Source organism: Lissotriton vulgaris, chromosome 3_1 (assembly GCF_964263255.1).
Source record: "Lissotriton vulgaris chromosome 3_1, aLisVul1.2, whole genome shotgun sequence".
NCBI classification, from domain to species: Eukaryota; Metazoa; Chordata; class Amphibia; order Caudata; family Salamandridae; genus Lissotriton; species Lissotriton vulgaris.
In genome coordinates, this window is record NC_141689.1 from 852,187,324 (window position 1) to 852,259,412 (window position 72,089).

Here is a 72,089-nt window from a genome sequence, read left to right on the forward strand (position 1 = left end):
CAAAACTGAGTAGGCATGCTTTGGATGAATTTCATTAAAGAACGTGAATTGGTTCTTTTACTGACGTTGTTTTATGTTACATTGTTATGTTTCATATAGGTACCCTAATGTAGGCCTGGGTAACATCATACCATTTCACCTACATCATCTCCCCTACACTACACAGTCAGGCCCGGCTCGTGCAGGGCGTAATACGGGGGCGGTGACGTCAGGTGGGGGAGGGGCAGGGTGGGGGGTTTTAAAATGCGGGATATGGACCATTACAGGTAAGTAATGAAAAAAATGAATAAAACAAATTTCATTGCCCACGCTGCATCGGCATATGTGATGCAGCGTAGGCAACAAAATTTGTTTTATTTATTTTTATAACGCCCTGCACGGGCCGGGCCTGTACACAGTAACAAGCCTTTTAGGATTGAACCTTTACCTAGTTCTAGTCCTGGGAGTAGAAGGAGGGTTTCCCTGAACAATAGCGTTCTATGCCTTCATCTTTAGACTGACACAGTATGAATGAATATTCATAAGGGTTCTTGGAAACCAGGCTGGGGCTACATCCACCTGTATAATACCTACGTAAAAGTTTCATCCCATACATCATCCTCAAACCCAACAAGGGCTAATATAAAAAAAGGGACAAAGGAACCCTAGAGACTTTTCTGTATGAGTACAGCACCTCTTGCTAGTACTGGTTAGGGGGAACCGAGACTTCCAGGCCGACACGCTGACCAGAGACGCTGAGGCTCCTGCATGCAGATGCTCCAGCTGACAGCGGTCTAAACATCCATTGCTGGGTGAACTCGAGACCAGGACAGGGTCCTACATTCTCTTGCTTCAGGTAATGGGGTTAGACTATACCTAGAGGGATTCTTGGCTTCACACCTACTCACATGCTAGGTAAACTTAGGTACATCTAGATAGGCATCGTTGGAGTAAGACGGTAGAACTGTACTATCCTGTTATAATCACTGTACTGCTGATCATATATCTCTGCTTCTGTCTAACGGTTGTTGCAGCACATCTATTTTACACTATAAGAACAACTATGCAATGAATACTTATTGTAAACACGCCTGTTTCTTCTGTGTAACTCTCTAAGAGGAACTAAGTGAGCACGAGTGACTGAGCGAAAGGTAGTACATTATTTCCAGGATCCTGGGGGATCAGGGTTTTCATGGTCCAAGGTTGCCAGAAACTATTCTCTCCCCGATAAGAGGAGATTCTAGAGCCCTGTGAGCTAGCTAATGCAAAGTGGCTAACATACGTGGTGGGAGTGCTCAGAGTTAGTCTGCCACCAATCCTACAGTTTATGTTATCCAAACGCGCAGGTCCTGCATGGGTACTATAAGAATTACATGACATTGCGCCACCAAATTTAGTTGGATACTTATTTAACAGTAAAATCTGAGTAGTTCAGTCATGCTACTCTCAGAGAAACCTAATCACAATACGGTAGAGACGTCTCGAGTGGGTGGGCACAAACTCCGCCACAGCTGAGTAGTTGAAAAATCCTATTTATTGGCTGTTGGTTAATCAAGTTTGAAGGAAGTAGTGTTCCTAAAATTGCGCAATAAAAAACCTTATCTTTGTTTCTTTGAAAAGTAATTTTGTGTTCTTACACAATAATGATTACCCTGGTCTGAGACCCTCTGCAGCATGCACTTCCCCTCACAGATGATGAGGATGTGAACGCAATAAAAATTGCACAGAAATTCAGGCATACTATCACCTTTAAACTATTGGACAATGGTTTACAAGCTAGGGGTGGTTTAGTAGCTATTGTGATTGAGACACACAAAGCAAACAAAACAGGTATTTTATTTGTGAGTTACATTCCCATCAGCCAATACAAGAACACAGACATTTCACTCATATACAGAGGAAGATGCACCATTGGAATATGTCCAGCTCGAGGACATAGAGATTCCACTCACATACCAGGAACATGAATACTGGTTTAAAGGCGCCCTACCCCATGTAAGAGGCGGAGTAAGTTTTGGTCCGTTAGGAAGACCAGGAGCAGCATGCCCGATATTACCAGACTACACACCACATCCTGATATTGAAACAATGTCACAAGGAGACTTACTCACTCAACACAAAGATTTAAGTAAAATCTACAGAAACTTAACACAATTTGTCATGAGAACTTTCACAGTCCAACCAGCAGCAGTTCCAATAAATGGAACTCAATCTCAGAGTACAGCAACTAAGGTCACTTCACAAACATTACACGTAGCGATGGGCAAAATGACCATGAAACGCAGACAAATGCCATTCTGGGTAGCTCCGACAATAACACAGTTAGAGGCAGTATTCCTGGATACTACCCCATTTATAAAACACAGAATGCTAGCAATCTGCTTGTCCATGGGGATAAGACCACAATTAGAGGATTGTACCACTTGGGATACCGTCTTTGCTGCCGAATATAGGAGAACTCATGATATTCCTTCATTAGCGGTGATACCAGATTTATTAAGATAAATACAGACTAAGTACGTAGCAGAGCATGCTCCAAACTTAGGGATGAAGTTACTAAAAAACTATGACCAGGTATCAGCCATAATATTAGCTAATATTAAAGGGGAAGCAGTGTCAGTGGCAATCCACCAACGCCTAAGGGAGTTCAGTCCATTAGACCAACGACACAAATTACTCGAAATAGTTGAAACTGTGTATGCAGAATTAGGCAGAGACAGTTTGGGTGGGAAAGCTTTAAAACCACATCTGATGGGCAGTCCTGAAAAGTACACTCCTAAGCAGACACCTGCTTCTTCTAAAAAGAAGTGGGATGATAAACAACAACAAAACTTTACAGAAAAAATATAAAAATCCAGAGGTATATCTCCACAGTAGCACTCTAAAAAGAGGTATAACCGTAGGAATAGGAATAACATTAGGAAACCTGACAGGTATAAGGATACTGATGCACATTCCTCTATTTCCTTTCAGGGCTCAACAAAAAACTTTCAGAGGGAAGGACGGTCAGAACACAAAGAAGAGTGTATTAAGTCCAGGGACAAGCAGCACGCTCAAGACTATATTTCCAAAAAAAAGAAAAGCCAAAGGCCTGAAGATCAGACATGCCCAGAATTCTGAGGACACAACTTCTGAATGGGGAATGAGCTCTGATAATGCTAGACAGTGCGGCAGAGGTAACAATAGCTCACCAGAACGTGATGGAATTTCTAGTAACAGAAGACTTGGATGATTACATCACGGTGGAAACACCAGATAAAAGGATGAGCGCCCCACATAAGTTACATGAAATAACACTCCGGATGGAGGGGGACAAGCCCAGAAAAATAAAAGGTCTCTTTTGGGAGAACCTGTCATCTGGTTATGACATCCTGTTAGCTGAACAAGATTCGCTGGAAACATTCGTTATGGAGTGCCCAAGGGAAGAAAATATAATTTTCCCAGCCTTCTCCGACCTCATTCCCATTCATCTTAAACATACATATGCACAGGAGTGGGCAATAGCCCAAGCTCTAGCATTATACAAAAATCATGCCAGATGGGATGAGAATCCAACCCACCACATGATCCCGTTAAAAGTGTCACCAAATGCATAAAGGCAATATCCAATAAAGCAAGAAGCCAAAAAACAGGTCAGGGAGATCTTAGGTCAACTTGAATACCATGGGGTCACTGAAACATGCACCTCACCAATGGACAATACTTTGTTTCCCGTATCAAAACCGGACAATACAAATGTATAGTTTTAGATTACAGGCATTTAAACACTTGCACTAGACATTTCCAGTTCCGAATGCACACAGTACTGCATTAATGAATAACACTGTGCTGAAGAAATACAAAACTATGCTTGATATCTCAAATGGATTTTTCCGCCAAAATAAGGCACCTGGAAGCGGGTATTTGAATGCATTCTCAGCGTTAGATTCCCAGAGACAATTTTGTCATCTCCCTCGGGGGTATAAGAACAGCCCGGCGTATTTACAGCAAGGGTAAGAGTTACTCCAAAATTTTGATGAAGAGGCATTCTCCTATGTTGATGATATTTATCTGATGGACGATGACTTAGAAAGGCACTTGACCAGGGCGAGCACCATAATTATGGGATTCACCTCTGAGAGCTACAAATTTAATTTAATAAAATCTAAGACAGTCCACCTCAGTGTACTATTTCAAGGATACAAGCTTTCAAGTGAAGGTAAAAGCATGGCAGCTAACTTTTTAAAGGATTGCGAGAAACAAGGACCCCCTGGACACTGATATCAGTGAACTCCTAGGGCAGGGACAATAATGTGTGAGCAAAAACCCTAGTCAATAACAGTGGCAAAACAAGTAATATCAAATGACAGTAGAAACGTTAGGTAAGAAAAGAAATTTAAAAATAATCAAAACTTTAATATAGACAGTTAAAAATCATACAGGTACATGGCATAACCATAACCACACAATATAAACATAAGACTTAAAAAACATACATTTCATTACTATTTAAGCATACATATAAAAATGAATGTCACTAAATTTATAAAAATCACACTGTGGCGAGTGAGACTCGACGAGCGTTTCAGTGCGCGTTTCGGCGCGCTTATTTCGGCACCCTTCCTCTCTTCAGGAGCCACACAAAAGTAGTGATATTATTGTCAGAAATTTGACCCAAACTGTATACACTGGGTAAGCGATCAGTTTCTTCAGTAGTCAAAACTACAAAGATCACCAAACCGATTGTGTTCCTGTTGAATGTAACGTCAGTCTTATGTTTATATTGTGTGGTTATGGTTATGCCATGTACCTGTATGATTTTAACTGTCTATATTAAAGTTTTGATTATTTTTAAATTTCTTTTCTTACCTAAAGTTTCTACTGTCATTTGATATTACTTGTTTTGCCACTGGTTTTGACTGCCTAGGGGTTTTGCTCACACAGCTAACTTTTTAAATGCATGTGTGCTGCTCCAACCTCCCAAATCATAAAAAAATCTACACTCAATACTGGGATTCCTAAATTTTGGCAGAACATACATTTTGGATTATGCAAAAAGAGTAAAACCTTTCTACGACTTAATAAAACCTGACTTCTCAGTTAGACAATGGACACAGGAGCACACAAATATCCTACGTTCACTACAAGAAGACATGATAGCTTCAAAACACTTACAAATATGCGTTTCACTTCAAAAGTGAAAATCCTGACAGCAGTTCAGATCGCTGTAGCAGGAGAAAGAGCACTGGCTCAAGGGAAACACATAATTGTCGTAACCCCGGTACCAGCTTTAGAAGCTGTTACAAAGGCTAGCATTCCAAATAAAAAAAGCCTTACATCTGAGATGGATCAGTGGGCTAATTCTCTTACTGCAACGGATGTTGAATATTGATTTGATCCAAGTCTAAAACCACAAGCATTCCTGCGATACGATCAAGAATATCCTCGGCCAAATGCAATTTTGCCTCTAGATCAGTATGAATATAATATACACACTGATGGATCTGCACGACCGGCTATAGGAAGTAAGTAACAATACAGCGCAGCATGTGCTATCGTTAAAGGACGTATGCAGGATAGAAAGTTCCACCCAAGTTGCACCAAAACGCAATCTCTAGGAGACTGCACGGCTCAGTTGGAAGAGTTAAAAGCACTAATACTGGCACTTGAAAATACTCTTCAGACATTCCTCACACTAGTTGTGTGTGATTCTTTTTTTGCGTGCAGTCATACAATGAATATCTACATCATTGGGAACAGAATGGGTTCAAAGGAGCAAATGGTGGCACAATGAAGCATAAAATACTATGGGAATAGGTAGTGGAGTTGAAAAACAAACTACCAAGGACTCACAAGATTCATACACTGAGCCATGCATGGGATGGCGTTCACATTGAAGGGAAAACATTGGCTGATGAAGCCGCAAAGTGGGCTGTACGCACAGCTTCCGTAGCTGCAATCACTCATTCAAAAACGAGGGCAGACATGAGATTATGGTTGCTATCAATGCTTCACACAAAGGCAGCTCAGCAGTATTAAAGAAATTTCCACTCAGGTACTCCCCCAAGTTAGATGTGAACAACATTCCAAATGCTCAGATTCCGGGAGTGGGGGATAGATTAACACCAAATACGGATCGTCGACAAGCTTTGATTGTTACAGCACATGAGGGTTTTGGTTCAGCGCATACAGGCGTTACAGCAACTTTTTCATTATTGAAACAGCGCTACTGGTGGCCAGGTCTAACAAAACAAACTAAGGACTATGTCCTGAAATGTGACATCGACCAGCAGTTGAAAGACTGCTCCACCATAACACGCCCGGTGCAGACACCATTATTAAAATCAGACAAACCTCTTGCATGTGTGTATCTGGACCACTGCGGCCCCCTTCAATCTGATAGGGCTTACAAGTATATCTTGGTGGCAGTGGATTCATGCTTCAGATTTCTATGGGTTTTGGCCTCAGCACTCAGCTGACGCTCAAACTGTTATCAAAGATGTGTGAGTCTTTATAGGGACATACACAGTTGGCACATTACATTCTGACCATTGCCCGGTGTTTAGCTCTCGGGCTTACAAAGAGGCCATGGAAAGTATGGGCGTAGCATTGCGGTACTCCTCTCCGTACCATCCTGAGGGAAATTCGGTTGGGGAGAGAAAAAACCGGGACATAAAGCAATCTTTAACAGCTAGGGTATTAGGCAAGGGTGGTAGTTGGGTCAAAAACTTATATGGGCTATAGAGAGCCCTCAACAACCAGCCAAGAAGTTCTCTAGGGGGTGTCACTCCTTTCAAAGTCCTATTTGGGACAAGAATGTAGGTACCTGATCTTGATTGTGAAGGCGCAGTAGCATTTAAGAAACCATTTGATATCCATGATTGTTTGGCTGTTTTACAGAATGTAAACGATTCCAGGACACAACAAAGTAATGTCCACATGAAACAGACCTCTACTGGGGAACTCAAGGCAGTCACAGCATGACCTGTCTGGATCCCAAAAGTTGGGGATCTGGTCAGAGAGAAAATAGCAGACAAAAAGGAATTTGGACCATCATACAGAAAACCTGTACCTGTCCTAGCAGTTCAAGAAACAAGAACTGTACTTTTGCCACCTCTTGCCAAGAAAAAGGAGAAAAGATTTGTCTCAATCGACTTAATCAAACCACACTACATGGCTAATACTAAGCCCTCCTCTTGCTACAATCCAAGAAGTTCAAACAGAAAGACTCATCACGTTTGAAGAGCCTCCTGTATGGAATGAAGGACTATGCAACAATGTTATGGAGCTCGTTCCTCTTGAACCCGAAGTTCAATTTCAAACTCAAAATAATAACCAAGTTGCATTAGACCTAATACAGACGTCTACTTCATCATGCCTCGACGAGAGCAAAATGCGATTTCAACAAATCCCGATGCAGTTACAACGATTGATCGAACTGCTACTGGCTACTTCATGAACTTTGATACGTTTTCTTTGGATCCAAGTAAACCGGAAACAACGCCAGCCCAAAAAACACACGAGCAACAAATAAAGAACTTACCACACTTTCTCAAAAAGACATGCCTGGTATCTCCTTGGATAGAACTCTGGGTAATTACTAGGATACAGTGTTTTCTTTTCTGGCTAGGCATTAGTTATAACTTTTAGTATGCTTATTAATAGATGATACCTACAACAAAGCTCTACATCCCAAAAGGTTAACCTGATCTTGAAGCCACGTCAGTCGTCACATCGTGAACAAAGAGACTTGTCATCAGTGAACATCAGAGCATTTCCTATACCGGACTGTATAGTGTGGGACACGGTTGATTTCAATGTATTTGCTCCAACTGAACATTTAAAAATTTCTCATGTATTTAAAATTTCATTAAGTGATATAATTACCTCCAGTAAATTTTTTATTATGATTGAGACAATGAAACTGTTAATAACATGTCTGATTTAGAGAAAACTACTGCATTTCTGAACACTGAAATGCTAGAAGGTACTTCAGACTTTGACACTTTGTACTGTTACCAACATTATGGTCATCATGTCCTACACACATCTATAACACCTAGAAATGTTTTTGAATATCACAAATGGGAACATTTCCCTACACCACCAAAAAGTAGTTCGCAAACATTTGCACAGAAATTTTCATATTTTTCATGGTTTAACACCACTAACCCGACCTCCTATTATTATAAGGTTACACCAACATCAGCACTGAAATTATGTTGACTAACACCTAACAGATTTACTCTGCTTCCTTTGTTGCCCAAATGTCTGAATATGTTTTTGACCTACAGAAGGACATAATAGACATAAAATCAGTCTGGGGTTCTAGGGTCTGGCAGGTCCAGGGAACAGAAGCACTATTTAGAGCATGCCTTAATCCACAGCAGATGATATTTCTAAATGATACTGTGCGACAAACATCTTGTCTTGGACTAGCCAAGAACAGGGACCTGAACACACCTAGGTTTCCAATATCATCACAGATGGAGGGGTGGCAAAATTCAACCTCACGGTAAGGAGCAACAGTAGATGACCTTTTACAGTACAATAGATCAGACCCTAATTAGAAAGAATGGTTGGTTTGGCCCTTAGACACAAACAGATGTCATAAACGATTCTTGGGTATTACTGAAGGGTCCAGTATCCACAGGTCAGACCCACGCTATTTACAAAGAGAACACCCAGGGGTAGTGACATCCTACAGAGTTGGGATATTGTGCCTTGATTGGCTAGAACCCTCAACACTCACAGAAGTGAAACAACACATATCCTTACTCGCACAAGACATGGGTCTTAGGGATTTTTTTTACAAGGTCCCAGGAAACCCCGGCAGAAACGTTTCATATATGCTGCCTATAATGAAATTTGGATAATATCCCAACAAGAGGCCGCAGAGAGAATACAGGAAATAGACTGTATTAACTTAGAAAAATCGCTAGCAGTGGTAGACAATGGGTTAACAACTTTAACCTCCAGGATAAATTCTTTAGGCAACATTGTGTCTTTTGCGAAAGACATACTAGAACAAGATGTGGCCATATTACAACACGGGCAATCTCAGTTACATTCTATTATGTTATTAAGCTGGACGCTGCAATCTTTGAGTGCAGGCTATGTGCCTTGGCGTTTTATCAACAGTACATCTCTGTTTTCTGAATATAATCTAACAGATAAGCAAGTTCAAATTGCATAAAGGGGAACTAAATATACAATGCTGCCTATTGAAAAACTGGATAGACTACCATTTACAGTGGTGGAGTCACCATCAAGAGAATGGCTAATCCATGGCCATATAACCCTATCGGTCACTAAATTTCTGTTTCAATATTGCCTTGAGCAAAGGCAGGCAAATATGAAAAAATGGGTAAGGGTTACATTAAGGAATCCTGGGAATTTCCATATACGTTTCGATGCCGGATTGGGGATCGAGAAGTGTTTCTGAGTGGTACAAACTGCAAGAACACTTTAAGTGGTTCTCTCATGTGCCAGGACATTTCACTGTATGGAGCTTGTAATGGTTCAGTAGCGAATTTGTCTTGCCACATGAAAGGGACTCCAGCTGCCGTGAATACACCGGTATGCAAACTGCTCTCGATTGGGAGTTACTTGATGATGAACGATCAAGGTTTCTCTGGGATGCTTCTGGGCATTGCCTATCTGGTTACTGTGAACTCCAGGGTGACTTGCTGTATGCAAGTATTGTTTCCTCCAACAACTACAGTCAGGGAGGCGCCTTTATGGCCTTCGTTGATTGTTTCTTTTATACAATTTGATACTTTTTACAGACTGGAAGCCATGCTTTTACAGCAAACAGTACCCTTAACCTCTGCTCGAGAGACCTCTGATCTTCAAGTTGCAAGGACCTCAACTAAGATACAGGCGCGTATACGTACAAACTGCCCCTTTCATTTCACAGAAATGGTGGGTCATATCTTTAATATGTCTGATATGAGTGGTATTGTACACCTATTTGAAGACAATAGGGGCAGGATTTATAAGCACCTTTAAGACAATCCTCATAGTTATTCCGAATTTCATACACTCCATATTTGGAAGCATTTTTGGGGGTCTACCTCTAATTCTGCTCTCAATAGCAGGAATCCTGATTGTCATTTATCTGCTACGCAATGGACGGACCAGTCACCAGTGGATGGCAAAAGCTCTCCTGGAGCGCTAATGCCATGAATGCATGGTATAACATCTAGGGACACCTCGCCTACGGGAACTGAGCGCCTCTTGGTTCCTATCGTTTAGACCAGCCTGAATGGACTGCATCTTACCTGTTCTTCGATGCCTGTTTTGTGGTGAAGAATGCGTGTTAGATCTCTGTCTGACACTTGCATCAGACACACCTGCGGACTTAAATACCAGGTTGGAACCCTTTAGGTCTCATGCTCAGCAATGTCCCCAGCGTATCCCTACATTTGTGTGTGATTATAGAATCTGTATGAACTTCCAGATTCATGCCCTTATATAGGTACAATTTACGTTGCCCTTATATAGGCATAGAAATCCAGTCCTTATTTAGGCATAGCCCATGCTACCAAAATACAGGCAGGGCTACTTCCATCCGTTCATCTACGTCACAACGATTTCTTGGAAAACCAGACTCTTAAGCAGAACGGACTTCCCCTAGCCTGGATATTGATTTCTTCAAGAAACTCATTATTATGCATGAACAATTATTCCTTAGGGGTTCATCCATGACATTCATATGCCCGACTTTACGTCAAAGCTGGCATTCCTAAACACCTTCAAGGTATAAATATACCTTCACTTGCTATAGAAAGCACTGTGAGGTTCGGTGCAGTTTCACTACCTACTTACCCGACGCAGCTCACTACTGCAAGTGCCGATGGAAGCCGACTCTCGAGCTAATGCAAAGAAGCTGTCATCTTCCTGCCGATAATCCAGCTCCAGTGTTTCTGACTCCCCTTGCGGGGTATTGGGAATTTGAGTCCCGAGACAGAGATACCAACCTCTTTCGTTCTAAAGGTATGGAGCTGATTAGAACCTAGAGAAACCTTTGGCAATTCTTGGCAGAACTAGAAAATATGCTAAGAGGCACCTAATTGTTCCCTGGTACTAGACCTATGCTAGGTACTTTGGGGTAGGCGTATTTTAGAAGCGCCAGTTGAGTATTTTAGCCTGTGTTATTTATGTATGTATTTTTACATGTCATAGCATTAGACAATGCTATTACAGTATTATTTTATATTACTGTTCTCACTGTACGCATTATACTTTGCATTCTGTCTAATGATTGTAGCAGTTCACCTCCCTTGCATGAGAAAGAAGACTGTTCAATAAATCTCTTTTATTGAAACGCCTGTCTCTCTATTTCTATGCAACTCTGTAGAAACGAAGCATGCACGATTGACTGAGTGAAACAATTATCTATTGTTTCCACGACTCTAAAGATATTTGTTCCAGTCCTAGAGAAACAAAGTTGTCATGCTGTTGTTAGACACTTATCCCTTCTTGTTAATTCGAGAAAGTTTCTAGTGACCTCTGAGTTAGTCGGCAGACACAATTAAGTTTAATATACTCGATAGAGACATACTGACCGCAGTCCTATGTCAAATCTATAGTGTATATTATTCCAATGCGCAGAGCTTATTGGGAATATTGGAACTACACTACCCAACGGTTTGGTAAAGCTCTAATTTAACGCTAGAAATAAAAGTAACTCAGTCGTGCTTTTCTGAGAGACCCCTTTTTCCTGTAAATACTCCAAAAGACGCCTGGAGTGGGTAAAAGGATAATATTCGCCATAGCTGAGTAGGACGAAAATCCTATGTATTAGCTTTTTGGTTTGTTCAACGCTGAAGGATACAGTGTTCCAAAATATTGTGCATCTTATCTTTGTTTCCTTGAAACTTGCTCTGCAATTTTCATTTCACAATGACCAAAACCAAGGATAACAACTCGACTGGAGCTGCAGGCAAAAACGCCGGCCCAGCTTTCAACCTCACAGGTTTCCAAGAAACCGACGAAGTTGCTATCTGCATTCCTCTAAGTTTAAGGAAAACCATCACTATAAAACTTATAAAACATGGCCTAACATCGAGAGGTGGTAGGGCAGTTTTTTTGATAGAGGCACATGAATATCACCAGACAGAGGTATTCTATTCTAGGATAGTCTTCCCTGAGGCAAATCCAGTAACACATGTGTTTAACTTCTACAAAGAATATGAACCACCAGAGAAATATATTCATTTCAAGGATATTGAAATTCCACTCACATACCAGGAGCAGGAGCTCTGGTTTAAAGGTGCCCTAAAACATTTCAATCACATTACCAGGCTCGGACCACTAGGTAGACCAGGAGCCACATGGCTGGTTTTAGCTGGCTATACACCACATCCTGACATTAATAATATGACAGATGTGGCACTATTAGTTCAACTCAAAGAGTTAATCAAAATTTATAGACAATTGGTTCAATATGTCATGCAGACTCTCACAGTCCAACCTGCAATAGTGATTCCACAACATATATCTCACCAGGGGAATACACTAAAAATTACACCACAGACTTTATACTAAGTCATTGGTAAGTTACCTGTAAAAAGGGAACACATTTCATTCTGGGTAGCTCAAACAATTACTCGAATCGAAGCAGTATTTGCTAATACTAACCCTCATGAGAAACACAGAATTTTAACAATCTGTTTACAAATGGGGATCGCACCACATCTGGAGGACTGCAACACTTGGGGTACAGTCTTTGCTTCAATCTACATTAAAACACATGGTGTACCGTCTATTACGGTAATACCTGATATCCTGAAACAGATTCAAAATAAATACGGGGCAGAGCCTGCTGTAAATTTGGGTATGAAACTACTGAAAGATTTCAAACAGGTCTCAGCAATAATATTAGCTAATATTAAAGGCGAAGCAGCATCAGTAGCGATCTGCCAAAAAATTAAGGGAATTTGATGTAACTGAGCAACCACAAGACCTGGCCAGAATAATTTAAAAAATCCTATGAAGAATTAGGCAGAGACAGTCTGGGTGCAAAACCAGTGAAACCACAACTGTCTGAAAGTCCTGAAAAGGTCTTTACTAAAAACACTCCTACCTCTTCTAAAAAGAAGTGGGAAAACAGCAAACTTCTAATGTAAATTGATACTTGTATAGCGCACTACTCACCCGCAAGGGTCTCAAGGCGCTTGTGCGAATACCGCTGTGGAACCCATCCTGGCTTTCCCTGTGAGGCGTGCACTCCTGGGCACCCCCAAGGTGGAGGCCAGGCATCCTTAGCGTTGTGGGGGCCATTGTGGAGATTAAGCAAGCTATTGCCCAGAGTTGCACAGTGGGACTCCATGATTGGAATAGGCACCTAGGCAAGAATTATCAGGTCCGTGGAATTTTTGAGCCCAAGACCCGCCGAGGCGGGGAATTGAACCCTGGTCCCGGGCTACACATCTGCATCAGGGTCTGCCGCTCTAACCATTGAGCCACACTTCTCCACTAATGAGAAACGTTCTCAATCCAGAGGTAGGTCTCCTCAAAAGGAGTCCTCTGAAAGGAGGTATAACCTCAGGAATAGGGATAATTTGAGAAAAACTGATAGATATCAAGATACTGATACACATTCCTCTCATACCTTTCAGACTTCATCAACAAAATCAAAAATAGGAGGACGGTCAGAAAACAAGGAAGAACTTGTGAAGTCCAAAGACGATCAACACGTTCAGAAAAGCAAAAAACCTCAATTCACCTAAAAGAAGGTAGCAGATTTAAAAATCAGACATGCCGAGGATCTTGAAGACACAACTCAAGAACGGAGAATGGGCTCAGACAATGTTGGACAGCGAAGCAAAAGTCACCATAGCTCGCCAAAACGTGAAGGATCATTTGGAGACAGTGGACTTGAATTAATTCATTCAAGTTGAAACTGCAGATACCAAGGTTAGTTTTCCACATAGGTTATATGAAATAACACTCCGGATGGAGGGAGACATACCAAGAAAAGTGAGACCACTCTTTTTGGAACGACTTTCTAAGGGTTACGACATTATTCTAGCTGAAAAAGACTGGGCACCACAATTTGTCAAGGAGTTCCAACTTGGCGAGGACATCATTATGCCAGCCTTCTCTAACCATATTCCAATTCATTTAAAATATTCTTATGCAAGGAAATGGGCAGCTCCTGCATTATATAAAAATCATGTAGGATGGGATGAGGACTCTCCTCACCATGAAATTCAACTAAAATATCAAGCAACTGCACAAAGGCAGTACCCACTTAAGCAAGAAAACTAAAAATTTGCAAACACGCGTAAACGTAGGCAACTTAGTGATCCGAATCATTCCAGGACAATGAGGATTCATGGACTTAACTTTTAACGTAGGTGAAAAAGTACCAATAGCTTACAAATCACATTTGTATACAGAAGCGGAAATGAAATTCACTTCAACAGAAAAAATTCAGACAGCGGTTCAGGCTGCTGTAGCAAAAGAAAGAGCCCTAGCACAGGGGAAACACATTATGGTCATAACTCCTGTACCTGCCTTAGAAACAGTGACAAAATCAAGCACTGCAAATGCTAAAGCTTTACATCCACGATGGATAAAAGGGGTTAATTCTCCTGCTGCAACTGATGTTGAATACGTTTTTGATCCATATTTGAAAACACAAGCATTTCTACAATACGAACAAGAATGACCTCTTCCTACTGAAATTCTGCCTCTTGACCAGTATGAATGTATAATTTATACTGATGGATCAGCTCAACCCGCTACAGGGGGGGGGGTAATCAAGCCTATAGTGCGGCGTGCACGATCGTTAAAGGTCGCTGGCGCGTTGGCAAATTCAGACCAATGGTCACAAAAACTCAATCTCTAGGAGATTGTGCAACTCAGCGAGCTGCATTACAAGCATTCAAGATCGCACTTGAAAACACGGATCGCGAATTCCCCACACTCATAGTGTGCGATTCGTTTTATTGTGTTCAATCTTACAATGAGTACTTGCAAAACTTGATTCAAAATGATTACAAAGATGCAAAAGTTGGCACAATCAAGCATAAACTGCTTTGGGAACAAGTAGTTCAGTTACGACAAGGACTCCAAAACACTCACGTGATACATACGCTGAGTCATCAACGTGATGGCGTTCACGTTGCAGGGAATTAATTGGCTGATGAAGCCGCGAAGGCAGCTGTGCAAACGGCTTCCGTAGCTGCAATCACTCGATCAAAAACGTAAATAGGCAGTGAAATAATGCTGGCTGCCAATGCTTCTAACAAAGACAGCGGAAAAACATTACCTAAATGGTTTCCACCAAAATACTCATTTATAACTGATGCGAATAATGTTCAGTTCGCTCGAAACCCTGGAGTGGGGAATAGGGTGATTCCAAACATGGAACATAGATTAGGACTAATCTTAGTAGCACATGAAGGGCTTGCCTCTGAACATGCAGGTGTTTCCGCCACAGTGTCACTATTAAAACACAGGTACTGGTTGCCACGCATGAGGAAACAGACCAAAATGTTTTGGAATATAAAATATGCCAAAGGATGAAAGTCTCCACTGTGAAACGTCCGGCGCAGACACCCCAGTTCATATCAGATAACTCATTAGCATGCGTTTTCCTTGGACCACTGCGGTCCCTTACAAAGGGATGATAACTATAAATATATCATGGTCGCAGTGGACTGGTGTTCAAGGTTCATTTGGATGTGATCTTAGTGCTTGGCTGATGCTCGAACTGTTAAAAAAGATTTGAGAGTCTTTATCAGCACATATGCAGTTGGCACTCTACATTCGGACCAGGGTCCTGCATTTAGCTCTCAAGCTTACAAGGAGGCCATGGCCAGTTTGGGCATTGCATTGCAGTACTCTAGTCTATTCCATCCTGGGGAAATTTGGTTGTGGAGAGAAAAAACTGGGACATAAAGCAATCTATACCAGCTAGGGTATTAGGCTCGGGTGACGGGTGGGTCAAACATCTAATAAGTGTCCAATGTAGTCTTAACAATATGCCAAGAAGTTCTCTAGGGGGTTTCGCTCCATATGAAGTCCTTTTTGGGACCGGAATGATAGTAGCGGACCTCGATTGTTAGACTTCAGTGGTAGACCAAAAAACATTTGATATCAAAGACCGTTTGGTTGTTTTACAGGACTTAAATGAAATAAGAACAAAACAAAGCAACGTGTTCCTGAAGCCAACCACCACTGAAGAAAAATTGACCGTCCCAGCAAGGCCTGTCTGGATCCCAAAGACTGGTGATCTAGTCAGAGAAAAGATCACGGACAAGAAGGAATTTGGGTCTTCTTACAGACGACCAGTACCTGTCCTAGTAATTCACGGATTAAGAACAGTATTACTGACGCCCCTTGCTAGAAACAAGGAGAACAGGTTTGTGTCAAGTTACCTGGTCAAACCACATCATGTGGCCGATACTAAGCAGTAGGCCAAGTTTGAGTTTAAAAATTCTTATATAGCGCTCTTACACCAGCGGTTTCATGGCGCTGTATCTGGCAGATCTCCACAATAGGCAAGGAAGGGAGGTCGGGTAATAGAGGATTAAATGAAAATTTTGCTGAAGAGGTAGGCTTTAAGTTTCTTTCGAAACTGGGAATAAGGGGTTAGGGATCTGAGATCATGGGGTAATGAGTTCCAAAGGGTTGGGGCAAGGGTCGCAAATTTTGAGCCCCCCCATTTTTTCCGGCGAAACCGGGGAACTATCAGGAGGGATTGGGAAGAAGATCGGAGCTCCCTAGTTGGCAAGTAAGGGATAATCTCCGAAGAAATGAATGCAGGGGCCGTACCCAATCGAGCCTGATAAGTGATAGATGCCAGCTTGAATTGGATACGTTCCCGAACCGGAAGCCAATGTAAAAGTTTCAGAAGGGGAGTGACATGTGAGGATTTAGGAAGGTTGAAGACCAGCCGAGCCGCCTGGTTTTGGATCATCTGCAACCGCCTGAGACTATATGCAGGTATACCTGCATATAGGGCGTTGCCATAATCCAGGCGGGAGATGACCATCGCAAGGACGATCAACTTCAAGGCCTCAAAGGTGAAAAATTGAGAGACCTTGCGGATGGTGCGAAGAGACAGAAAAGAGGAAGAAACCACAGAACTAACCTGGGAGTGAAGGGTAAGGTGGGAGTTGAGTTTAATACCAAGGGTTTTGACCGAAGTAGAGGGGACCGGAGAGGGACCAAGGGAAGGGGGCCAAAAAAGTGAAGACCAGGGACTGGAACAACCACCCGTCAACACCAACTCGGTCTTATCAGGGTTGAGTTTCAGGTGGTTGAAATCCATCCAGTCCCTAAGGAAAATCATAGTGGACTGGAAATTAGAAATAGAAGCGGAAGAAGAGGACAGATTGAAAACAAGTTGGAGGTCATCCGCATAGTTGTACACGGTGACCTCCATTTGTTGTAAAGAAAAAATGAGGGGAGAAATGTAAAGATTAAACAAAAGAGGTGAAAGGGAGGAACCTTGGGGGACCCCGCACAAAACCTTCCGAAAGTCCGCAGTGAAGTCACCCCGGCTAACTGCCTGGTTGCGGTCCCTCAGGAAGGAGGACAACCAAACCAGGGCCGTACCCCCGATCCCCGCCGCCGCGACACGGGAAAGTAAGATGGTATGATCCACCGTGTCGAAGGCGGCAGAGAAATCGAGGAGGACCAGTGCCTGGAATTGATTGGTGTCCCTCCCCTCCCTGAGGTTGTCAAGGACCGAAAGGACTACGGACTCCGTAGAGTGTGCGGGGCGAAAACCAGCCTGGCGGGAAGCCAATACCCCATTTTCTTCCACAAAGGTGCTCAGAGACCTGGTGACATGGCGCTCGAGCACCTTAGCCAAAAATGGTAGGAGAGAAATGGGGCGAAAGTTGGCTGGGATCGAGGGGTCTGCGCCAGGTTTTTTTAAAATGGGTAAAATGATGGCTGATTTCAAGGGGTTGGGGACAACCCCCTGAGAGAGTGAACTGTTAAGTAAGTGAAGGGGAGGATCAGGGCAGGAGATGTAAATGTGACGAAGTATTTGAGCGGGACAGGTGTCAAGGGGAGAGCCGGATTTTACAAGGGGGATTAAGGATGTGAAGGATTCCTTGGTCAGAAGGGGGAGAGAGTTTAATTGTCCTTGGGAAGGAGGGCACTGAGGATCAACAAAAGACGGGGAAGGTGCAGGGATATTAGCTTTAATGGCAGCAATTTTCTCAATGAAAAAGCTATTCAGAGAGTGACAGAGAGCAAGGGAGGGAGAGGGCTTAAGAGAGGTACGATCTGAGAAGGCTAGGTTCTGAACAATCGAGAAAATTTCCCTTGATTGGTTCTCGGCTGTCAGGATCTTGGAGGAGAAATAGGCCGTTTTAGCGGCCAAGATGGCGTTCTTATATTGAGCTAATAGAGTGGTAAAATCAGCTCTTAGGATGGGACAATAGTTTCTCCTCCAGGCCCTCTCAGCACGGCGTACCGATAATTTGATAGTTTTCAGGTCATCGGTAAACCACAGATTGGCATCTTTCTCCCGCTTGGAGGTCAGACGTTTCAAGGGGGCAATGGACTCACTGGCTGAGGAGAGCCATTGTTCGATGCAGTTAACCTGAGCCGAGGTGGAAAGCCCGTGTAAGACGGGGTAGGAAACACTTAAAAGAGCTGATAAGTTCGCCGGGTCAACTCTACTCCACGAGCGGACCCAGACATTTTTGGGAAGGGGGGCCCTAACTGGAGAACTGATAGGAAGAACAAAAGAAATCAGGTGATGATCAGACCAAGTGCAAGGAGAAATAAGAAGGGAGTCGACAGGGCAGTTCAAGGACCAAATCTGGTCCAAGATATGACCTTTGATGTGAGTTGGGGAAGATACGTGAGAAACAAAATTAAGAGATAAGAGTGTGTCTGAAAACTCTCTAGAGGATGAGCACTCTGCTGGGTCGGAGGGCCAGAAATTAAAATCACCCAGTAATAACACCGAAGAGTTATTGACCGAGAGGGTGGCTAACACCTCCTGGAAATCAGGAAGAAATCGTAGAGGCGACTGGGGAGGCCGATAAATGAGAAGACAAGTGAGAGGGGGGGATATGGACGTGGTTCGAATAGCAAGATATTCTGTGGTGGCAATATCGGGGAGAGAGAGCAGTTGAAATGGAAGATCAGAACGGGCAATGACCGCAACGCCACCCCCCGTTCTGCCAGATGAACGATCGGCCCGAAGTGCATAGTAGGGGGCGGGCAATGTAGCAGGCCAAGTGGACTCCGACCAAGTAGCAGACACCCTAATCTAGCTACTATCCAAGAGGTTCAAACTGAGAGACTCAAAACCTTTAAGGAATCTGCAGTGCAAAATGAAGGACTATGGAATTGTCCCTCTTGAAACCCAAATAACAGTTCATCAAGAAACACCTGTCTAAAATGAAGTAATAAGTGATCAAGTGGTTCCAGCGATTTCAATGAATCCTAATGCAATTCCAACAATTGACCGACTTGCCTCTGGCTATTTCATTAACTTTGATTCGTTTTTGAGGATCCCAGCGAACCTGAAAGGACTTCAGCAAAAAGAACTTTCAAAGAACAAGCAAAATACCTTTTTCATCACCTAGAAAAGACATATCTGGTTTCACCATGGATTGAATTTTGGATTGTGTTGGGTGTGCTTTTTCTTCTACTTTGGTTGACTCTGGTAATAACACTGGGAATGCTGATAAATGGAAGATATGTCAAAATGGACACAGCAAGTAAGAGCGTCAACTTATTACTCAAGCCACACAAATCATCCCATCTTGAACAAAGAATTTCGTAGAGCGCCCTTCATCGCAAAATGTGATGCAGGGCGCGCTACGAAATTCGTTTTATTAAATAAATTGTTTACTTACCTTTAATTATCCATACTCCGGTTTTTAGCACCCCCCCGCCCCACCTCTCCGCCCCACCAAAACTCCCTCCACGGGCCGTGGCTGGCGATGGTGGGTGAAGTCTATTGTCCCGGAGTCTTCAGCAGGAGGCAAGCTCTTTCTCAAGCCCTTGGAGATGCTTCACAAGTTGATGAAAGTACACACAAAGTTCCTCTCTCCTCTCTTTGGCAGTTAGGCAACCGCTGCAGCCCAATCCCCCAAGCAGCACTTCAGCTTAGGGATAGTCTCTCCTCAGTCTCTCTGGTTTCTCTCCTCAGCAAAGGTTTCTTCTTGTTTCCCAAAAGTGATCTAAAGTTCTGGGGTCTGGGTCCCCCTTTGTATACACAGTTTCTCTTTGTTCTCTGAACGCAGAGAAGCCTTTGCCTAGTCCAAACCAGTTCTGGTCAGTCCTGGAGCACTCTGTTTACATGACTCCTTTTTTCCTTTCACAGTGCAGGGCAGGGACATCAGATGCACCACAGGGGGTGGAGCCAGCATTGTGGAGGGAAGGCACAGCCCTGTTCAGGTCCCAGGTGAAACTCTTCCCACCCATCTACATGCAGATCTCTCTATTTAGCCCTGTACTGACTCACCCTGCCTTATGGAATCCCCCAGCCCCTGTCACTCAAACTCCAGAAAAGGAATACACAACCTAGCAGAGCCAGGCTTGGATGGTTAGGCAAATAAGTACCCACTTTCTAAAAGTGGTATTTTCCACTACAGAATGTTAAAACCAACTTCACTAAAAGATGTATTTTATCATTCTGAGTTTAGACATACTAAACTCGAATTTCAACCTGGTTCCCTGAGTCAGTTAGGATTATAAGATGTTATAATCAAACTGCCTATTCTGGCCTATGGGGACAAGTAGCCTTGCAATAGTAAAAAACGAAAATGGCTGTAATTCATTATTAGGAAATGCCACACACACCAGGGCATGTTGTACCTTTTACCCACAATGCCCCCTGCCCTTGGGCCTACCATAGTGGTGACTAATATGCAGAAAAGGAAAGGTTTAGGGACTGGCAAATGGGTGCACTTGCCCAGTCAATATGGCAGTACCAGACTGCACACAGGCTCTGCAATGGCAGACCTGAGACACACTTTACAAGCTTCTTCTGTGGGTGGCAAACCAGTCATGCAAGCCCACTAGCAGCATTTGATTGACAAGCCCTGGGCACCCATACTGCACCGTACTAGGGTCTGACCAGTAAATCAAATAATCCAATCATGGAGTCACTAATCCATACATCAATTTACAATATAGAGCATATGCACTTTAGCACTGATCAGCAGTGGTAAAGTGCCCAGAGTCATAAAACAACCAAAAACAGGTCAGAAATAAAATACATGAGGAAGGCAAAAAGTTCAGGGATGACCCTGTAAAAAGGGCTAAGTCCAACAGCTACACTTAGGTAAATCTAGATAGGCATCGTAGGAGTACTCCTTCTGTCTTTTATCATGCATTTTATATCCATGTATGTGTTCTTGACTATTGCAAAATGTTAGAACTGTACTATCCTTTTATAGTCACTGTGCTGCTGATCATATGTCTCTGCTACTGTCCAACGGTTGTTGCAGCACATCTATTTTACACTAGAAGAACAACTGTGCAATAAATACTTATTGTAAACAAGCCCAAATTTCTTCTGTGTAACTCTCTGAGAGGAACTAACCCCCACATGCATCATTGTTCCATTTTGCGATTCCTTAATTGCGAAAATTAAGGAATCACAATTAAGGAATTGCAAAATGCAATTCATTAAGAAATTCGCAAAAAAAATTGTGATTTCCTAAAATTCCTTAATTGCGATTCTCTAATTGAGAATCGCAATTAAGGAATTTCTACCCATTCATTCCTATCCCACAAGCCTTAAAAATTCACTGTGTATCATATGAGAAATTGCAAACATGTCAGGGAGGCCATGGTCGTTTAAGCAACGCCATGCAGACAAGCACGTTTTAATGCCTATCCTATTTCATTTCAAAGGGCATTTTGGAGATGGTAATTGCTTGTGGAACTTTGAAGTCTAAGTGGATGAGGGCTTTATAAATGGACAGTGGTAAAGAACCAACAGCGGACCCCATAAGCTGCACTTCTCAGCTAAGTTCCCTAAGTTCCTGCCGTTGCGAGATGCAAACTGCCAAGCAGATTTAGGACACTTTGTGGAACTGGAGCGATGCACTCCCAGACGTATCTTTTTCAATGACAGAAACTGGTCAATTCCTTTATTTAAAGTAATTCTTTATTTTAAATTCCATCAGCTCATGTGAGCTCTGACCAACACGTTTCGTTCAAAGGGACTTTAAGGATGACAATAATAGGAGGGGATACATCAATATGAAGTTATATCCAGGAAGATGTTACGTCTTGCGATTGTTCGAAGCGAGTAAGAAGCACCCTTTAGAGTCTGTGTTAGGTTCATGAACCGGGCCCTTATCACACGGAGGGTGTTGAGTCACCCATTCCCTTGTAACATTCCGGATATAACTTCATATTGATGTATACCATGTGTTTTATTGTCATCCTCAAAGTTGGGGATCAACTGACTTTGATCTCCCGTCATTGTCGCCCTCACGAAGTTCATCCCTTTGAACGAAACGCTTTGGCTGGAACTCAGATGTTCTGATTAAATTTAAAATAAAGAATTACTTTACATAAAGGAATTGACCAGTTTCTGTCATTGAAAAAGATATGTCTGGGAGTGCACTGCTCAAGTTTTACAAAGGACTTTATAAATGGATTGATGGGCTTGTCTTGAGGAGGGTACTACATTAACTTTGCTGACAACAGTTTCATCTGAGCCTGAGAAAAATAATAAAGGCATTTGTACCCCCATGCTTCGCCCTTCCTACGACTCCATTTTCACTATAATGACTTTAAGCTGCACTTGAGTCGATTGGGTTGAAAGACTGTGGGGGCTAATTGAAAGTTGCTGTACTAGTACCACGTAGAAATCATGAGGCCACAGCGTTCTGAAAAATGGCAGGACCAGGAACAACACATTCTCCAATTAGTCAGCGTTTCCTTTTCCAGTTGAAATTGAATTAGTTATTGGTTGTGCAAACCTGTAATTTGTTAGGCATGGGCAAAGTATATAGGCCTGCCTTGGCATTGGCTCTCAGTTGGGCCTCATGAAAAATTAAAGAAATGAAAAGCTATACGTCATTGTCTGTTATGCCATAATTCACACCTTCAACATAGAAGTGATAATTGTGTAGGATATTTATTTTCGGAGTAAACTCACTAACAGTGTTTTCATAAGCCAGACATAACAGTGAGAATTATTAAAGGCAACCCTGCTCATTCTTACCACAAATAAGAAACTACCTTAGTGACTGAGTGACTCTGTGACTGATTCAATGACTCTGAGTTGCAGAGCCTAAGGCGCTGCTGCAGCTTTTAGTAAGGGGCCCCTGTGCTGAGGTCCCCTCACCAACACACTCTCAAGGCAGAAGGCAGAAGCTGCTGACTTGGGTGAGGCAGGCTTCTCTCAACATGCACAATGCTGTTACTGATGGTGTGGCTGGGGCTGCATAAGAAGAGGGTGGAGCAGGAGGGAACAGAAATGGCAGCCAATCACTGCATGGCTACATAAGAAAACCATGCAGGAATTGGCCACTGACTGTTCCAGCATGGAACAGGATTTTTCCCACCCCGCGCTCCCTGTAGAAAACCACTACACAAGATCTACCTAGTAACCCTTTGTCTAAGCCAATCTAGGTGCTGCTCTCTACATGAGAGCAGCACCAAGATTGGCTTGGTCAGGCATACCCAGCACCCAGTAGGAGTCTTGGGGTTGCATCTGTTCCCCTTCCCCTGGCATCTCTACTTAGGCCATGGGAGAGGACTTTAAACTCCAGTGCACATACCATACTGGTCACCGAAAGACAGCCTGCCAACCTGACATGCGCACTTGAGAGTACAATTAGCAATTCCCATTCATGGCTGGCTACTATCATTATGTATAGTGCTGATTGCTGAGTTGAAGGCACTGTTAAGCCCCATCCCCGCATGCCTCATAACCGTCACTCTCCAGCTACTGTCTGCAACCAGCCCTAGCCGCAGATGAAAAAAAGTCCTTCTCTGTCATTATTTAAATTGGCCGGCGTTTTTCGGAGACGAGCATCGGACCGGAATACCTTATTGACAACCTTCAGATTTACATCAGCTTTCCCTGACAGGCATTGTCAATTCCCTGATGAAGGGCATGTTAAAAATGCCCGAAATGCATTGGACACGTTTGAAAGACAGTGCCTGAATTATATATTGTTGATTATGATTTTGAAGAAATAAGAACCTATTCCGCAAAACAGGAATTCAATCTTGAAATAAAAGATACAAAACAATGAACATTGAATGAAAGTCTTTTTTTGACCCAGGGAAAGACGACTACGTGTGTGCCAGCGAAGGGATGAGACTAGAGACCCTCTAGCCTCACGTTCTAAAGCATTATTTAAATTTCTACATTTTATTAAGGGAGCACTACGGGAGGCAAAATAAATAGGGGAGGGGCAAAGCCCTGGTGCCCCAATAGAGGAACTGAATCTGCTCTACATTACTTAAATAGTAACCTGTACCCCCAGTGTATGCCATCCCAGAAGAGTGAGTCTTCTTGCAAAATGTATGGTACCTCCTTCCTAATCCCACATGACCATTAGTACTAAACATCAGCTGCCTAACAAGCCCCTGAATATCAGCAGGAATTGTCATCCGCAAGACAGCATTAACAAGATCTCAGCATTCTGCGGTCTCTAAGGTAGATGTATGACTTATCTGTGGAATGTTGAGGCCCTGGGGCAGACTTGGGAACATAACATGTTCAAACATGGCAGCGTCTAGCATGGACGTGACAGGTGTGAGGGGCCAGTTGAAGCTACACTTGTTCAAGGCACACACCCTGTGCCAGAGTGTGCTGTGAAATTTTAGCCACATGTTTTGGGAAATGATCAGGCATGGCTATTTTAGGAGGATTGGTACACAAGTCACTGCGTAGCGTCCTCTCTTGGGCCTGCTATGGGTTTGTCTAATGTGTTCAAGTCCTGAAGAAAGTAAACAAACATTAATATTTAGTCTCCTTTAGAGATATGATATATGTTTCTGAGTTGGGAAAAACTTTGCAGCTACAGTACTTGTGAATACAAATGGTTCTCGATGTGAATAATTAGTCTATTGTCTAACTTTTGTAATGGTATCAACTATATTGAATAATACTGAATAATACTGAATGCAGTTCACAATACATTTAGGAAGCCAAATAAATAGCTGGTTCAAAGTCTTCAAAAAGAATGAGGGACTGTCACTCCATAGACAAGAACATAACGTAGATTCAGTAGAGTCAATCAGGAAACAATACCACCTTTGAGGAAAGTTTTCAAGTCTTTGCAAACACTGATGGCCGTCATCCAACAATAAGAGGATTGACAAGCATAATCGTGCAGCAATTCAGTCTTCAAACCGAGTGAGATTCGAACAGAGATGACAAAGATGGGAGTAGACAAAATGCTTGTTCTTGTTTGACATGAGGTCTACCTTATGTGGGTACCAACTTGATTTAGGAAAGATACACCAGACACTCATAAATTCAGCTTCCATCTTAAAGGTACAGGACGTCACTTAAACCAACATTCAATATTAATAATGGAAATCAATAGTCAAGGTATAATATTCTGAAAGACAAAATGTAAGATTTCTTAAGTGTACCTAATTCCTATATCTACCTACCTTGATTGGGGCCTTTGATGAATGCGCATCTACTCTGACCACAAGTGATGTGTACTGTGTCGGTGTCCCTGACAGTCAGCTTCTCTATGAGTAGTCTATATCCTTCTTCTCAAGGGGAAGTCAGAAGGACCTTGGGGCATATTATCAAGGGGGTTTATCTCCACTTTTTTGGCTTTAAAAGCCAAGAAAGCGGAGATAAAATTATCTCCCTATTACCTAGCTGTCCCTAACACCAGTTAGCGACAGCTAGTAGGAGATAGCGACCATCTTGGGCCCCGCTTTGCATGTCAGTGATATTTATCACTAATGACATGCAAAGTGGGCGTGCTAAGATGTTAGCGACTAGAAACAGTCGCTAACATCGCTATCTCCTATTACCAACTTTTGGAGATATTCGCGCTAAGCGCGAATATTTCCAAAAGCTAACACTTGCCCCTGAGCAGTTCTTAGCCAGGTTATCCAATGGTAGGTGGATAACATGGCTAAGAGCATTAGCTCGGTAATGTATAAATATCGCTGACTTTTCAGAGATATTCATGCATTTCGGCCGATTTTTTTCGCTTAGGAGATAAACCTTGATAATAGCAAGGTTCCTAAGCGATAAAATCGATAATTATCGCTAGTTGTTGGTAATATGCCCCCTGGAGCACTGTTTTCTGAACACAGATGTGTTCATAGTCTTGAGGAAAGTATCAATAGGAAATGAAATATTATACAAGCTGCTGATTCTTGAGACCCAGTACCTACGTGGAACTTGTGGCACTATGGAGAAGCAAACAATAAGAAAGCGTGACACTTTCGAATTCACACTTCCCAGCTACCCCATGCTGTGCAGGGAGAATCTGCACATATTTCACATAGAATCTGGGTACTCCTTTAACTCATAAAAGTTTTGATGAACGCTGGTATAGAAAAACAACATAAAAAACATAATTGAGTCAATTCGGAGCATCTTGGGTGTTCACCCAGTAGTTAGTGAGTTCAACATATCTTTTATCTTAGCTAGTATGATGGGAACCTATCTTACATGGCCTAGATCTTGACCTCAAGAGGAGTGACATTCATGCTCCCCTCCTCATGACCAAGGTACAGCAGAGAACTCTATTCTAATTGTTGCTTGCTTGCTTAGAAGGCCAATCTGTTTTTCTGTAGGTGTCACAGAAGTCATTGGATCTGCAACTGGTTTACTCATTGAAAATAAAATTACAGGGGGATTCCTTAGACCAAAGGGCATTTTAAGAAACTGGAAGAAGCTCTCTACTAAGAGAATTCCGTTTTTCCATTGCACTTTAAATTTCCATACCTGTCTGTCCAGTGAACAAAAGGAAAAACCTCTGTAGTGACCACCATATTTATGACCGAGTGTGCTCCGGGAATACGATGGTGTTGGGAAGGGAATGTACCCTGCATGGTGGAGAGGTGTGCACCTTACCCTGACTACCCAACTGCTTCTGCAACTGGTATTGTAACTTTTTTTAACTCTGGATTCACACTAATATAGCATTTTCACAGATTCATGTGCCCATCCCTTGGAGTCTAAAGTCCAAGGCCTGTTCAGTGACGTGAAAGGCTGTTGAAAACATGCCCTCGTGCTCTCCATGCCCTGCCCAAATCATATAAAGTAATGGTGGCACATATTTTTGAGAAATATTAACACATCGTTAGTGTGATGATCAGACCTTTCTCACTGACTCCTTTGGTGTAAAGTTCTACTGTTATGTGAACTCAAGATCATTGGAACCACACTGTGTGTGTGTGTTGAGTGCATGTATGTGCAGTGAGTGTTTAACACACATATGGTAATCGGAATCTGTGTATGTTGGGAGTCTGAGTACTGAGGCCAGTGAATTCCACTTTGGATCGCTTCTGGTTTAGTTTGGCACAAGATGTAGGGTGGATACTCCTTCCCCAGACATGAAGGTGTATTGACTGCATTTCTCTTTCTAGAGGATGGAACCTAGACACTGAAGTGAAGGAGGCTGAATACAGGGGTGCCCTTAGAAATTCAATGAGATCTTTGTTAGCAAATGGCTGCTGATTAGTACTTCCTGAAGACTGCCATTTTGGTAGATTGGAGTAATAAGGGGTAGGACTGCAATTTCTGTTGTTCAAATTGAGGACATTTCTGTGCAGGGAATGTCTTTTGGCCATCACTTCATTGAGCTCTGTTTTTGTATACTCCAGCTTAAAGTCAGCATAATTGCTACCAGCCATGAGAGATAACACTTTGCACAAAGGATGAGTTTGAGAACTAGCCAGAACATTACATTGCAAGAGGACCACCCCAAATGCTGAGGTGGAAGCACTGATTAGCCCAGGGACTGCAACTGCCCAAAAACTCCTCAAAATGAAGGCTGGCCAAGGCTGACCCTACCGTACCATCTTCCTTTCTGCAACAGGCCTAAGGAGGTCACAACTGCTGAAGTTGTTATAGAAATCTGCAAATCATCTAGTCGCAAGTGAGACCGAAGCTGCAGCCCCAGAAGCTCATACGCCACCTCCAAAGGAGCAAGACTGCTACATGCCTTCATCCTATTACATCTTAAACTGCAGCAAGAGTCTGCAGATAACCACGGGGCTTGATATCTGTGAGACAATAAGAAACTGAGTCACAGACCAAGGTCTGCAGAACAAACATGCCTTTGAATGAATAACCATAAAGAGGTCAAAATTAACTGGAACTGTTAGGAGCGAGTATGACTGGGGCGTGGTTTGATAGTACTGTGCCTGTGCCTAATCAGTGTGTGGTCCTAAATTATTCTATAGGGATTACAGATGCTACAGAACTAGGTCAGTGGAGGGATGGGACTGAAGGGTGTAGCATCTAAAGGGAGATTGCAAACATGATTACAGCATTGTGTCTGTCTGTTTTGAAGAGCATGGCCTCAGTTGCCAATCTTGTGGGTGCAGTCTGTTTTCAAGTTTGAGGTAAGAACAGATAGGCATAACACTACTGCACACTCTACAACATGTATCCTACTGGGCATGTGTCAAATCAGTTTTTACACTGACTCTGTCCACGTAGCCAACTTTCTATGATCCTTGTGGTAATTTGTTGAGGGGCTGAAAGCTCCCCTTGCTGTGACCAACAGTTTCATGGCTGCTCCTAATTCCAACCACCAGTTGAAAGGTCTCAGTTGATTTACATGCAACATCCTGTGGTGTTCTGCACATCTTCAATGTCAACCAAAAAATTGCCAATATCAATTGCTAGAGTACAGACAGGATCCAGCTTGTTTATCCTACTGGACACAAGCAATGGATCAGCTTACAGATCATGACTTACTGATTCCCCTTGGAAGTGTAGAGCTACCATTTTGGTGAAACTCCTATTTCAGGAGCTCCTCTGCTCAATGCAAGTGTTAAACCATCTTTTCGATATCCTCCACACCTAACCCACTACACTCTCTGTGTTCATATCTCTTGTTTCATTTTTAACCCCATACCAAAGTAAGGAGGTCAATACTGGTCAAAGAAGCATTCAAATGTGGCAACTCCCAATATATAAAGATACAAACTACTAACTTTTGTGTTTCAGGACCCAGGGTTAAATGCCTCAGAGTTACAGTTTCCTCAGTGAATGTGATCCTCTATTTAAGATATTGTTCGGTGCTCACAAAACTGTCTTACATGCTGGTACTTTTCCTGTAACAGATAAGGTCAATTTCATCATCAGTTGAAGATAAAACTTCAAACCAACTGAAACTGCTGTCATATACATACTAGAGTATCAATGTCAGCATTGCAATTTAATATATACATTTTAGTCACTGATAAGGGTTCTGCAGACTTCTTTCATGCTAGTGAGTGTCAGTAGATAAAAGGTGTGCTCAAAGCCCTACCACTATATAAAGAGGGTATCTCAAGCATCACGTGGCACTTGTGAAACGCAGTGAGATTCCACCATTATTCTGCTGTTTGATAAAAAGCTGGATAGGCCGCAGATAGATGATGAGGTATGCTTAGTTCTGCTTTAGATAGACCACAGACCCATATCAATCAAGGGAAATACGTAATATCTGCTGGAATCTTCTCTTCATTGAGGGCCAGATTTATCAAGTTTTTGCGTCATCCTTGCACCACACAATGGGACGCAAGGGTGACCAAAACCAAAGTGAGATTTATCTAGCCACACAAGGTCACCTTACATTGCCCTGCGTGGCTTGATAAATCTGGAGTAATGTAAGGCAGTGATATTCTGTGACAGTTACCCTGTCCCAAGGAGGCATTCCATGGGTGGAATCTTGATGTCCCCAAGCATCCATCCATGGATTTTGGTGCATTCACAGATTTACCATGGGTGCTAGACCTGGGAATGTGTCAACATGCTACGCTCCCCAGATGAGGCTTAACGAGGAGAAATATCTTTATTTCTCGTCTTTTTTTCCTCTTTTTCCTTGTGCTGCATTCTGCAGCCACATAGAAGGAGGAAAATGCCACTGAGGTTTGTTTTGGTGCAGTAAGGTCCCCCTTCCTGCACCAAAACAATCCTGACTACAACACAGACACACTTGCACCCTGACGCAAGGGGCCGGAATTGGCGCTAGGCAGCCAAAAGTGCACCAGCACTAGGGAAGGGACAGGCATGCACTGTATAATATGAAATAATGCACAACCCTGCCCATTCCCTTTCACGCAGCACAGCTCAGCAAGGTGGCTTGCTGCGTTGCGCTGCGTGAAAAAATGATAAATATGGGCCTGAAGCTTTAAAATATCTATGAGCTTATACAATTAGATGAAAGTGAGTTGGCACCCAGAGCCACAGACACACTGCTGGATTTGTTGATTGAATAGGGGATCAAAGATCATGGCAGTGAAATTAAGCCTGAGTATGATACTGTAGAACATGCTCACTCATTAAACTCATTTTTCATTAAGAAGAAGTATAAATAATAACTTTCAAGTTTATGGGCCCCATTCAGAAAGGTAAAGTTTGTCCAAAAGTCTAAATGTAAACCAAAAGTCTAACTTTACTACTTTTTGATATTCACAAAGGGACTTACGAGTAGTACCTTTACTACTGCGGAGGTTCTGCACTCGGTGCAGAGGTTCCTCACTCAGACCGGAGAACGCATAATTAAATACATCTGTATACTATTTATTTAACCTGCAGATCATGCACTGCAAACCACAAAAAAGCAGCCCACATTCAAGGCTCTGTTTTCTCCACACATGCATGTCAGCTGCCTGCTCTGTGCCTTGCCTTGCCTTGCCACCTGTCAAGCGTCAGTCTGCTAAGTGTCGGGAGGAAGAAAAACTTCACAGAGAAGGCAGCTGAGATGATTGTCAGATTTGTTGTAGGAAACTACAAAAACTAAATGGTCTTTTCCTGTTCCTCAGCAGTGCAACACAGAAGGCAACCATATGGCAGCATTTGGATAATGCAGTCAGAGCATTGGAAAGAAGTAGCAGGATGAGAGGAGGAGGGTGAAGGAGACATATACCAGAAACAGGACCCTATCTCCATCTCACACCACTTGAGACGGACGTCCTCTCTGTCATCACCCCCACCTGCTGCTTGGGCTGCTTGTGAATGACAAGCATAATGTGGGGCCAGGCATCATGTGATGATTTAAACAATGTTGTCATTTGATAAAAGTGTACTATTAACTGCAACTGTAACTATGAAGTCACTGTATGTTTGGGCAAATAATCTTGATGATTTAGACTCTCAAGTGTCTTATTTTGTCCATCGCACTACAAGTCCCAGAAACCTATGAACTGCAAATGTTGACTTCCAATTTCTTGTTCACAAACAGTGGCCTATCTCTGCTGGTGATCACTTCACAGTAATTAAGTTAATATGTGAAATGTATATAATCATCATTTGTTAGTATTCTCTGATAACTTCCACATTTAATTTCCACAAAGAGCCTGACCAAATCTTGAATTTTGGCACTGTGCACAATTAAAGCTCTTTTCCACAACCAGTAAGAATATACGTGAGGAAGGGTATTCCTTTTTATTCTTTCTTTATTAAATTCAGGTTCTTTACACAACATCCAGCCAGTCTCAACTGAACGAAACACGTTTGCTGGATGGTGTGTAAAGAACCTGAATTGAATAAAGAAAGAATAAAAAGGAATACCCGTCCTCACGTATAGTATTACTGGTTGTGGAGAAGAATTTTAAAGGTGCACCATTCCAAAATTCCAAATTTCTGTTCAGCGTTGCAGTTGCACCGAACGACAGCAGGTGTAGGAGTTGCTGTGCACATGTGTTTAGAACAAAAAGAAAAAGAAACAGAACAGTGAAGTGCGGCTGTAATAGTCCGCCATCATGGTTGTTTAGCCTGAGCAAATCCACCCACTGGAATAGATGTTACTTCACTTGAAGGAAGGCTACGCCATGGAACAGATCAACCAATACCATTGTCACACCCTGGAATGTAAACTTGGCCAGAATTGGCTCCCATGAACTACATTGTGATCAGATAACCCATAGCTATTTTACAAAGAATCCATCAATAGTCTAACATATGGGAACTGAACCAAGATATGCAGTTTATAACATATGTAAATTAGAATATAAATTAAAATACACTCATAATTTTAGACCCTGTGGCATTGGCCAGTAAAAAACCTACTACAACAATCTCTGCTCCATGTACGGATGTGACCACACACACACTAGGAGGATGGTGGACCCTGGTAAGTACACTTAAACATTACTTTATTGATGGTTCATAGTCTTTAATATTGAATTATTTGTTAGCAGTATGTGCTGTGTGTCTAATATACCTTTTTGTCACTCATCTCCATATGCTCAGATATGGTTCATAAAAGTATACTACTTCATTACGTGTTGGTTAATAAAAGGATGAATCTACATTCAAATTGAAAGATGTTGTCGTGTCCCCGGACCCAGGAAACACACAGGAAACGGTGAGGCTGATCAGGTACCACTTTATTACAGATGTTGTACAGCGTGCTGCTACCCCGACCTCTCACCTCGAGGTCCTGCTTCCGAGTGTCCCTCGTCCCCTCCCCTGACCGGATGTGGTGTCCGGTGTGCCTTGGCTTATGTCCTGTGTCCCAGGGTCCTAGTGCCCCTGTCTTGGGCACGACATCTCCCCCCTTGTTGCAAAACAAACATTTGTTTTTTAATGTGGCCTGTGGTCAGAGAGAGAGGAGAGAGAGAGAGAGAGAGAGAGAGAGAGAGAGAGAGAGAGAGAGAGAGAGAGAGAGAGAGAGATGTTGTTCGATGGCCCATAGGCCTCTTCATCTACACCTCCTCAATTAGTCTCTTTGGTTCCATGTGTTTCCTTCTTGATCGCTGTTTTCTGATATCCGCTTGAGCTTCTTCCTTTTGTGTGTATTTCTACAGTTCTTGCTTCTGCCTTGCTGATATGCGAAAGGTGCCCTGTCACGTGACACTGGCCAAACTGCCGCCTTTGCCACCCGTTCTTTTGCTTTTGTCATCTTCAACTTGCCTCCGGGGATCTCGTTGCTCCATTTCCTCGCTTGTCCTTCTTTGACCATCGCGATGCCTCCTTTCTTTCTTTTTCGTTTTGTCGCATGTCTTCCTTTCTTTTCATGAGCCTTTGTTGTTGCGTTTGCTTTTTGAGCTCTTGCAGCAGTGTCTTCTTCTTCCACTCTTCTTTCCCTTCTTATGTGTGATAGTCTCACACTTCTTGATTCCCTCATCGCCGTTCCATCTCTGCTTTCTTGTGCCACCACCTGTCTTCGGTGATTTTTTTCTTGTTTATGTTGTGTCACCTTTGCTACTAGTTCTATTTCGTTGCCATCTGAATTTGGCTCTCTGCGCAGCCTCCGGTCAGCATGTGCTGGGTCGTCCTCGGCCGTCATAGCAAATCTGATCTCTTTCAATTCTTTGTGGTGCTCTTCGGTCCATGTGAAACGTTTTCCTTTGTTTGTTAGCCCCCTCAGTGTGGTGCTTGTGGCAGCATCATCTTCTTCCAGTCTTTCAGTTGCCATGAGACCCATCATTTGCATTGTGATGTTGCTCAACAGGATGGCGCTGTTTCTTCTGTGAATTTTCCTCGCTCCATTTCTTTTGCGTCTGCTGTCGCTCTAGCCTCCGCTCTTGCTAGGGCCAGGATGTTTTCTAGTGATGTTGGCTCTTTTAGTATTTTTGCACGGAGCCCCGTGTCACGGCAGCCTTCTATGATTCGCAATATTATTGCCTGTGTGTTGTCAAATTTGTCAAATTCACAATGTGTTACAAGTTTCCTCAGTCTGGTCGCACAGTCATCTGGTGTTTCGTCTATTTGTTGAGACGCAGTTGCGAAAGTGTATCAATCAAGATCAATATTTCTTTGCTGGTCAAATTTCGTTGTTAAACATTTCTAGTTTATTATAAGTAGTTGTTTCCTTTGTTGGTAGCGTCACTAGGAGGTCTTCAATGTCATCGCCTGCAAAATTTAGTAATAGACCCAGTTTCTTTGCCTCTGTCACATCAGTCTCTTCCACGTATCTCTCCAGATGTCTGATCCAATTCTCCCACCTTATTCCTACTTGTGGCTCCGACAAGTTGAATGGTGGTGGTTTTCTGTATTGTGCACTTTGTTTTTCTGGCTTGGGGTCTGTCATTTCTTCTTTTCTCTGCTCTTCTTGACACTCTTTCGTGTGCTCTTCCTGGTACTCTTTTGTTGTTTCCCGTGCTCTTTCTGGCACTCTTCTGTTTTCTGTGCTCTTCCTGGCACTCTTCAGTTCTCCGTGTACTCTTTTGTTGTTTCCCGTGCTCTTTCTGGCACTCTTCTGTTTTCTGTGCTCTTCCTGGCACTCTTCTATTCTCTGTGCTTTTCCGGCACTCTTTTATTCTCAGTGCTCTTCCTGTCACTCTTTTGTTATTTCTTCTATTGTCTTTTTCTTTTGTCCTCTTTTCTTTTCCTGGCCTGTGCTTGTCTGTTTTCCTGGTGCTCAAATCAGCACTTTTTCTTTTTAGTCAGCACTTTACCAGCTTTATTTTCTCTTGTTTGTCCTTATTTTCCTTTCTTTCCTTTTGTTTGTTGCCTTTTTCTCTTATGTGCTGTTCTTTGTCTTTGCTTGTGCTTTATTAGTGCTCAACTCGGCACTTTCTGCTCCTTTTCAACTGTGCCTGCCCTTTAACCTTGACACTCTCTTGTATCAATTTATTCTTCCTCTTACAGATCCTTTGTTTTCTCTTGTTTTCCTCTTTTAGGACACTTTTATTGCTATTGTCCTTTGATTTCCTTTTTGTTTGCCCCTTTTCCACCTTCTTTTGGTGCTTTTATTCCTTATTTAGGCCCTTTCTCGAATTTGCCTGTTTTCAAAATGGCCGCTCATTTTCCTTTGCTTCCTATTGGTCGATTCACCTGACCTTAAAATGGCCGCCGAGAATCCCGTGAGATTTCTAATCCAATCGCCTTTCGCCTGACTCCAAAATGGCCGCTCCTCTTTCCTGCTTGCTGATTGGTCTAAACTGCCTGACTCCAAAATGGCCGCCGAGACTCTCGCGAGAGCTCGCGCCGATTTCTTCTCTTTCGCGCGCTTCTACACAGAGCTTACCGGATCAGTTGGGGATCTTGCAAACAGTCAGGGTGGGCTCCCGCGTCGCTGCGCTCAATCGAGGGGCCGCTTTTCTTCTTTTCTTTGGGCGATGCAATCCAGGGTGGGCTCCTGGTTTTCTTCGGTGATTTTCTTCACGATGAACACGCGTGGAGTCTTCAGATACCCTTGTCACCAGTTGTCGTGTCCCCGGACCCAGGAAACACACAGGAAACGGTGAGGCTGATCAGGTACCACTTTATTATAGATGTTGTACAGCATGCTGCTACCCCGACCTCTCACCTCGAGGTCCTGCTTCCGAGTGTCCCCTGTCCTCTCCCCTGACTGGATGTGGTGTCCGGTGTCCCTTGGCTTATGTCCTGTGTCCCAGGGTCCTAGTGCCCCTGTCCTGGGCACGACATCTGTTATGTACAACATTGCTTCTATTGTCTCACCTACAGAGGAGTAGCCCCAACTGTGTTAAAAGTGTATACGTGTGACATATACATGTAAAATGATTCACATCATCCTTTGTATTGCAATATGGATGTGAATGTACATAAAAGCTGCTATCAGGAATTCATCAGTTATCCCAAAAAAACATCCAGGGATTTGGGAGACATTCTGGCTGCAGCAGTCAAACCCACTGCCATCCATCAAGTAAGTGTGCCATATAGTGTTGTAAACTATTAATTCCTAAATAGTTCACAATAACAAAATCACTGTCAAAGGAAATAAGCAGATATTGACACTTGTTTGAAGCATCTGAAATTGGTGTATGATATGTTCCCAACATAATCAGTGATGTCTGTTTTAATTTAGCATGTTCACTCATAATTAATACTGAACATTAATTAACTTGTCTCTTCCTTCTGAAGCTGCTAGATTGAGGACGTTGTCTTCTGCCACCCTTTCATGGAGCAAAGTTTAGCAGCTGACATCTTGGGGATGTCAATAACACATATAGCTTAGCTTGAGCTGGTGAGCTTGATTTTGCATTGCACATCTGCATTAAACACCTCAATGATACAGTGTGAACTGTTACAGGTAGGTTTACACAAACCAGGTCACTTGTGGGGCATCAGATAGATGCAAATAATATTTGTTCTAACCCTTGTGTTGCAGCACATGATATACTATGAGAAATACTTATCATGTTGCAAACTCTGTCTTTCTGCTGCTGACGACAATGAGTCACTTGATGAAGCTGAACAATCCACCTGTGTAGGGCAATCTGAAAAGAGACCCCAATCCTCCCCCAGGCAGCAACTTCAGATTCCTGCACTGTTCAACAAGAAGCTCATGTCTCTCTGAGCGCCATCATGGCCGCGCGCTTTGACACTGTAGCTCGCACTTATGACCTATGGCAGCTGAGCTCCTCAGGTCATCAGAGCGCCCCGGCGGCGGCAACAGACTCACTGCTACTCTGGCCAAGCTGCGCCCAGGCCCGAGGTCGGAGGACTGCAGAGCGTGGCCCGGGCTCGGGGGTGACGGGGGCCGCAGCCCGGCGGCGGCCGAGGAGGTACAGTGTCCGTCAGGATGAAGCAGCAGGCACAGCTGGCAGCAGACTCGCCAGAGTGGCCAGTGTTGAACCACATCGTGGCTGGGTGGGCACGGCAGCAGCTGAGCAAGTCACTTAGTAAGTGTGTCAGTCACTGACTGTCACTGTTTTTTTTATTTTTTATGTTATGCACTTTGTAGCGCTGCGTCACGCGGACAACTTACCCCGGGTGTCAGAGAACGCTTCAACAACAGATAGAGACAACAACTCTGTAGTACTGAAGAGAAACTAGTTAAGAGGCAAATTAATTACACAAAAAGCGTAAGCAAACGTGTTACATGAGGCATAAGTGACAATCATGAGCAAACAAGAGATAGCACAAACGCTGCATTACAGGAAAGTGGCATGATGATGCGACGGGTGCAAGTCCGTTATAAAAGCGTGCAAAGTTAGTAACAAGTACACTAGAGCCTATAATAGTGCAATAAATGGCAGACACTCAAACACAAGAACAAACGTAACGTTAGGTCGTAGGCAATGGTGGCACTGTCTGGTGCAAGAGTGAAAATGTAGGAGGTAGCAACCATGTTAAGAGAAAAGTGACACTCAGTAGGAAGAGCTCAGAGCGGTTTGTTATCTTCTATGTAGCCGCTAAGCATGGGCGAATTTAGCGAATTCGCGATCTGCGAATTTGCGGATTTGCGAATTCGCGATCTGCAAAATTCGTGAATTTGTGCGAATTTTTGTTTTTTGCGTGTTCGCGGGGTTTTTTGCGCGTTCGTGGGGTTTTTTGCGTGTTCGCGGGGCTTTTTTTTGCTTGCTGTCCTGTCCCCCCCTCGTTGCTTGTGCCTGCTGTCCTGCCCCCCCCTCGTTGCTTGTGCCTGCTGTCCTGCCCCCCGTTGCTTGGGCTTGCTGTCCTCTCTCCCTCGTTGCTTGTGCTTGCTGTCCTGCCCACCCTCGTTGCTTGTGCTTGCTGTCCTGCCCCCTGTTGCTTGTGCTCGCTGTCCTGCCCCCCTTTGCTGTCTCCCCCCTCGTTGCTTGTGCTTGCTCCCCTGCCCCCCGTTGCTTGTGCTCGCTGTCCTGCCTCCCTTGCTGTCCTGCCGTTGCTTGTGCTTGCTCCCCTGCCCCCCGTTGCTCGTACTTGCTGTCCTCCCCCTCAGTGCTTGTTTCCCTGCCCCCCGTTGCTTGTGCTCGCTGTCCTGCCCCCATTGCTGTCCTGCCGTTGCTTGTGCTTGCTCCCCTGCCCCCCGTTGTTCGTGCTTGCTGTCCTTCCCCCCTCCTCATTGCTTGTGCTTGCTGTCCTGCCCCCTCGTTGCTCTCCTGCCCTGCTATTGGCATTGTAAATGACAATGCCATTTATTTATGTTTAAAAAAAAAAAAATAATAATAATGTCATGAGCAATGCCAATAGCTCTAACTTTACAAATGCCGAGACCATTGAATTGTAAATGCTTTTTTTATTAGCAATGGCCTCTGTGTGTGATATTTTCAAAATGTGCGGCTAGCTGTATCTCTCCCCACTCCAGTGAAAAGCACGGCTCGCCAAACTCTACTTTAAAATATTTGGATGCTTTTAGTAAGCAGTGCAGCACATGCGGTGTGCTGCACTGTTTACTATAAGCATAAAATATTTTTAACCGCTTCCCTGCGGCGCAGATTCTTCCCTGGTGCTGAACATTCCAGAACAGGGTGCGGACGTGATGGTACCCCTAAAGAAGTGTTTAAGGGACAGTAATGCAAAAAAATAAGACATTACATATGCTCTGGTATTATTAAAATCTACATTTTAGGAGCACCGTTTTATCGTAAACTATTTGCAATTTTTGCAGCATTCTATCTTACACTGTGTGTAATGTAAGTATAAAATAAGGACTTACAAATTTACAGTGCTTTCTGTCACAGGCTGTGACCTTGTAGCACTAAAAATACATATCACTATTCTCCACTTGACCAATCAAGATTTAATTCTCTGGCTCTCTAGTTGCACGCAGACCTCTGCAGTACATTAAAAATAGTAGAAGTTTCATAATGTACTACAGTGCATTTCCTACTAACAACTTTTAAAATGTATTTTTCATTTATGCAGCCCATTATTTTATATGGTGATACCTGATGGTGAAAGACCTAAAAAACATACAGAACATTTTGGTGCTTAATTATGAGAGGCTTGCATCGCCTGAGGATCACTTTTTGGAGGCTCCAGTGGCGCAGGTGTCTTAACTCCTTGCATGCTCATGACGGAGCCGCTCCGTCATGAGCATCGGTTGAGCTGTGCTCATGACGGAGCGGTTCCATCATGGCCCGTTCGGCACGCCTGCGCGGCGCGGATTCTGCGCCTGCGCTGGACGTTCCACTGAGTGGGCGGGGCCATGGCGGAACCGCTCTGTCATGAGCACAGCTTAACAGCGGAATTGCCGCCGCTGCGAAGGGGTTAACCAAACTTATGATGTGGTGCAAAGTCACTCTGCATGGCCTCAGAGATACGGAGTAAGACATAGTAGCACAAGTCACTGCGTTGCTTAACTCTGCATCAAGGAGGTGTTTCATGGGCTTTGCATGGGGTTCCCACGCAACAACCATGGATTTCGGTGCTGCCCCATATTTACAAAATCATGTAAACCTAGGGCAGTTCCAAAAATGGATGCCTGCCTAGTGGAGCCGTAACATGGAGATATCTTTTAATTTCTCCCAGTTTTTTCCTCTTTCCATGTGTACTGCATTCTGCACATAGAGAGAGGAAAATGCCCCTCTGGATTGTTTTTGTGAAGGAAGGTGCCCCTTCTTGTACAAAACCAATCCTGCCTATGTTGGTGCTAGGTAGCAATTTGTGCGCCAATGCAAGGGAAAAGGACAGGAATGTACATATTTCATAAATACAGTGCATTCCTGCCCTTTCATATTGGCATAGGGCAGCACAGCAAGAAGACTTGCGTTGCTGCCCTACGCCAATTCCTCATAAATGAGGCCCTTTGCTTTTAGCTACACCTTTGACTACACCCCCATGCTCACTGACCTTTGGTTTGCTAAACACTGTTTAATATTATTTCCCCACAGTAAAAATTATTTGCTGTGGGTATTGGGGGTGTTTATAGTTGTGGATAGTTGTTGATGGTGAGGCGTACCAGGTTCTAAATTTTTGTCTTAAACGGGGTCCTTATGCCTTCAAATGTTGACATGAGGGTCTCTGCATCAAAAAGTTTGAAGACCTCTGCCCTCGAGAGAGGTGGCAGGTGTGCTGCACTGGCCGACCGGGCCGGGCTCCATTAACAGCCTGCTAAAGGCCATTTATTCCCCTGCCCTCTACTTGTCTATTATTGCTGATGGATTCACTAATAAGCATTATTAGCTACACCACTCCTTGAGCCTACCACTGAAACCTACAAGAACCTCATAAACCCCTATGTGCAAAAGACACAACCTGCACATCTGCCTTGTCATTGAGTCTCGCATTTTTGGAGCTGGGGTTATTGGCATTATAAATGCGTAATTCCGTGTAATCATGCAGAATTATTTGGTAAATCCATTTGATTACACAACAAAGAATTAAACAAGTTACGCCCACCCTTACTCTGAACAGTCCCATTATGGTAATTCTGCAGACCTCATAATTCCAATGAGGCCAGTATCACGAGTTACCTGTCACTCGCCATGACTCGAAATAGGGCCCAAGGATGATTGCAGTGAGTGACAGCACTTCCTTACTGAGCCCACATATGGTCTCTTCGATCAAGCACCATGAATAAAGGCTGCGCCAATATTGCCAAATTCATTTTAGAGCAGAGTGGTATCAATGTAATGTAGAACTGCACATTCTAAACAGTTCTTTACAGTTCGCAGAGCGGTTTAGTTAAGTGTTGTACTTGGCGATGATCAGTAAAATATATAACATATGATCTTAAATTAAACATAACCAAACTGCAGTCAATGAAGTGGCATGATGAAGAGAACCCATTTCACAGCTGTAAGATGCCTTCAGTGCAATTATTCACTCACCCAATATTCTGTCCCACTTTGTGCAGCATAGTGTTAAAGCAGCAGCCACAAGAGTTCATGTGTGGTGTGCGATTGGCACAATGATCCTTGAGCTGAACTGCATGTTTCTACGTTAGAATGTTTTCTCTCAGTGTTGTCAACCAGGTTATCATGTTAATGAAGCTAGCGTAAAATTAACAAAAACGTATCTGAGAATTACAAAGGCTGGAACATTGCACATTAATTCATATTGCGGCTCCTTCCAGCAGTCATCTACAACAGAACTGATTAAAAGTGACAGGAAATCCACCGACTAGACTGTATAAATAGCATTCGCATAATCTGAAATGAAATCAATTTATTCAGCACATGAAATGCAATCTTAGACATTTCAGCAAAACGCTTCTGCCAAATAATTTCGATGTTTTGACGAGTAAAAAATGAGGAATAATATCCACGGAAATGAAAAGCAATCCTTATGAATGCACAGCTTTTTGAGTGTTGTGGACAATGCAGGTCAAAAACGTGTCCAAAACCTTAAAGCAATAGTAAAGATGATGTCAAGCAGAAGTCCAAGTCGAAAAGTAGTTTTATGGCACTTGAGCAAAGTGGTGACTGTCAATGTCTGTGCAAAGTACACATACAAATTACACAACACAAGTTCCAGGGATTACGGATCAATGACGCCCTCATGCACACATCTCACAAGGGGAGCTTGGGAGGGGCAGCAAACAAGAGGGAGGTCTGCCCCCTGGGTATTTCGGGGAAGTGGAGCAGTTGGACGACTGCTCGGGTTTTGGGGTTTCTTTAGGCTACTTTTGCAGCCAAAGTGTATCAAACTGGGCATTTTGTATGCCCGCCACTATTTTGTCAGGTGACACAGGGGCTGGCGGTGGTAGCTGTCTCCCAGTGTAAGCTTTTTCCAGTTGTGGTAGCTTTCATATGGTAGTGCTTGCCCATAGTATTAGGAGTCGTTGGTGTCAGGGTGGTTTCTTGTAGGCTAGGTAATCAGGGCACTTATTGTGATGGCATCGGCTGGAGTATACCAGGACAAGCTGGTGGTCCAAGAGATGTGGTTCCTTTTGGCGGCTGGGCGCCTTGACTTGCTGGCAGAAGGGGTCTGTTGTAATCTAAACAATGGTCCGGACTCCATGCGTAGATTAGTTGAATTCTTTATTAAGTAGTTACAAGCTGAAAACAAGGAAACCCCACCAGGAGCAGCCACCCTGCTGCTCAGCCCATACCCAACTGACACGTGCGTACATTCAACATTCCATCCACACCAACATTCCACTTCACACTCACACTGACTGAGCGGCAGGTACACCAGATCTCCCTTCTTTACATGGAACAAATGCATTGTGAAACAAATTAAGTTAAACTATTAGAAGAATGAGAATATGGCAAATAACATATAAAACATATCGTCAAGAAATTGGATGCAATAGAATAATACTATTGAAAAGAAGAAATGACAGCAGAAAGATCATCAGTAGTATTCTTTATTGAAAATCCACTCTCCAACAGCTCCTGAGGATCCCAACGTTCTAAGGTGAGCTCTAGTGGGCCATACCAAGGTGAAACCAGGTAAGGGGTGGGCGTAATGTACCACTAGAGAACAAACTACAAAACACCACACTTCCTATACAAAATGGAGTTAATTAAGAGAAAATAACAGATTAACACAAGAACAGTATCACATTTTAGATCTTACAATTTTATCACAGCTCCACCATTGCCCATTGTCGAGTTTGACAACATTTTTTAAAGCTTTGGTAATGCGGCAAGGAGGGTGAAACTTACTCTGGGTGTGCCAGTCTTTTGTGTTTCTCCTAACTTGTACCACATCCCCAGCTTCCCAAAAAGGTGTTTTTACCCCATGTTTCTGATCGTACCATTCTTTGTAATTGGTTTGATGGTTCCTGGCACCCTCTTCCCAGTCGGGGTCTGCTTCCCTGCCTCCCTCTAGCCAGCTAGGGTTGAATTTGGTGCAGGGTTCTCTCCTGTGAAGAGAGACAAAAGGGGAAATACCAGAAACCAGGTTCGGGGAGGTGTGATATGCCCATAAGCAGTTCCTTAGGTGGTGCTCTACATTATGACCGTTGGCCACAGCCAATTGAATGTGCTCCTTGATCATTCTGTTAGCTCGTTCAACTAGGCCATTGGCCTTTGGGCAGTACAGCGCTGTTAATTCACACTTATATCCATGTTGTTCAGAAAATCCTTCATGGCCTGTGAGGTGAACTGAACCCTGTTGTCTGTGACAAGGGTAGAGGGTATGCCCTCTTTTGAGAATACCTCTCTGAGGAATTCCAACACCGTGTTGGTGCTAACGCGATTCACAAACTTCTGGGAGATCCAATGTGAGGTATAGTCGATTAGGACAAGCATAAATCATATCTGGATACCCAGGTTGTCCATGGGTCCAATGATGTGCATGGCTAGCTTGTTCCAAGGTTTGGTCAGTATCTTGACCGGATAGAGAGGTGCCTTGTGTATGGTTTTCGCCTTGTCGCTCTTTGCGCAGCTTACACAGTTCTTGACTTGTTGCTCCTTCATGGCGTCCATCTTAAGGAACTAGAACGTCTCCCTGATTCTCTGTTTCGTAATACTGCGCCCCAGGTGCCCCTCATGCGCCAGTTCTATTATTCTTTTCCTGAGTCCTGTAGGTGGTATCACCCTGCATGCGCTGTAGACCTTTCTCAAAATGATACTCAACTCGTTTCTGACATCCCAGTATTCCCTCAGTTCCTTCTCGAGTTCATTACTCTTGTGGGGCCTCCCTTTTACTATGGCGTCTCTGATTTTGAGTAACTCCTTGTCTTCCTCCATGAACTTGTCCCATTCTCCTTCTGTGATGGCAGGGTAGTCTACTGCTATGATGGGATTATCCAAAGTTTCTTCTTGAACAACAGTCTGAAGAGGGGATCTCGGTAAGTAGTCAGCAATCTTATTCTCGGTTCCAGGTGCATACTCCACTTTGAAGTTGAATTTCTCAAGCCCCAATATCCATTTACTTATACATGGAGTGCAGTTTTCCATTCCTTTCACTGTGAAGATGGACGTTAGAGGTTTGTGGTCTGTCCTGATGGTGAAGGACAAACCCCACAGGAAGAATTTGAAATGCCTCATCGCCCAGAAGCATGCCAGTGCTTCTTTCTCAATTACGGAGTAGTTGTGTTCTGCGCTGGTGAGGCATCTGGAAGCGAACGCTATAATCTTCTCTTCCTTCCCTTCCTTTTGTATAAGATGACAGCAGGAAGATCATCAGTAGTATTCTTTATTGACCATCCACTCTCCAACAGCTCCTGAGGATCCCAACATTCCAAGGTGAGCTCTAGTGGGGCATACCAAGGTGAAACCAGGTAAGGGGTGGGTGGAATGTACCACTAGAGAACAAGCTACAACAAATACATAGAAAACAATGCATACATAGATACATTCATACACACAATGAATAAAAAGAGAGACGTCTCACATCACATCTCACACTGTTCCACATCTCATCTCACACTGAACTGTAAGAAAAAAACATCACACCACATCACACTCTGAACAATGAAACAAGGAACCATACTAGAGACATCATATCACATCTCTTCCTCATTCAACCACCATCAAACATCACAAACCAAACAACCACCATCCCACATGCCACGGATCATGCTAGTTGGCCATACTGGCATGAAGAGCAACACACAGGGAAAAACCTGAAAACGGTGCATCAAGGAACAACACAACGTAAAGGTGCACCACACATCAGCAAAACAACACCCTCATAACACTGCTACATGCACTCAATAACATAGTGTATCTTATATACGCGAACTAACATACCAATCAAAACAATAATACACTAACATACCCACAAAAGGGAAGCTCGAACACAGACACAAATGAGACAATGGGTGACTAATCACACATCGTCATTCCAACAACAAGTATCTTGTAATGAGTGACTTAGCACTACACAGCCATCTCATACACAAGATTAAAGCAATGAGTGGCCTAATACTTCACAGGCACCTCATACACAATATCCATAGTGGTTCAAATTCTGGGACCTTTGTACCCTCCCAAATCATATTATGGGACTAGACTCTGTCATGGCTCAATTTCTGGGACCTTTGTCCCCGACCAATTCAGACTCAATGACTAGCTTCTGGGATCGGTATCCCAATTCCAAGCTCACTCTAGATTCTAGAATCCCTGCCCCGGTTCTGGGCTCACTATGGACTCTCTGATCTTAATCCAGGCCCAATCTGGACTCTCTGACCCCACTTGACGGATCCCAGTCTCGGTTCTGGGCTCTCAGCCCCTTTCTCTCTCTTGTATTTTTTTTTAAAATGCTCACTGTTGCCATGCTAGTTTCTTGGGCTCAAAACCCACTGCCGGTATTCACGCAGCGATATTCCATGTAATCATCAGCTTTTAATCAAAACTGTTGCCATAAGAGTTATGTGGTTGGCAGGCGTCGGCAAGAAGAAACTACACTGAACATATCTACACCTTTCTCAATCCCCTCGAAGCGACATTCACGGTAATATGGAGCTTTCTGTTAGCTTTATTGACAGTACCTGGTATAAAAGTTTATCCATTAAGTTCTGAGTAACTCATGGATGCCACAAGACAGTTCTAGGAAATTAGTATTACCACGGAGATCTGAACTCACTGGCCCACATGCATCATTGTGTCATTTTGCATTTCTTAATTTGCGAAAAATAAGGAATCGCAAATTAAGAAGTGCAAAATGCTATGCATCATTTTTTTCGGTATTTCTTTGTGATTCGGTAAAAATCGCAATTTTTACCGAATCCCAAAGAAATACCGAATTCTTAAGTTAATTTTCGCAATTCCCATTGATTCCTATGGGCCAAAAGGCCCATAGGAGTCAATGCAAATTGCGAGTGGCACTTAGAAAATTTCATGGGTGCAGGGGGGGGTCCAAAGGACCCCCCCATGCACCCCTGAAATGTATTTTTCGCATCATGTTGCACACACACATGTCCTAAGGACATGTGTGTCCGTAACATGAATGTTGAAAAAAAAGCATTTTCAACATTTTAAACACTTTTTCCAAATTTACCGAGTGGTTCAACCACTCGGTAAATTTGGAACCCTAATTGCGAATTTCCACTTGTCAAAGTAATGATGCATTGCTTTTAAGAAGTCGCACATCTGCGACTTCTTAAAAGCACCCGCAATTTTAGAACTCGCAACAATGTTACGAATTCTAAAATTGCTTCATGCATCCCAAAAAGTACTTTTGCATTTGCAAACGGCCGATTTTAAGTAATCGCACCGTTTGCGACTACAAAAATGCTTGATGCATGTGGGCCACTGTTTCTCTAACAAGTCAGGTTTTCTTTCCTTATCCTGGTGCAGTGGTTCTAGATAACCACTAGATGACACTGGTGTAATACTTTAAAATCCATTTGAAGCGGGTGCAAAAGTACGATCCCACAACACGACACTCCATCAGCACCAGAAAGCAGTGCACCATGAGAATGAAGAACATGCATCTGAGAAGGAAACTCTCTTGCAGGAAGACATGCGCCTCATAAAGGCAATACAAACTTGATGCGTGTGGCTAAATCCAACCACAAGATGGCAGCAACTACGTGACGTTGAGCCGGATGGCTCATGGCATGTCTTTGCAGGCAGCACATAGTGAAATTGGCAGGGCACTGCACAAGGAGAAACAGAGCTTGCGCAGGCAACCACGAACGAAGGAAAGGAGTCCGTTGAAAGTAGGTTACAGTTTGCACGGCAATGACCCAAATACTGCACAGTCTGCTCAATAAAGTTGGCACCCAAACAGAAGCAGCACCCACAACGTCCTTCCCATGGGCTGCCGAGGATCACTCCAGCATCGAAGTAGAAAAGTGCCCATCACCAATACCAGACAGCGGGACATGGTCTCAGCCCACATTTGAGACTCCATCAGCAATCATGTAGCCAGCACCTTACACTGGGGCCCGATCCTTGCCCCCGATCACCACACTTCAAGGTGTAAATTGCTACAGTGCCAACACCATAACATGGCCAGCACTTCACACCAGGCCCGATCCTTGCCCCCGAACATATTTAAAAAAAAATACTGAAGCTCGGACTTTGCTCATGATTAACACAGAATCTGGCACGCTTGGGTTATAGGGCGACCAATGGCATGGTCACTGGTGGGGTTCAGGTGCCAGATAGCGTTAAATACATGCCTTTAATTTCTATTTATCTGGTGACTTCATAGGGAAACCCCACCAGGAGCAGCCACCCTGCTGCTCAGCCTATACCCAACTGACACTCACAGACATTCAACATTCCATCCACACCAACATTCCAGTCCACACTCATACTGGCTGAGCAGCAGGTACCATCAAACTCTGAGAGTTAGGGTCAAAGGGATATTTTAACGACCTGCCACAGTTCTATTCCGCAACTATTCCATATCTATAACACAATGAACTGAGGGTCTCGAACATAGGTCCTAAAGAAAGCCTTGGGCATTTTTACCCACATGGGTGAGTGGGTTAGTGCCATTGGGAAAGGGTCAGATCAAGGAGTGCAGCAAGCTTGTAAATCCACCAGCACACCAGGCTTGTTTTAATCTCTCTTACATGTCGACGGGTGGAGGATGAGGTCCAGGACATGGGTGAGTTATATGCGAGCCAGCAGACAGTACTTGACTAGGGTGTTGAAGACAATGAATGTTTGGAGGAAGGGGAGTTGAGGGACGTGGATGATGTTTAGGCAGAGGAGTCTATCTGGTGGCAAAAGATGGAGGTAGGGGTTCTTCCAATCATTCTGCCATTAGTGTTTGGCAGGAGACTAGCAAGCTGCAACACCAGGAAGGTCGAAGCGGAACCTAGCCGAGAGGGCAGTGTGTACCTCTCTTGCATGGTATCCATGGGAGTTGAGGCGATAGAGCCTCAGGAGAGCAGGAGGCCCGCCTCTAGAAGGGTTTATACGTAGAAGATACTGGAGTGGGCACATATGAAACTAAGCTGAACGCACAAGTTCACTGGTAGACTAAGAAGACAAAAAAGAGGGAACTTCTACTGGGGATCCAGGTCAAAGATAGCCTCCGGTGGTCAGCAAGGAGGAGGTAGGTATTAGCTCACAGAAGTGGTCAATGAGCGAGAAGCATAAGGAATCCACAAAGGCAGAAAAACTCAAGAGTAAAGAAGTGAAATGTAAAAAGTTGCACTACATGGAGCCATCTAAACCATTGGGGGGACACCTCATGCTCTCAACAAAAGAGAGGAATTGGAAGGGTGTATATCTTTAAATATTGAAGCTCCCCTATAGTGAGCATAGGTATACGGAAGGATAAAAAGAGGGGGAGCTAGAGCTTTCTAAAAGACTGAGAGTGCCAGTAACCCTTGAATATTGGATGGCAGCTTTCCTTATATACACAAGTGTTTATTGCTAACGGCACGCAGAGAGGTCCATAGCACTTTTTAAATACTTGGATGTAAAAAGGAAGGGCCAGTTAAATTATGGAGGGTCCGTCCGGGCACAATATGATGAGGAGTTCCGGGCGCCCTTGGTGGTTGACCCGGAAGTCAAGTGGGGGAGTTAGACACTGATTTGGGGCAGTATACGATGGGTCCTGCCAAGTTTGGCAAAACACTTTTTACTGCCAGTGGTCTGCTAATCATATATCGGCCCTTTCAGGGCTGCCCAAACCAGGATGGGATAGGAGCATCAACTAAGGGACAAACTACCCATTTCAGAGCCTGCTGGGACTATAATAAGATAGAATGCACAAAGGAATTCTTCAAATTCCACTACAAATGTTCCAAATATGCAAGCAGGCATCCCCTGGTCATTTGCTTTGGTGGGGTGGGGCAACAGGTGCAGGGGGTATGGACACTAGCGGGGGTGCAGGGGAGGTCAACAGCATGGGGGACAGCAGCATAGGTAGGACCACATACAAGGCAGGACGAAGGGGACAGGGACCTGCAGGGAAAGGCTCATGCGCCTGTTAACTTGGAACTTTGGCTTACTCACTATAATAAGCGAGGTTATGCTGAGCTGCTGTTGGAAGGTTTTGAATGGGGTTTTCTATGGAGATATGAGGGCACAAAATTGCAAAGTTGGGTGGCATGAGAGCACAATCTAATTTGTGAGAGACAAACTGAGAAAGGAGATTCAAGAAGGGAGAATGGTGGGCCATTCGAAGAGTGGCCCATGAAACACTTAGTCATGTCACCTATTGAGTGGTGCCCAAAAAAGAGCAAGGTCAGTTCCGTCTCATTCAATAGCTCTCCTGGCTGGCGGGCCAGTCAATCAATGGATATATAGCCGTAAAACAAGTCTCAGTCGCTTATTCCGCGGTAGAAATGGCCTTAGCATTGATGGACAGAGTGGGAAAGGGGGCACTTATGGCTAAGAACGACATTTAGTTGGCTTTCTGTTTGCTGCCAGTACACCCTGCCACCTTTTACCTGCTGGGATTACAGTATGAGGGTAATTGGTACATAGATAAAGCATTGTCAATGGGCTGCTCGATGTCCTGTGCTCTCTCCTTCCTTCAGTGGATGGTCACATGGTATATCTGCAAGGATTTGGTTGACCACTACTTAGATGATTTCTTCTTCATGGGGGGGTTCGGTTCCGCATACTGCCATTGTATGCAGGAGCTCATGGCTGACGTAGGCCTGGGCTAAGCACCCAAGAAGACAATAGGTCCCAGTATGGTCTTGTCTTTTCTGGGTATTGAGATTGATTCTCAGGCATTGGTGGCCAGATTGCCAGAGGAGAAAAAGCAGAGAATGCAAAACCTCCTGGATGGAATGTTAAGCAAGGCTAAAGTCACGGTTAAAGAGGTACAGGTACTGTTGGGACACTTGAACTTTGCTTGCTGAGTGATGCGTACAGGGAGGACATTCTGTCGATGGTTGGGTATGTCGCTGTCAGGTTTAATACTACCCCATCACCACATTAGACTTTCCACAAGTAATAAACAGAAATTACGGATGTAGAGGTATTCCCACACTCCTTTAACGGAATCCCAATAGTAGCATTGGAAGATGTAGAATGGAATGTCCAGATCTTTTCTGATGCCGCAGGAGGTTCAAATGTTGTCATTCTGTGGCAGGGTCATTGTGCACAGAGGAGTAGCCACTGCAGTGGAAATGAGGGGGCTGCAGCATTGTGTTCCTGCAATGCTTCCCTCTGATGGTGGCACCCGATCTTTGGGGGGATCTGCTGTCTCACAAGACAGACCAGAGGGGCAAGGTCAGGAGCGTATTTCTTAGGGAGTATCCAGTGGAACGCTTATGCCCTGTGCTTTGGGGGTCAGCCATCCAACAAGGAACAGTGCCGGGAAATAGAAGTCTTTTTCAGAACATAGACCGTAGACCAGTCAACCTCTTCCAGCTGCTGTCAGCAATGTGCAAGACACTCTGCTTGGTTGGAGTAGATCCACTTGGCTAAGGTACACATTCTTTCCATATAGGCATGGCTACAGAAGCAGGTAGATGGGGTTTGGAGCACGAAGGCATCATGGAGGTAGGCAGGTGGTCATCGAATTGCTACAAGCAAAATCTCAACTTTAGTTTCTATCCAATGTTCCATCCAGACCCCGATGCAGCTGGTTTGAAGATTTGGATCCTAGGCCACTCCTTTGTGAAATGGGTGGAACGGCACGCATGGTCTATAGGGTAGGAGACAGATTTGTGTTTTGATGTGTCCATAAATAATTAATACATAAATAATGCATGGTATTAAGGGCTTTGGTAAAGGGGGAATGAGATTGAGGGAGCTCCTTACTGTCTGAACTAAGTATGGGCGAATTTTGCAGATCTGCGGTCTGCAAATTCGCACGAAATCGCAAAAAAATCTGCGAATTCGTGGATTTTCCCGCAAAATCACGGATTTGTTTGTGATTTGCACCATACTTAACTGGAGTACTTTCTACTGGCTAATCAGTAAGTGCTACCTCGTTGGGTAAATGTATAGTGCTTTTCCTACACTGCAGCTGTGTAAAGGGCCAAATGATTTGTCCCCAGTGGCCATGTGTGGCTGTAAGTTTGCCACTGCGCCAAAAGGGCATGAGGTCCCTTGAGTGAGCTTTCCATCATAGTTGGGAAAGGGCGGGAAAAACGTTTGATACTCCTAGTGTGTGGTGCGGGGCTTTTATACATGTGCACATGCCTCTTGTGTAAAGGGTCAGAGAGCGAGCAGGGCAACAGGTGAGGAGAAAGCAGCCTCCTGGCCACAGAAACTACAAGGGGATCACACTTGAGAAACTCATGGATGCAAAGACCTCCCTCGAGTATTACAGCTAATTTTCGACGGCAGACATGGGGTTAAAGCACACTTGCCCAGCCTCGACCGTGCTCACTAATGTTTTGGGCTGATTAAGAACGTTACTGAATTTGAATTTCAACTCGGGCACCAGCTATATCTGTAAGTGCTTCCTGTTGAGGTTTAATTTTTGTGACAGGAGCCTCGTGCCAGAATAATTCCTGACCTGCATAGTTATCCACGTAGATGCCACCGTTTTGTGCAAGACCTCTACTCAACTGGAGTACTGGCTAATCAGTAAGTGCTACCTCGTTGTGTAAATGTATAGTGCTTTTCCTACACTGCAGCTGGGTAAAGGGCCAGAAGATTTGTCCCCAGTGACCATGTGTGCCTGTAAGTTTGCCACCGTGCCAAAAGGCGCCGAGGTCCCTTGAGTGAGCTGTCCATCATAGTTGGGAAAGGGCGGTAAAAACGTTTGATACTGCTAGTGTGTGGTGTGGGGCTTCTATGAGTGTGCACATGCCTCTTGTGTAAAGGGTTGGAGAGCGAGCAGGGCAGCAGGTGAGGAGAAAACAGCCTACTGGCCACAGGAACTACAAGGGGATCGCGCTCGAGAAATTCATGGATGCAAAGACCTCCCTCGAGTATTACAGCTAATTTTCGACGGCAGATATGGGGTTAAAGCACACTTGCCCAGCCTCGACCGTGCTCACTAATGTTTTGGGCTGATTAAGAACGTTACTGAATTTGAATTTCAACTCGGGCACCAGCTATATCTGTAAGTGCTTCCTGTTGAGGTTTAATTTTTGTGACAGGAGCCTCGTGCCAGAATAATTCCTGACCTGCATAGTTATCCACGTAGATGCCACCGTTTTGTGCAAGACCTCTACTCAACTGGAGTACTGGCTAATCAGTAAGTGCTACCTCGTTGTGTAAATGTATAGTGCTTTTCCTACACTGCAGCTGGGTAAAGGGCCAGAAGATTTGTCCCCAGTGACCATGTGTGCCTGTAAGTTTGCCACCGTGCCAAAAGGCGCCGAGGTCCCTTGAGTGAGCTGTCCATCATAGTTGGGAAAGGGCGGTAAAAACGTTTGATACTGCTAGTGTGTGGTGTGGGGCTTCTATGAGTGTGCACATGCCTCTTGTGTAAAGGGTTGGAGAGCGAGCAGGGCAGCAGGTGAGGAGAAAACAGCCTACTGGCCACAGGAACTACAAGGGGATCGCGCTCGAGAAATTCATGGATGCAAAGACCTCCCTCGAGTATTACAGCTAATTTTCGACGGCAGATATGGGGTTAAAGCACACTTGCCTAGCCTCGACCGTGCTCACTAATGTTTTGGGCTGATTAAAAGCATTACTGAATTTGAACTTCAACTCGGGCACCAGCTATATCTGTAAGTGCTTCGTGTTGAGGTTTAATTTTTGTGACAGGAGCCTCGTACCAAAATGAATCCTGCCCTGCATAGTTATCCACAAAGATGCCACCGTTTTGTGCAATACCTCTACTCAACTGGAGTACTGGTTAATCAGTAAGTGCTACCTCGTTGTGTAAATGTATTGTGCTTTTCCTACACTGCAGGTGCGTAAAGGGCCAGAAGATTTGTCTCCACTGACCATGTGTGCCTGTAACTTTGCCACAGTGCCCAAAGGCGCTGAGGTCCCTTGAGTGAGCTGTCCATCATAGTTGGGAAAGGGCCGGAAAAACATTTGATACTGCTATTGTGTGGTGCGGGGCTTCTATGCGTGTGCACATTAAGTATGGGCGGAAAATCCGTTCCGCTCGCGGATTTTGCGGATTTTCGTTAAATTCGCAATCCGCGAGATTCGCGAATTTCCCGCAAAATCCGCAAATCCGCGAGCAGCGGATTTTATGGCTTGCTCGCACTGTTCGCGTGAGTTCGCGGCTTCCCAGTTCAACTTCGCGCCCCGCGACTAAGTGCTAAATTGCAGAAATACGATCTTAGCAAAACTGAAACTACTTACCAGGTTCAAAAGTTCAAGCTCATCATTAGTAGCCATTTCCTGTAGTGCTTCCTGAGGGGCCCCTCCAGAGTTCAGTTGCCTACTTGCAACTATTATGTGACCCTGCTCTGACCCTCAAAATAGTTACACATATGCCACAAAGGTCCTGAATTACAGCTAAGGGAGACAAGCAGGAGCCAGGCTGGAAGTTCAAATCCAGTGACACATTAATCAGCCCCTAATTCATTATTGTCAGTTGGGGCAGGGCAGGTATTGTAACTAATTTTGCAACAATGAAAGAACTTAGCAAGTGCAAAAGATCACTAATCAGGAAGCACTAAGGAAGCAGGTGCCAGCTAAAAAAATATTCTGTGACACATTAATCAGCCCCAAATTAATTCAGGTCACTTGAGGCAGGGAAGGTGTGCTTTGCTTTGCCACAATAATGTACACTGGACAACCAGAGGGTGCTGTGATGAAACAGAGGGTGGCATGGGTGAGCCTGAGGGTGGCATGGGTGAACCAGAGAGTGGCAGTGGTGACAGAGGGTGGCAGTGATGAAGAAGAGTGTCCCAAACAGGCTGGACACGTAGAAACAACAAGTTCGCAAAACTTGCGACCCGACAGGTAAGTTCGCGTTTGCGAAATTGTACAAAAACCCTCGCGACCTGGCAGAAACCCGCGCGAACACAAAAAAAAATAATCCGCAAATTTGCGAGAATTCGCGGATTTTGCGGATTGCGAGTTCGCAAATCCTCAAAATTCGCGAACGCGAGATTCGCAAAATTCGCCCATGCTTAGTGCACATGCCTCTTGTGTAAAGGGTCAGAGAGCGAGCAGGGCAGCAGGTGAGGAGAAAGCAGTCTCCAGGCCACAAGAACTACAAGAGGATCGCACTCAAGAAACTCATGGATGCAAAGAATTCCCTCGAGTATTACAGCTAATTTCCGATGGCAGGGATGGGGTTAAAAACAGTTTTAGGGATGTGAGGAGCACTCCAGTTAAACAAAAATCGAACAATCTAATCCAACGGTGCTGCAACTAATCAGGTGTGTCACGCCTGTGGTAGAAATACTGGTTATGATGGGATGGAATCTCATCTAGTTGCGCACAGTTCACCTGGTGTCATCCTACACCTTAAATGATTATACAATGTCTGTGTACGGATTGGTGTCAGTACAACGCAGATTTTTACAACGCATTCCGTTACAACGGAATTTTTACAACGCAGGATCCATTTCATCGGATGCCATTACAACGCATGGCATTACATAGCAGATGCTATTACAACGCATGGCATTACATCGTAGTATAGGTAGTATACCTTTTTTTAAAAAATGTTAAGTTAATTTAATCAATGTAATTTAATTAATTTAATTAAAATACATTTTAAAATAGCTATTAATTTAATTTAATAAAATAATATCTATTTAATAAATGTAATTTTAATAAAAAATGGAAATAATTTAATTTAATTAAAATAATGAAATTAATTTAATGTACATATTTTTATAATTGAAATTAAATTAAATTAATTGAAATAATTTATTTAATTTAATTAATTTAATTTAAAAATGTAATTAATGTAATAAAATTAATTTAATTTATTAAATATATTTTAATTAATTTAAAAATGGTAAATATAATTTAATTATCCCAAAACACAAACCAACCCCTGAACCCTACAATACCCCTGTACCCCAAAACCCAAACCCTGCCCTAAAACCTAAAAACACCCCTGTACCCCAAAACCCAAACCCTGCCCTAAAACCTAAAAACACCCCTGTACCCCAAAACCCAAACCCTGCCCTAAAACCTAAAAAACACCCCTGTACCCCAAAACCCAAACCCTGCCCTAAAACCTAAAAACACCCCTGTACCCCAAAACCCAAACCCTACCCTAAAACCTAAAAACACCCCTGTACCCCAAAACCCAAACCCTGCCCTAAAACCTAAAAAGACCCCTGTACCCCAAAACCCAAACCCTGCCCTAAAACCTAAAAACACCCCTGTACCCCAAAACCCAAACCCTGCCCTAAAACCTAAAAACACCCCTGTACCCCAAAACCCAAACCCTGCCCTAAAACCTAAAAACACCCCTGTACCCCAAACCCAAACCCTGCCCTAAAACCTAAAAACACCCCTGTACCCCAAAACCCAAACCCTGCCCTAAAACCTAAAAACACCCATGTACCCCAAAACCCAAACCCTGCCCTAAAACCTAAAAACACCCCTGTACCCCAAAACCCAAACCCTGCCCTAAAACCTAAAAACACCCCTGTACCCCAAAACCCAAACCCTGCCCTAAAACCTAAAAACACCCCTGTACCCCAAAACCCAAACCCTGCCCTAAAACCTAAAAACACCCCTGTACCCCAAAACCCAAACCCTGCCCTAAAACCTAAAAACACCCCTGTACCCCAAAACCCAAACCCTGCCCTAAAACCTAAAAACACCCCTGTACCCCAAAACCCAAACCCTACCCTAAAACCTAAAAACACCCCTGTACCCCAAAACCCAAACCCTGCCCTAAAACCTAAAAACACCTCTGTACCCCAAAACCCAAACCCTGCCCTAAAACCTAAAAACACCCATGTACCCCAAAACCCAAACCCTGCCCTAAAACCTAAAAATACCCAAACACCCCAAAACATTTACCTCAGTACCCCAAAACATATACTCCTATACTCATACTTATTTAAAAAATTACTTAAATTAATATATATAATTTATAATATTTAAAAACATAAATAAATATTTTTAATTATAATTAATAATAATTAAATCAATTAAATAATATTAAATAAAATAAAAAAAATTATATACTTACCAATACTTACAATGTAATGGTATGCGTTGTAATAGCATCTGCTATGTAATGCCATGCGTTGTAATGGCATCCAATGTAATGGATCCTGCGTTGTAATAGCTGCGTTGTAACAGCATTACGACGTGAAAGTTGCGTTGTAAGGGTAACATACCCTGTGTACTGTAATCAATCAGTTATTTAATATCATAATCTGATTCTCTTCAAATCAATTGCCAAATAATCCATTTCGTATTCATAATACAATGTGTAATCAACAGTTTAATACAAAATTTTCAGTTGAACAGTATATTCTATATTAACATTTCATGATCAAAGGTGATTCATAACATTTCACAAATTTCCATTCCTGCCCAATGCATTTCGGCACCAAATAGTGCCTTCATCAGGGGATGATCGGCAAAAAACCCCCCCAAAAAACGTAACATGTAAGTGTATTCTGATTAACATGTGTCATGGGGGTATGTATAGTAGGGTAATTTCATTTCATACCTCTCAATACTGTAAGTGTGTTCAGTCAGCTGCAAGTAAAAAACCGTAACACCTGGTGTTAATGATGTTTACCCGGAAGATATCAAGACTATTTAATCACAAGTCAAAAAGCTGATTGCTTACCCAATGTTTTCTGGGACTTAGTTTTCTATGGAAAAGAGTTGTAACCCAACTATTAGTATATTCATTCATTAATGCCAATGCATTTTTCTAAAGTTAAATATAAGAAAGAAAGGTCCTACCTTAACTGGACAGGATATGATGACCTATAAATGTATAGTAAGTCTTTTAGATGCTAAAGTTGAATAACAAATGAATGATAATGATGCCCAACGGGTCAAGAAAACATACCTTGTAAATGGCTGCTTTCTCCCTAAAAAATAAATAAACGGGTTTATTTTACCGAACAAACTGTTGTATTAACGGATTCTATCACCCACCTAACATATACTGTCATGATAGATACCTGTAGTAATCACCGTCGATATCCTCAACCAAGTACTCGGAACGTAATCTGCAAGCACAGTTGGTAAACTGACCGCGTCTAACCGGTGTTGATCATATTAGGAATCGCGCCATCCGCTAAAAGAAATAACGGACTAGAATCTTAAATCACTTGAAACGAGGGCCTGATAACGCGCCATTTATAAAAGTGCAACGCTCGTGCAGAAACGTATGTTAAAGCTTGATACAAAATTGCTAAAGCTTTAAGGGATGGGGTTAAAGCACACTTGCCCAGCCTCGACCGTGCTCACTAATGTTTTGGGCTGATTAAAACGTTACTGAATTTGAGCTTCAACTCGGGCACCTGCTTTATTTATCTGTAAGTGCTTCCTTTTGAGGTTTAATTTTTGTGACAGGAGCCTCGTGCCATACTTGTAACTATTCTCTGACCCTGCTTCGAGGGTCAGAGCAGAGTCAGAGAATAGTTGCAAGCAGGAAAGGAGGCGCCGCTCAGGAAGCACATACATCGCTACAGCAGGTGCCCAAGATGAAGTTAATTTCTTTGTAACCATTTTGTAAATGGTTACAAAGAAATTAGCTTTAACTTGGGCACCTGCTGTAACCCTGTAAGTGCTTCCTGGAAAGAATTAGTCCCGGAACAAATTTTTCGGCCCATAGTTAGTCTGAACAAACTCGTGGCAATGGGCATTGCCTGGATATCCTGTTGATTCATCTAGGTGAGAACGACTTGGTGATGCATAAATGTTTGGCATGAAGGCAGATCTAAGGGAGTTATTTAGCACGTGGGCCGGCTGCCATGTGATCTGGACAGATTTTATACCTAGCATTGTGTGGGGGGACGAGCAAACCAGTGGCTATAGATAAACAAAGAGCAGGAGACTGAATAAGGAGATGTGTTTTTTTTCTGTAGGGACTTCGGGACAGGTAGGTTAAAGCATTCATACCTCCGTTTTGACTATCAGGTGTTTTTCCGTGGGGACGGAGTCCATCTGTCTTCAATGGGCATGGAGCTTTACTTGTTACAGATTAAGCTGGTCCTAGTAAAGGTACTTAATGTCAGTTCGTCCTGGGTACTGAGCAACTGAGTCACTCTGGGGGGGCTCGGCATCCCATCTGTTTCTGGGTGGCAGTTCGCAGAGAAGTTGCCATGGTTTACCAAAATTTATCGTTGTTGTGAGCAGCAGTTCAGGCTGAAAAGGGAATGGGTAGGCAAGTTCACACCTAGTCAAGATAGGAAGTTTAAGGTTCAATAGGAAATTTAGTTGACTAACAGTTTAATAGATGTAGGAAAGAGGGAAGGGATTTTAGAGGTATTAGTTACATGCGAACCGCCATTGATCCAAAATAATATTGATGTATTAAGTTGTCATTAAGGGGAGAGGGATACCTTAGGGGTTGGGGTAGAGTAAAATGAGTTTGTAACTTCTTACAGTGAGGTTGTAGATTTGTACAGTGAAGTACTAGATTATTTGTGCTGTGCACCTGTTTCAATAAAGTAGCCTTTTTCACGCAAACCTGGTGTCAGAGGTCTGTGCTGCTCCCCTCTTCCCCAATGGTAATTTGGGGAGCAGCCGACCAGGGTGAGGTCAGCCCCCTGGGAATTTTGGGGAAGTGAGAGTTTGGGCTTTCTTTGAGCTAGTTTAGTAGCCCAAGGGTATACACCCTGACATTTTGTATGCCAGCCACCATTTTGTTAGGTGACACCGTGGCTGGCAGTGGTAGCTTTTTTTATCGCTGTTGTCAGTGGTAGTACAGGATGAAAGGGAAATGGGTAGGCAATTCACACTTAGTAAAGACAGGAACTTTTAGCTTGGATATGAAATTTCTTAGGCTAACAGGTTAATAGATGTAGGAAAGAGGGCAGGGATTTCAGAGCTACCAGTTACATTCAAACAGCCATTGATCAGATACAATATTGATGTATCAAGTTGTTATGAAGGGGGAGGGATACCTTAGGGGTGGGGTGGAGTAAAATCAATTTGAAACTATGTATAGTGTGATTGTAGTTTTGTAAGGCCTTTTATTTGTGATGTGCACCTGTTTCAATGAAGCAGCCTTTTTCACACAAACCAGGTGTCAGTGGTCAGTGCTCCTTCCCTTTCCCCCAAAACTTTCCTAAAACACATACTCATTCGTGCCACACCAAACATGAGCAATGGTTAACCAATATCACCACATCCATTCAAAAGGAATGCCAACATGAACTAAATCAAACAAAAAAATACAATTGGTTGGTACATACAAATAAACACTGCACCAGAAACAATGGTACCCAAACAACGCATAAATACATTGAGGTAATTGTTTGGTTATCATTGGTCTTTGTACGCAATGTTCATTTGTATGTATCTGCACAAGTTCACAGCCTTTCTTTAGCTTTTGACTCCCACCTACAGGGCACCGAAAGGAAGATGATACAGGAGGAATGCCGCTGCAAGCTTAGTCCTCAACCTGCCAAGACCCTGCCACATCTCCCATCATCTGAGCACACTCCACTGGCTCCCCATTGAAGCTAGAGTCACCTTCAAGATACTCACCCATGCTCACAAGACCCTCCACTACACCGGACCAGCATACTTGAACAGCCAACTCCAATTCCATGCTCCCCAACGTACCCTACGATCAGCCCAGCTCTCCTATGCAGTGGTCCCCCGAACCAGAAAGACCAGATCAGGCGGCCACCACTTCTCCTGCCTTGTGGCCATAGCCTGGAATGCGCTCACTCTCCACCTGAGACAGACAACACCTCTCCCCATCTTCACAAGATGAGGAGAGGTGTTGCCTTAGATCGTCCTTCATTGGCTTCCAGTGGCACAGCGCATTCTATTCAAATCCTTAGTGCTCTCTTTCAGAGCAACCCACAATCAAGGGCCAGCTTACTTGAAGAAACGGTTTATTTTTTATGCCCCTTCACGTTGCCTTAGATCGTCCTCCCTGTATAAGATGATTCTTCCTCGCTTTAAGCGGACCAGATTAGGGGGTCAGTCGATAGCTGTGGTGGCTGCCAGGGCATGGAATGCCCTTCCCCTTCACCTGCGCTCTATTCAGTGCGTGGGTCAGTTTAAGAAGAATCTGAAAACTCATCTGTTTATCGGTGTGGCATAAGCTAGTTCCCCCGCTGTCCTTTCCTTCTTTCTCCATCGCGCCAGGATACTCCCAAGTAATAGAGCGCATTATAAAATGGTTCATACATAGATTATACAAGAAACCTCAAAACCTGGCTCTTCGACAGACCCCCTCCTTGATGGACTGAAACCTGAGAAACTCCCCTCCCCCACCGCCTTAAGACCCTCACGGGTGAGCAGTAGCACTTAACAAACACATGACTGATTGATTGATTGAATGATTATACTAACGTGAAACCAACTAGTAGCATAGAAGAGTTAAGCCACAACGTGACATACAGATGAGCAACCTGCTACCATAAACCACACATACTGTATAGGATGTCACAATGATTCCCTTACAACCTGGCATATAGCATACCCCAACCAAAATGTGTTCTAAATCTTTGACCTGCCAGCTGAATTCAATATAGAGCCATGGACCTCAAGGCAGCATAACTTCAAACAACTATCAATGCTGGCCACATCTACAACTTAGCACGTTCATTGTATTGATGACTCCACTTTGTTGTAGATGAAGTAAATCTTTATTGTGGAAGTCGGAGGGAGAGCAACTTGATCGATATCCCACATCTGCCTCCCTGGTTCTCTCACATTCCATCCTACCTCCTCACAGTCCAACTTGCCACTACAGAGGTCCACAAGGGACAGTTAACACTGAATATATACATTGCATAACATCACATCATAACATATCTTCCCCCTTTTAAAACAATGAAACTAGAACAGCAAATACATAAATATAAACCTAAACAGGTAGATAAATGCATTTATATCAATAACTAAGACATTACATATATCAATGAATAAGCATATAAATGGATGAGCACAAATAAGTATATACAATAAATATATAAATAAATGCCTAACCCATTGGTGCTTAAAAAAACATTTTATGCAATATTATTCAGCACAGATAATATTTTTAATTTTATGCGTTTAACAATCCTCCTGGCAACCCTACCAACCTTTGGGGCATATTATCAAGAAGCTGCAAAACAATTCGCAGAGCACGCTTAGCGCAAATTTTTCCATTGCCAGCTATCACTGGAATTTATCACCAGACTAACGCTGTATTAGCAACAATTAGCGCCATGGTGATATATTTTCCAGCGATAGCGGGAGGGAAGGGCCAACATCTCGAGAAAACCAGTGATGTAGCATGTGGAAGGTGGAAAACCTTGCTGATACGACCCTGTGGTCATATGAGCCTAATCCACCCCCCCATGTTAGGTATTGCTAACTCCTGATATTAGCAGGTGTTAAAAAAACGGCAATGACCCCGGTTAGCGTGACATTTTACGTCGCTAACCGGGGCCAGGGCCTCCTGCTAATAGGCGATAGGCCTGTTAGCGGCTGTTTTTCAGGTCTGTTGGTTGGGAACGCCTACTTCGCATGTCATTAGCGAAAAATATCACTGACATGCAAAGCAGCACCGAAACTGGTTGCTTTTGTCAGAAAGCTGTCGCTAACTGCTTATAGGGACAGCTTGCTGATAGGGCAAAACAAATATCACCGCTTTAGCGGAAAAAAGTGCAGTTAAAGCAGCGATAAGGCCCTTGGTAATATGCAATACTATGGTTCCATCCATACTATGTAAACATGATTCGCTACTGGTTTGCGGTGGAACACCATTTAAATTAACTTCACTCACATCTCTGACATTTTGTTTATTACTAAGTTCACCTTCCAAAAACCAAATCTTTGTGGGTGGCTCACTTACACCAGTCTAACATACCCCAGACCAGCTAATCTTTTTTTCTTTACCCTTATGTAAAGAAACATGACTCAGGTGCCAAATCTTACCATCCTCCAACAATTTTCACCACCCTAACAGGTTGATAAAACTTTCTTTCACTTTTCTTAAACACACCTGGCTTCTCGAGTCTCACCAAATCATGAACATTTATACCTACGTATTTGCAAATATGTTTACAGTCATAGAACTTCTTGCAAGACTGCTGTGCTTTAATCAAATTCTCTTTACCCACTTTTGGAGTCCATTCACTCATCCTAGCCTTACCCATCCTTCCCACATTATTTTTCCTTAATAGGAACCTGTATCACATGAGCTCAAATGGATTATTTCCAGTAGAAACACATGTGCCACACTTCATTCTTCCAAAACAATCCAGCATTTCTTGCCAACTGTATTGCATTTTTACACGCTGATGAAGAGCTCAACAGCAGCATACCGTTTTATGCACAATACAATTTCTTCCCAGATACTCTTTAAAGAACTCTCCAGGGATTGGGGACCATTTTCCGTTAAAATACATTTGGGCAAACCTTCCTTCAAACATAATCTGTCCAGAAAGCTCACCACCATCAGGGAATCGATTTTTGACATGATTTTAGTCTCTGGCAATTTAGCATAATTACACCCAATTATGTTCTTGGGCACAATACCCTCATAAATAGAACCCACAATACATTGCCATATGCCATGGGGGGATTTGGAGCACCTGATATGCAACTATATGCTCGATGCGCTCATGCACACTTTGCATATTATTGGTACCACTCTCGCGCGTTTGTCCCTCATGTTGCTTTAGAAGCAGATGATGTGTATCTCACCCCACTGTCCTCCCTTATATCACAAATATGACCTTCTGTGCCTAATTCTGAGTTTAATTCTATTCAGTGCACAACTACCGCGTGGCGGACCCTGGGACAGCAAGCCCATTAGACCCTAATATATGCCCTTGACTACCCTTTTTGCAACATCCAGGCATATCAGTGATGAGGAAATAAATGCCGCACTATGATGGGGAAAGAAGGCCTGCGTACAATGGGGAACATGTTTCAAGAGGGCATCTTCATAAATCTGGCAGACTTACCTTCCAATACACCTCATACCTGCTGCTCATGTTCAATCACTTGAGTCTGCGAATGGTCATTAAGGCTATTTACCCAACCTTCCTATTAGAACCTCCTGCTCCTCAGGCTCTGTAAACACTCCTTACCAACCCCACATGTGACTGCCTCATCACCAAGTTATACTCTGCCGCTCAAGCGGAGACCACAGGGACTCACATAAATCCCTGATAAGATGGAACATGGTACTAAATGCACCCGTAACCACGGTAGAATAGGGCTTCTGCTGCACACTTACAGGTATGCTCACCCCAAACAGCAATCTATGTATTATCCACTTTAAGTCTTTACAGTAAATGTATTATAGACCAGATAGATTGCATAAGTTTGGGGTGAGGGACGATGCCAGATGTGTAAACTGTGGGTATGCGCAGGCAGATTTCTTACATATGGCCTGGGCGGGCGCTGCGTCCTTTCTGCCACTCGAGTAGATTTTTACTCAAGCAGCAGCTTTCTCAACGTGAACAGATGGTTTCTCAATGCGAGAGGTCACAAACAAACACGACCACTCACAATGAGTAATCTGACCAGCCATGTTGAGTAATTTCGCAGCGAGTTTGATTTTCCATGCTTGCGCTCGACAACTTGATGTTGACGATCGCAAACGAGGAAAAATCTTCGCGGGAGGAGGATTTTTCTCTCTGCGCTCGCCAACTTGCTGTTGACAACGTGAGCGAGGAAAAACACTCCGCTCCAGTCCACAGAGAGGAGTTTTGCGGAAAACTTAACAAACTCCGAGAGCGGAGCGGAGTTCCCTGCCCAGACTTAAATTTAAGGCGCAATGCACCCGTTAAATACCGTAGTAGGTTTTCCAATCAAGGGAGCACAATCCATATCTTTATAGCCACTTGTGGGTTATTTATCCAGGTAGTCTGAGGAACCGGAGTCGTATGTCAGCAGATTTTTAGCAGGAGATTTCTGTTGATAAATAGGGCATTTTGCCTTTCTCTTGAGTTTTGCAGCCTGGTCGCTAATGTGCAGACTCTCAGGATATAAATTCCGGCCAGGATAACAAGCTACTAATGGGAGTGCCACCATCATCCATATTTTCCAGTGACTCTGTTGGACGTATGTCTATGTATGAACATGTAGATGGCGAGTCATAGAGATCTAAAGAGAGGCATCTTTCGGTTGCCAAATCAATCTCCTTACTGAGGAGTCCAAAGACACTTGCTAGAAAGATATGAAGCATAGAAGCGAAGAACTTTTAAGTTCAGTGACAGCCTTCATGCACAGTTTTCTCTTTCACGTGTTGATATAAAACCTCCCAAAGCTCACAGGTGCAGAAAACAAAAATATGTGCCTCAGTAAATGGGAAAGGCTATGAGAACTCCCAGTGGGAGTGAATGGTAGCATACAGCGACAGGGAATTAGCAAACATTTCAACAAGTGATGGCTAATGCAACACTGTGTCAGGTACCTTTTGTTCACAGCAGAAACAACAGAATACACTTGCTTACCCTGGAGCCCAGAGGGGTGGCCAGACTAGCCTCTTCCGGTCCACAACGGGCTAATTAGGCAACTAGCTGAATAGCTAAATAGCGGAATAATTCCCTAGGCTCCTCCTCCTCTCCCCGCTGCACAATGGGCCTTAAAGTCCTCAGTGGCAAGCACCAAACCAATCTCCCCAGGGTCCCACGCTGTGGGACAGATCAGCAAGCTAAATAGTAATGTGGGCTCCTCCTCCGGCCCCTGCTGCACAGTGGGCCTTGAAGTCCTCTGTGCCCTCTGTGGCATGCACCAAAACAATCTCCTCTCGATTGAGAAAACGTTAAGGGATCTACCCAAACTACCCATTGCTGAATTCAGAATTTTGTCTACTTTTCAAAAATGTATAGATTTCTGGGATCACCCCTGGGATTTGCATATTTCTTCCACACACTGTGACTAGGTTAAAGTAACAAAAATTAAGAAAAATGGACAACCTCAAAGAAAAATGTAATATTTATGGTAAAAAATATTTTTGATACAACTGTGCTTGTTTCTGAAAGCTGGGAAGATAGTAGTCCAAGCACAGCAAACCCGTCTTCGATGTCAGTTTTAGAAAAAAAAGAAGCATACGCGTTCTTGCGCAGCATATTCTTCAAATTTTTTACAAAAAGACAAGGGGGCCTATTATCTGGGAAGTGGCGGTGAGAGGCGTTAACCTGCTTGGCTTAACGCCTCTCATCACCACTTCGGAAGCCCCAGGCTGCACCATATTACTAAGGATATGATGCAGCCTGGTGTTTCCCCCAGCGATGGTGCTAAGTATCACGACTTAACGCAAACGCAGGCACCCTTGCACCAGAGTTCAGGGGTGCCTGTGAGCAGGGAGGTTTGTTTATGTACAGGAAGGTGTCCCTTCCTGTACATAAACAACCTAAAATGCCATTCTGTAAATTACATGTGTGCTGCTACATGCAGCACACATGTAAGTTACAAAATGGCCTTTCAAAAAAAAGGTTTGTTCATGTACAGGAAGGGACGCCTTCCTGTACATAAACAAACCTTGGCATTTTGCTTTTTCCATGTGTGCCACAAAAGGCAGCATACATGGAAAAAGCAAAAACGAGGAGAAATGAAGCATTTCTCCTTGTTTCGCCACCTTAAGACCAGGATTTTTCTGGTCGTAAGTTTGGCGCTGCCACCTCTTATCGCCTCTCTTGATAACAGGTGGCAGCGTCGAAGTTAATGGGTGTTGTGGTGCAACGCCCACTGCATCATCCACTGCATACCCCTTTCACACAAATTTTAGAGTGAAAGGGACCCTATTATCAAGGCAGCGTTAAGCCACTTAACGTGGCACGTTATGTGGTTTAACACTGCCTTGGTAATAGGGCGCTGATGCTATCCCCACCACAACGTTACAAAAAGTGACGTTGTGGTGGCGATTGGGGTTTGGTAATTTGCTCAACATTTTGCTATATTTTAGCCAAATGTTCAGTCCCCTTTAGGAGAATCAACAAACCTTGGGTACCATAGAATCCCTAGAATGTTGGCCAAAAAACCCCACAAATTAGTCATGGATGTCTTATATGGGAAAAAGTTAAGAAGGTGTAAGCCCACAGTATAACAAATAGCATAAAATGCTTGGCATTCCTGGGGTAAAGCCTTAGCAGTCAAGGGGTTAAAGACGTGAAGAAGAATTGTTGCTCATATGGCATGAGGCTAGCACCAGTTTATGTGGTCACTAAATCTTTGCATACCCACATGCATGATCGACCAAATGGCTATCTTCGAGCAATCACAGGGCAGGGGTTTCTCAAGTTACTTCCATACTTGAAAAACACAAGTCTTGTTCATCAAATTAGCCCCATCCTAAAAGCCAAGGAAAATTATTTTCTCATTTGCTGCAGTGCCATGACCCTATATCATACTTTGCTCCAAAGATACCACTTCTGAAAATGCCCAAACTGATTTTACTGGCAAAACCAGCATTAATTCCTCTTGTCTCATGTGTAGTATAAATCAAAAGCTGCCTTAATATGCTATAGCTTTAAGTTCAATGAGGTGCAATTTTAAACACATGGGGCATATTTACAAGAAAGGGGTGAAGCGTGTTGTTATGCTATGAAGGCTAATGGCATGCTTCATCACTTTAGAAATGCAGGGCTGCGCCATATTTACTAGAATGTGGTGCAGCCCTGCATTTCCCCCTGCGCTTTTGCTAAATTTAGCTGCGTAGCACCAACGCCAAAGATTGTTTATGCGCAGGAAGATCCTTCTTCCTGCACATAAACAACCTTGAAATGCAGTTTTGTAACTTTTATGTGTGCTGCTTAATGCAGCACACATAGAAATTGCAAAACTGATTTTTAGATTTTTTTTATTTTACAACGTATTACAATCGGTACAGATTCATATAATCATACATCTTAATCATTGCGGTTTCACATCTGTATACATTTACATTTCGTCTTCAACATTCCTGTGTCCTTTATGAATTTACTACAAAGTTCAAAGCCAAGTGGGCTTGCAGCTCAGTACACCATTGTCCCTTCCAATCTCCAATTATTTGCTAACAGCAGACAGTGCGCCCCAATACAGCATTTTTTATTAAATTATTGTTTATGTGCAGGAAGGGGGACCTTTCTAAACAGAAACAATCATTGGTGTTTTGCTGTTTCTATGTGTGCTGCCCAAGGAAATCGCAAAAACAACAAAAATGAAGAGAAATAAAGCCTTTCTCCTTGATTCGCCTGTTTAAGACTAGGTGTTTCCTGGTCTTATTTTGGCGCTGCATCCTATTTATACTGCTCTTGTAAATAGGGGGTAGCATCAAAATCAATGGGTGCTGCGGTGGAACTAAGTGTAGTGTGAAAGGGGACCTTATTTACAAGGCAGGGTTGACGCTTCCTTGTAAATAAGGCAAAGCTCCTATCGTCCTCATTACATCACTTTAGGTGAAGCTGTGGTGGTGATAGGAGCTTGTAGATATGCCCCTATATCTTCTATCAACCAAATGATGGCAATGATTTTAAATGTGTGAAAAAACCCAGAAGCTCCTCTGTTGCAAAGAGTGACAATTTTTCTTTTGAGAGCCAAGATAAAGCACAGAAGACTGTAAGGTTAAAAGGATTGTTCCAAGGATAAAATGCAAACAAAAATACTTTTGAATGTCCCAGTCCCAATACATGTTTTGATTACTTATGGTATTACCCAACACCCTAGAAACAAGCACCCCACTGCCTAACCAAAATAAGAATAAAAGCCTATAAAGCAAAACCTCTGTCCAGAAACTTCCTGAGTCTAATACCAAAGCAGCCCAGCAGACCACATTCAAAGCTGAATAAATAACAGGAACAGGGACTGTGATGAGAACGTTAAACCAGGACAATGGGATCACTGGTAAATAAAGCATAGTTGCCTCATCCCTTTTTTGTCTTGGTCCTTGCATCATAAGGAGATACCAAAGTAGGCAGGACTGGCCTACAGAGGTAGACAGCTAGAAGGGGCCAATTCCAGACACAAAGAAAAAAGTGCCAGACCCAGATGCTCACTAAAACCGCAGGTGCCAGTGCCCAATCTAGTAAATGAGCTCTAGAAGACTAATAGACAGAGTGCATGACCATTGTCCCCAGAGAAGCAGGGGCATACAATTAAGAGGCACTCACAATAGTGCCCCCCATGAATTAACAATAAAGCTAAGGAAGTCAAAGGAAGCACAACTAACTCACAACCAGCAAAGCACCAGAATTGAAAAAAACACCAGCACGAACACTCTCCAGCAAAGCAAGCATTGCCCAGCTGAAACGAAAATGAGCGCTCACAGAAGAGAGTACCACCAAATCCACCATTGGCATGGAAGCAGGAACAGTAATGCCAAACAAGAAGGCTCACTCCTGAGACAGGAAACACAGACAAACCTAGCCCCAAGAACACTTGTGTTTGCCATGGGAGGATGACGTAAGCTGCAGGGCTTTACTGTTAATATACATGTTACAACCAATCCAGGCCTAATTGTATGTTCAACATGAAAGGCATTAACTCTTTGGAATGTGCATAAGCCTGGCATAGGGCCTGGAATTTTTTTATTGGTGTTGCTAGTTAACCAACATGCCTGGCATTAACACTTTGGAGTGTGTATAAGCAAGGAGTAAAGCCTCGAAAACATACTTTCATGGTGATGCTAGCTTACAGAGTGTGCAAGATTATCATATTTTTAAGCAGCGGGTTGACATTAGTGATGCTAACGAAAATATTAACAGAAAGAGTGCTGAGAAGAATTCTTCCATTCGACTGTCCAGAGAACCATGTGTAGTGATTAACTCTGCAAGGCCATCCGGCCTGAACCGGATCAAAATTGAAAGGAAGGAAGAAGAAAATTAGTTACTGTTGCTTGCCCATCGAGTGCATCTCTAATAGGGCCGGACTGGGAACTGAAAGCAGCCCTGGCAAGTTTTGCTAGACCAGCCCATGTCCAGCGCGTAGCTAGCGAGCAAGTCCGACCACTACAAAAGGGGTTTGGAGGGGTTCTCCTCCTCAAAATTTTTGGGGTAAAAGACAGACCAATTTGGTGAATTTTACAGCACATTTTTCTATTACATATACAATTGTATCAACTTTCAGTAAATAGTAGATGATGACCTTAAAGAGCCCCAGGTTCCCCACCCAGTCATATGTACCCATAGACATTCTTTCAGAAAGCACAAAAAATAGACACGAGTAGTAAATCAGAGAGAACAAAGTAAAAGTGAGACCAGCCCCCATATGGTGTGTAGCGAGCCAGCGCAGTGAGCAACTACTACTAGGGGGATTTAGGGGCTTCTCCCCTGAAAACATTTTGGAGACAGAAAGGCCAAAACAAAGCATTTTTCAACACATTTTTCATTACATATTAGATTGTATTAAGTTTCAAAGCATAGCAAATGATTACCTTATGGAGCACCAGGATACCCAGTCATAAATCACAGACATTCCTACAGAGAACACTAAAAAAATTAAATGTCAAGCACAAAGCATGAGAGAAGGAGAGAGAGGTATATATATATATATACATATATATATATATATATATATATATATATATATATATATATATATATATATATATATATATAGAGAGAGAGAGAGAGAGAGAGAGAGAGAGAGAGAGAGAGAGAGAGAGAGAGGGGAGAGATGGAAGAAGAGAGAGAGGGCAAGAGAGAAGGGAGAGAGAGAAAGAGTGAGAGAGAAAGAGAGAGAGGTATATAGATAGATAGAGAAAGGGGAGAGATGGAAGGAGAGAGAGAAAGGGAGAGAGAGGTATAGAGAGAGAGAAAGAAAGGAGAGAGAGAGAGAGAGAGATTTCCATCATTTCACTACAGAACAAATCACTAATGTATTTATACTTTTACCCTCACCACACCAAAAAGCTGTTGTTGTGCCTCATACTGCAATATTGTTTCACTGCAGAATAAGGGAGTAGTTGGACTAAATAATATAGTTCTTATTGTATAACAAAACGGGTATCAACGTACTGAATAACACGTCATTACGGTAAGGCAGTATATGCCTATTAATGTAGTACAGAATGTCCCGCACAGAATGTCCCCTTGACTGTACTTCCGAATCTAGCCATCTTTGTACGGCATATGACCATCTTTGTGCTTCTGTATTACAAAATATGCAATGATTGTAGTACAGAATGTGCAATTAGTGTATTATAGAATGCCATTGCTAACCTACCAAACAAATCTATTGTACTACAGAATACGTCATGTTTTCACTAACGAATAAAGCTATTATTGCACTGTAGAATGGGCATTAATGTAATGATGTTTCGTACTATGGTATATGTTCATTATTGTACTACTGAATGGTCCCATGACTGTACCACAGAAGTTCAAGTTGAAATTGAAGTTGGAAGGGTTTTGTAAAGCGCTCTACTACCAGGCAGTTTCTTGGCGCTGCAGAAAGACTATCCTGAGGGGAGCGGGGAAGAAAGTTAAGAAATATAAGCCAGAGAGAAGAGGTTGGTTTTAAGGGCTGTTCAGAACTCAGTGTATCGCGGAATGGATCTGATGGCAAGAGGGAGAGCGTTCCAAAAGAGGTGGGCAAGAGTCGAGAATCTGGATCTACCCAGTTTTTTCCTGCGATATCGAGGAACGTTGAGAAGGTGCTGGGTAGAAGAACGAAGGCTTCTACCAGGCACGTAGGCACTGATCTTAGATGTGATATAGGCAGGGGCTGTGCCAGCAAGAGACATAAAGATCAGGCAGCCCATCTTAAATAGAGACCGTTCAAAAATAGGGAGCCAATGGAGAGACCTTAACAGAGGGGTAATTGGATGTGACTTCGGAAGCCTATAGATGAGGCGAGCCGCTTGGTTTTGAATGAGTGGTAGGCGGCGGCGCTCGTACGCGGAAATGCCAACATACAGGGCATTGCCATAATCTAGGCGGGATAGAATCATCGCCAGAATGATAAGTTTAAGGGCTTCAACTGTGAAGTAGCGGGGGATTTTGCGGATAGTTCTGAGGAATAAGAAACAGGATGAGACAACCGAGCTAATCTGGGCGTGCATGGAGATGTCTTGGCTGATTTTGATACCCAGAGTTTTCACGGAGACAGAGGGGGTGGGTGGTAACCCCAAAGCAGGGGGCCAAAAAGCGGAAGTTCAAGGATTGGAGGGACCGCCGATAAGAACTAACTCTGTCTTATCGGGGTTCAACTTTAGTGGATTAAGATTCATCCAGTGGTAAATGAATGTCAAGGTAGAGTGAAACTTAGAAATAGAATCAGAGGAAGAGGAGAGGTCGAAAATCAACTGGAGGTCATCGCCATAATTGAACACTGTGACCTCCATTTCCTGTAAAGCAAAAATGAGAGGAAGAATGTAGAGGTTGAAAAGAAGAGGGGAAAGGGATGAGCCTTGGGGCACCCCACAAGACACTGAACAGGTGGGGGCAGAAAAGTCCTCCAGCCGAACAGCCTGGGTGCGACGTTCCAAGTAGGAGGTGAGCCAGGCTAGGGCCGAACCCCGCACGCCGACGCCCCCGACACGGTCGAGAAAGATGGAATGGTCGACCGTGTCGAAGGCGGTGGACAAGTCAAGGAGGACCAAGGCCTGTGTGGAATTAGTGTCAGCACTTCTCCTGAGCTCATCCACCACGGAGAGAACAACAGACTCCGTGGAGTGAGCGGGTCGAAATCCTGCCTGCTGAGCGGCCAAGAGATGGTTAGCCTCAATAAAGGCCGAGAGACAGTAGGTGCTATGGCTCTCCAGAATTTTGCTCAGCAGCGGGAGCAAAGAGATGGGCCTGTCTGAAGCTGCTAGCTCGTGTACGATCGCAAAAATCTCTTTAGTTTTATTGGCGACCTGATGTATTTTCTGGGAGAAGTGCTCCGATTTAGCTGCAAGTATAGCTTTCTTATAAGTCCGAAGAAGGGTCAAATATTGAGCCTTCAGTTCCGGACAGTATCTGCACCGCCAGCGGCGTTCAGCCTGCCTAAGAACCAATTTCTGGGATTTGAGATCGTTAGTGAACCATCTATTGCGTCGTGAGCTTTTTGCATTACTAATGCAATCACTCTCCTACAGGAATGAGGCCACAACTGTGCTTGAAATTATGTCATCATTTTACTACAGAGAATGGCTATTATTGCCCTACAGAATAGGCATTAATGCACCGCAAAAACATGCTGTTATCCTACTGTAGTAAATGTGCCTTATTGTACCACAGAATGTTCCCATGGCTGTACTGAATAATAAGGTCATAGCTGTATAAAACATGAGTATTGGCTAATACATTCAATCAAATATTCTTTATCTATACTATCATACCACTCAAATGTCCTTAACCGTTCAGAGACGGCAGCACCAGACAGATACACAAAAATAACCACACGCACAGAAAGGCAAACAAGAGACAATCAGACATTTAATTACACATGAAAACTCTGTTGGACAAGCATTTAGACACTGACACAGAGGCAGACACAGTCATTGTGCAATTTTAGCACACAATGTAGCTAGACACAAAGATCCTGATGGATGCAATTACACAGTGACAGATCATATGCACACTGTGACAGACACACATACACGTCACAGCCAGAAAAACAGTGATACGGCTATATCCCAAGAAATATATTAATATGTAATAAGTGAAATGTTAGCTACCCAAGAGAACTAC